The sequence below is a fragment of the Nesoenas mayeri genome (assembly GCF_963082525.1).
Source record: "Nesoenas mayeri genome assembly, chromosome: 2".
NCBI lineage: Eukaryota > Metazoa > Chordata > Aves > Columbiformes > Columbidae > Nesoenas > Nesoenas mayeri.
The window spans coordinates 49,138,331-49,210,419 of NC_137543.1; the positions used below are offsets into that span (position 1 = coordinate 49,138,331).

The 72,089-nt window shown below is 39.4% G+C and overlaps 1 protein-coding gene across 3 annotated transcripts; it reads left to right on the top strand.

The window, feature by feature from the left end:
* Window positions 1–5,069: 5,069 nt before the first annotated feature.
* SS18 (SS18 subunit of BAF chromatin remodeling complex) lies at window positions 5,070–49,650 on the top strand. Of its 3 annotated transcripts, XM_080339273.1 has the most exons (11): window positions 5,070–5,623; window positions 8,790–8,866; window positions 10,177–10,261; window positions 24,983–25,136; window positions 30,486–30,707; window positions 38,408–38,575; window positions 39,282–39,386; window positions 41,567–41,659; window positions 42,386–42,508; window positions 45,187–45,320; window positions 47,954–49,650. In XM_080339273.1, exons 1-11 carry the CDS (start codon window positions 5,555–5,557, stop codon window positions 47,978–47,980), a joined length of 1,257 nt encoding a protein of 418 aa, XP_080195399.1. In that variant the 5' UTR covers window positions 5,070–5,554; the 3' UTR covers window positions 47,981–49,650. The 3 variants fall into 3 exon arrangements, with proteins under 3 accessions (XP_080195399.1, XP_080195400.1, XP_080195401.1); XM_080339274.1 differs by lacking the exon at window positions 41,567–41,659; XM_080339275.1 differs by lacking the exons at window positions 39,282–39,386; window positions 41,567–41,659.
* Window positions 49,651–72,089: the final 22,439 nt, after the last annotated feature.

The window sequence follows — 72,089 nt, forward strand, 5'->3', positions numbered from 1 at the left end:
CAGAAGAGGCCCTGGGGGCCCTGGTGGACAAGGTGAACATGACCCAGCAACGTGCCTTTGCAGCAAAACCCAAGAGCATCCTGGGCAGCACTGGGAGCAGCACTGCTAGCAGAATGACGGAGGTCTTCTTCAGGTCATGGGATTAGGCTCAGTGAAAGAAAATTGCACTTCATATAATTATCTTTCTATACTCCTTCAGCAAGTTGTTGATTAGGATTGTAACAATAAGGTAGAAGTACTGCCCCGTAACCATTCAGTCATCTCCTCTGTCCTTCATGGTCATGAGTCTTCAGAAAGCAGAAGCTGAAGATGATGCAGATGGTGGAGAAGAGTCGCCAGAAGCATCCCTAGAAGAATACCTCTCAATTGCATATGTGTTGCCTTAAACAGTTCTGTATATTCAGATCACCAACATCCTTGCTACCTTTTCTTCAGCACAGCTTGGCAGTGCCTCCTCATGTTTATCTTTTCGGCTTTGCTTTTGACATCCAAAAAATGAGAAAGTTAGTGAACGGCAGTGCTTTGCTTCTGTGTCCCAAAATAAAATATTAACCTCTACAAATTCTTGAAGAATTTTCAGCTCTAAGGAGGCTTAGATTAGATGTTCTGCTATTCTTTATTTATAGCCTATGCTCCTAGTAGCTGGAGATTCCCTTTTGAAGAATAAAATCAGTACACAGAAAGCTTTTTTCACGGCGGCTGTTGCATTTACTCACACTAGCGCAAACTGCTGAACCTGCTGTGAGTTTCTTTATTCCAAATATTTATATTTGCAGACTAAAATGACAGATACTAGAATAAAAATTTAGCATCCCAATGATTTTTTTCTGGGTTTGTTATTGCTGCTCTGGAACATGGCAGAGTCACCAATATCATTGTAGCATGTAGTGCTGTTTGGGTATTTCACTTTATATCAGAACATATAGGCTTGAAATTCAGGTGCTACTTCTTATTAATATTCTCTACAATAGCACAGAATATAAATAGCAAAATTGAAAAACACAGATAAGAAGCTAACAAAATAAATCTGAGACAAATATATCCTGCTAGTGTGATCCTTTTTAGTAAGCAAAAAGCAGTATCTACCCTACCAACAGTCTGATGCTGTTGTGTATTTTGATCACAAATTACTGTTTGTTAAATTAACAGAATCTGAGACATTTTCAAGGCTCTACCATTAACACAGGCAGACCTTCAGGTGCAAGCTCTGTTTTGCAACACGATGAATTAATATGGAGACATGGCACATAGGAAATCCCACCAAAGTTAGGAGATCACACCAAGTTCAGTTGGTGAAGACACACTAAACCAAAAATAGCATTTCTCCCTTTTGCTACCTTTCTTGGCATCTGCTCTGTTACCTGATTTTATTGCTGATGTTACAAAACACATGTATAACCACATTTTTTTAAAATTGCAAGATGAAAAAGCAGTCTACTCTGAAAGAGAGGCTCAAATACACCCTGTCATCCTCTTAGCAGTAGATCCTGAGCTATCATACCTAGTATAGTAAAGAAAGTGGGGTTATTTTGATCAATTTGAAGTCAATGCACAAAATGAGGTTCTGTCACCAACATGCTAAAGGCTTTGTCTGAGTAACTCTCAGGAATCATTCCCAACTTTCATACTGAGACCTTTAGTCAAGCAGGTTTAAGCAGATGGTGCTACCATGGAATTCTTTGCTGTGCTCTTTCTTGTGTATATAGCTTTGTAAATGCTAAGACTGGAATTTTGATTTTAATGTGCATTTGAAAATGTTGATGAATCAGCATTCTGTATTTTTGTACTTGTGGATGGGAATGTCTGTGGGTTCTTTATCTTACTTACATCTCCTATTCCAGAGAATTTATGGAAACTTGGATAATACAAATGGCAGAAAATACAGACAGAAACTGAAGATTGCTTACCATTTTTTCTCAGAATTATTGGAAGACTGGATCACTGTCAATATTATAGCTTTCTCCAAAACTAAATTAATTCATCCGCAGTGAGGAATTTTGACACATCCTGAGAAGACTAAAATCGCTCTACTATTAGCACGTCATTTCAAACGGATAACTTTCTCTAGGAACTAAATTTAATGCTTTCCAGACTCTTGTCTCAGGAACTGTATCTTTACCTATTACTTGTTACTGAGAAATACAAGTTGGAAACATAGGGAAAAAGTCTTTCTGAAAAGGACCCATCTTGTGCTTTCTGCGTTCTTGTCTCTCCAAATGCACATCAAGAATAAAGAGACACTACACTGACAAAAGTTGGAACAGAGGTGGAAGAAGATCTGATTGAAACACATTTGCATGTGAAACTCTCAGTGATGATCTAGATTTATGCATCTAAATTACAATTAAATAATGTTAAGGTTGCGAGTAACTCACAAGAGCAAAGAAATGTGCAATTAAAGAGAAAATATACCATATGTCCTTTGATATCTAGGCATATTGCAGTGCATTAAGAAAGTCATAAAAGAGACACCCTGTTGTGGTTATGTGTTCTGAGACATGTGGCACATTTCCATTGCAGCGATCTATTTCCCTGCTTGTATGCATCTGTGCCATTATTTAAATGTTGATTTTGAGTGTGAATTTCCCTTTTCATAGCAACAAAAATGGAGCTGTGGACTCTTTTTTCAATGTTTCTTTAGATCTGTTGCTATTTATGAATATGGAAGTCCAAAATGTTAAACATGTGCATGAAAAATCACCACAAAGGGGAATAAATTGATTCAGTTTCGTCGTCAGACAAAATTAGGCAAAGGAGATGGCTTTAGTTACTATGAACAAATGTTCTTATGTGTATATATTCCTCTAAAAACTAATACAGTTGAATTCCAAACACTGGTCTCCTGTATTTTGCTTGGAAATAGGAACATACTAAAAATTTCATGTTTAATTTGGACGATTTTGGGAAATACAATGGGAAATTCCTCCTTTCATTGTAAGGTTCCTCTACTGTGGCATCCTGCAAGGCTATTATTTTTTCCTCTATTCAAAACCAACCTGAAAATGTGGGAGAATACGATGGAACATTCAGATCTTAAAAGCAGTAGTTGTGTGGCTGACATCTAACCCACACTGTCTCAAATGCTGTGACCACCAAGATACTCCAACACAAAATATTTTTTAAACAGTGGTGGGTAAACAGAGAATGACAGAAAGATAAGTTATACTTGTGGGAAGAGAAATAACATTTTGTGGAATTCCCAGTGTTCAGAGTATTTCATGAGAACACACTTCCCCTCCAGTTGCTGAAGATGCCTGCAGCCTTGGGACACTTTCACACACTTCATCAGTTCTCCAGAGCCAAGTATATACTTCTGCTAAAGAAATAAGTCCTTGTAATTCTGTTTGCGACTGGCTAGGAGACAGTACCTTCTGATTACATGCTGATTTGGCCATGGCTGTCTTGCATTCTTCATTCCTAGGATTCGTTGTTGTCATTTGTACTAACTAGAAATAATATCAATTTGGGCACAGAGCTATTTTAACAGTTATCCTGTGAGTTCATCCCAATAACATAGAGTAATAACCATGAATCACCAGGAAGTGTGCCAACTTTAGAACAGGTTTCTTCAACCCCTTCTTTGCATTTGGTTCCCTACAAGTATAATGATGATGATGATGATAAAGTGTGTGGGAGACAGAAAAAAAAATCCCCACTAGTATAAAAAATGGACCCTGATATGATGATGATGCGTGAAATGGTTAGAAACACAAACACCCTAATGGATACACTGGCATCACTCCTCCTCCTTAGTGTGACCTACAGGGCAAGGACTGGACCAGTGACATTTTCTGGAGAGGAAAGCAAGTCAGATTAACAACATGTCAACTCAGGGTCCTGTATAATCTGAAAAGACAGGGACGAAGCAGCGCCATGCTAGAAACACATCATCAAGCCCAAGTGGCGGGCCCCTGGGCAGAGGAATGCTGCAGGAATGCAAGAACAGCTTGGAGCCAGCATCCTGGGAACTGCTTGTCAAGGGAAAAAGCAGAGGGTGATGGGCACTCACAGTCAGTCCTAGGACAGCAGAAACAGGAAGAGCCATCTCCATGGGGCTGGGGAAAGGAGCCAGCCTAGAAACAGTCTGAGAGAGCATGCCAGTTGGGAAGCAGCTGTAGAGCCACAGGGTGGCCAAGGACACCACTTACAAATGTGTGCTGCAACCAAAAGGGTCAGGGCTTGAGGGAAGAGCCAGGGACTTCAGCCAGCAACAGCTGAGAAACAAAGCGAGTAACAAGATGAGTTAAGGAACGAGATTCACGTTTTGTGGGGTGTCACGGTGTAGTGTCCTGTCAGCCACAGCAGCATGGGCTTATGCCAACCACAAGAGCAGAAATCGGTTTACGTAAGGCCAGAGCCTGGCAAGGGAACAGGACTCACAGCTTGGTGTGTGGCACTGAAAGGCACATGGGCTGAGCAGGGGATGTACCCGGGAAAAAGCATATTTGAAATGCTTTAGTTGGGGATTTTCAACTTCACTGTACCATTACCCTGTGAAACTCTCTTATCCTTATAGTCTTAGACTGCTCGAAGTTGTACGTGAGGATCCGCGGTGAAACTGAGATTCCGCCCAGCGGCCGCACTGAAAAAACATCAAGCATTATTAGCACTTTCAACGTCTATCATTTATTTAAAGTTGCGGCAGTAAATGTTTCTCCTTGCTCCGGTTTCACTCTCCCGACAGGGAAGCCGCGGCCGCCCGGGTCGGTAGGGAAAGCCGCCCCACGCCAACGCGCCGGGGGCCGCACAGCACCAGCCGCCGCCCCTCTCTAACTTTATCTTCACGGTTTGTTTCGCCCCCCACCTGTCAGCGCTGGCCGCTGCCGAAGCATCGGCTCCGCAAACAGCCACAGTATCACGACGGCAGCGGCACCTCTCCGGCAGTGAGCGCCGGGCCCACGCCTGCCAACTCCCCTCACGGGCGGGCCCGATGGTACCGCACACCGAAAGCGGCGCGGTCCCGCCCGCAGAGCGCAGCACCGACCGCCGCCACCTCGGCGCGTCCCTGAGGTGCCTCCAGCCCCGCCCCGCCAGAGCGGGCTGCCCGGGTGCAACCAACTGTCGCGGCGGGTAGAGGGGGGAGGAGAGCGCGCCGCTCGGCACAGCCGGAGCGCGTCCCTTGTAACGTGCGCACCACAACGCTCCCATCCCCCCCGCCGGCCGTACCACTTCGCTGCCTGTCCGGCGCTGAGGCGCGCTGGGGAGGAACGTACCAACGCCGCGGAGGGAAAGGGGTAGCCAAGAAGATCGCGTCACAAGCGGAGGTCATGTTCAAAGGACGCAGCGCCGACTTTCGGTCCCACTGCTTTGGCCGAGATCTGCCAGGCGGCCACGGCCTCATCGGGGCTCCCCCTCGCAGCGGGAAAGGAGGAGGAGCAGCCGGTCCTCCTTAACCCTTCCCGGCGGGACTGGGATGGGCCGTCCCGCTGGGCAGCCGCCCCCGCCCCCGCGCACAGCGTTCTTCCCGGATCGCTGCCGCCTCCCGCCGCTGCTGGTTCCGCGGGGCGCGTGAGCGGGCGGGCGGCGGGGGCGGACCCTCCTGGTGCGGCCCGACATGTCGGTGGCGTTCGCGGCCCCGAGGCAGCGGGGGAAGGGCGAGATCACGCCGGCCGCCATCCAGAAGGTGAGTGCAAGAGAAGGAGCCGGGTCGGGCCTGGGGGCTGCAGCTGCTTCCTGCCGCCGGGCCGCGCGGGGAAGGGGGTGGCGGCGGCGCTCCGGAGCACCAAGGCCCCGGCGGCGGAGGGGCGGCCAGGCCGTGGCTGCTCCAGTCGGGCACGGCCCGGCGAGGCGCTGCCTCTCTGCACTTCGGCAGTTGTTCGGGGGTCCCGGCGCCGGGCGGAGGCGCCGGGCGGGCGGGCTGCGGCGGGGCGGGGGCGGCCGGTGGCCCTGGGGCCCTCCCAGCTGCTGCGAGCGCTCCCGGGGCCGCGGGCGGGAATTAACCCGTAAGGACTCCGCCGGGCACGATGAGGAAACGGCGGAGTCGAGTAACCCCTTCCTGTGAGGGGTGTCTGTAAGTCGGACTTAGTTGGGTTGTTCCTAAAGGCTGCCGAACTTCGGGCTCTGCCTCCGCGGGCTGAGCGGCGACCGCAGCTCCCCAGCTTGGTCCGCAGAGCAGTGAGGCTGCTCCTAAACTTTTAAGCATTATTAACGAAGAACATGATGGTCGGAGCCAATGACAGCGACTCCGAACGACTCGATCTAAGCCTCTGTGAGAGGGAGCAAGTTAATTCGCTAAAGCAATCAAAGAAAAGCGTGTATAGGATTTGTTGCAACCCGTGGTGTTTTGCATGGGCAGAAGCAGAGGAGCGCGTTCAAGTTCACTGGTGGTTTGGTGGTATTCAGAAACTTAACTGAAGACTTGCACTGTTACCGGTGTAAATAGCCGTGAATTGAATTGATTCCCGAGCACTACGAGCTCCTTGTGTAGGAGCTTTTCAGGTAGGTACAGCTAACCTAGGATTTAGTAGAAAACGAGAGTGTCAGCAAGGTAGATGTTGTAGCAATCAGGACCTCAAAGGAGACCTCAGAGTTATAATAAAGGCCTCCACAGTTACAGAGCAGAAGTCCTTGCTTGACAAATACATGTGAAAAATCCATACCCACTGGGTGGAAAGCTGCTTAAAGGTGATAGTCAGTAGAGACTTCAGGTCGCTGGGGTGCGTATGGCAAATGCAGACAATTAAGTTTTTCTTGTGCTGTAGTTAAACCAGTAATTTGATGCTGGTGTGCTGGCAAAACCCTGGTGTAGTTAAAGCTGAAGAATCTTTGTAATTTACATAAACTGTCAGAAGCCCTGGAGGTGTCTTCATCCATCTGGAAACTAAATTCTTTTTTGACAGTAGGTGTTTATAACTCTTTGAAAGAACTGTTTCAATTTTCTACCAGCAACTGCTCAATCAAAACTGGATAAAACAGTGCCTGCAGCCCTGTCTCAGATACAATGGTATTCCTTCTTGCATGCTCTCCTATTCCTTTCCCACCTTCCCCTCAGCCCCAAAAGGTCCAGATTATGTGGGGACAGTGAAGAATGCAACCTTCTAACTGGCAGTTGGAAGGTCTACCTGTCTGCTAAGCTTTAAGTATCTGCTGCCTTGCTCTGGAAGGTAGGAGATGTTTTGAGGAGAGCCTTGATTCACAGCTTCCTTTCAAGTGCTCTGTTAGACTTTGGTGTCAAAGGTATTAGTTCCTTTTTCCCCTTTTTTTTCCCCTGGTGAAAATGCACACTGCATTTCTGTAATACTTGATGTTAATAGATGTGAAATGTGTCTGTGTAGCAGCCTGTTTATGATCCTCATCAGTGTGTGCAGCTACAGTTCTGCCTAGTTTCTGAGGCTGAGACAGTAACTCAAAATACTACAGTTCTGTCTGTATTTAGTGCTTAATGACAGTGTTTCCAGATCCAGCAGTTTAGGCAAAATAATTGCTCAGTGATTGTTCTAGTCAGTTCTGGTGAATTACTAGTTTAGCTTAAGCAGACTCATCTGGTTGACTCAGTCTTACAAGGCTAGAAGTCCTGAGTGGACTGCATGAAGTTTCTGACTCCATACTCTTTTCAGAGTAGAGGTGGATTAATCAAAAGGGGGGGAAAAAAAAAAAAAAGTGTCAGTACCTTTTGTCTTTATTTCTTCTTCTTCTTTTTTTTTTTTCCTATATAATTTGTTTAGGTTGGATTCCTAGGGAAATAAAGATGATTTAATGAGAGTGGTTACTTTCCTTGTAGACGCGTGAGCCTTTTGGCTAGTGTCAACCATGTTTGGAAGAAGGAAAGAAAGTGGAAATGGTTAAGATCCTGTTATTTTTGTTAAATTCAGCAACTGGTTATCTAAATCTAAACAGCTTTCCACTGAGAGTAAGCAAAGGGAGAAATTGATGCAGAATTTTCCATTTGACAGTAAATTTTCTGTTTAGTTCAGTTGACTTGGATAACTTAGCTGGTAGCTCAGATTAGCCATGGTTCTGATGACTCTCAATTGATCAGAGTGCAGGAGAGTGGTTAAAAAGATGTGAATGTGGGGATATGCAGTTCTAGGAAACGAGACTGTATTTTTTTTTTTCTGTTTACAGAGCTTGGAACACCTTGAATTCATCAGGTCTTTGTGAAAAGCTGAGATCTGCTATTTCTCCTTATTTTAGGACTACTTCTCCCCCTCCCTCCTCCCCGCCCCGCCCCCCCCCCCCCCCAAAGTAATTCACTTATCTTCATATTCCTGGACACTTTTGAAGTGTAGTAGATCTAGTGTGCCCATTATACAGAATATTTATGAAGTGCAGTTTAATTGGACATTCTTAATGTAAATATGGCCTAGCTTTCCAATATATTTCCTTGAAACAAACCTGTCTGATAAGCTCATTTTCTATCAATAACAATTTCAATGCCTTTTGTTATTAAATTTTTGAACGTTTGTGGGCTTCAGAAAGTAAAAGGAAATTTGGGAAATAAATTTTTAAGTAAATTTATTTGTAGAGATCAAACGAAGAAATGCAAAACTTTGAAAGCTTCATAAGAACTTAATGTAGAAAAAGGATAGGTATTTGAATAGGAAGCTTCACAAATGTAACTACAGTGGTGTCTTCCAACCCTTATTCTGAAGACTGTAAAACTAATGGGAGGGAGGTGAGGAGATGGGAGCGAAATTGTGTTCTCTAAATATTTGGTTGAACTTTCTGGAATACTACTTTTTAATTTGCTTTTAAAAGCTTCAAGAAGAGGAACAAGAATCAAATTTATCCTAAGTTTCTTTCTGTAAAGAACATGAAACTTACTCAAGACTTGTTCTTTATCGTTTCAGATGTTGGATGAAAATAATCATCTTATTCAGTGTATAATGGACTATCAGAACAAAGGAAAGACGTCTGAATGCTCTCAGTAAGACATTAATCCAAATCTACTGTGGACTGGGTGAATTTCCATCTAGAGGACTGTTCTTGAGTTGTTTGGCTCACTTTGTATGGGAAGTGTGCTGCAGAGAATAAAAAAGTATTGCTGCAGATAGTAAACTTGAAATTTATGTTTGTATTTGCCATATGACTATCACTTCTATCACTGAATTGTTGCAACTTGACTGCTACAAGTTGGTGTTATGATGGTGATGCTCATAAAAGTGGGGACTATATAACCAGGACTTTTTTGCTCTGCATCATAATTACATTTCAGGAAAGGTAGTTTTCTTCATAAACCCTTCAAAGTCATTCAGGGAAGGACCTTCCTGATGGCATGTTTAAAAACTACCTGTTTACCACTTGCCCAGGATGAACAAGCTTGTCTTGAAAGTTTGGCTCGCCAGAATATTCCAGGTGGACTCACTGTCTAGTGGGGTCTCTGGAGAGTGATCTGAGACAACTGTCGAAGGAGTGAATTATGAAGGAATATTATTTTCCCATTACTGTTTTCTGGCATGGAATCATCATGGTACCCTTGTAATCACACAAATATTCAGTTACATGACAGATGGGGCATCATAGTCTGGCTCTTGAGCCCTTACTAAGAGAACTGCTAGTCTGGGGATAGGAGAGAGGTCATAAATGGTAGGTATTTTTACTTTAAGGGAATGCTTTTATTGTAGCATAGTTACTCTGTTAAGCTGTTTGCAAGTCTGTTGTTACATATTCATAATATGTTCCTGCTTTGAAGGTTTTTCTTGTGACTGTGGGGCTACTTGTTGAGACCTTGGAATGTGGTTCTTTAGCAGAAAAATGATTCTATAGCAAACTTCCAAAGCTCAGGGTCCTGATGAAATGTGTGCATTGATCTTGATTTTGGTTCATATAATTCTATGACATCTTGCATCTGGGAACATAATAAAAGGAACTTTATTTCCATAGTGTTTATTATGGAAATTACATCGAATAGCACCCCTCACCCACAGTATGTGTCTCCTGGTGACTTAGTTTGGGGCAGGAAGTGAAATAGGTGAAAACAGTATTGCCCAGCTTTAAGTTTTCATAGCAAGATGGAAGTTACAGAGAAGATACAGGCACAGATTTGATGGAGACATTGGGAAGGGTTGAGTAATAGGTGTGAGGGAAAAAGGCTTAGAATTCCTAATAATGGTACTCTTGTAAGTCTCATGAATCTTGTTTTACATAGGTAACTTTATGTGTGTAGAATTAAAGTGAATTCTTATGTTTATTGTATTCACACCTTAAGATCTGTTTTGCTTTTGTTTATTTTGATAGATACCAGCAGATGCTGCATACAAACTTGGTTTACCTAGCCACTATAGCTGACTCCAACCAGAACATGCAGTCTCTACTACCAGCAGTAAGTACAAAATAGTGTAAAAGTAGGCAATAGATTTCACTTGCGTTCCTGGAGGAAAAAACAAAACAAAACAAAAAAGAAAACTGAACAGAAGTGTTTGAGGCAATGACAATACATTTAGCCTCTGATTTACTGTACAGTGAAGACAAGATGCAGTGTCTCTTCATCCTATATTGGGAATCTAGTAATCTCACTGCATAGGTCTTGCTTAAAATCTGACTTGTTTAACTGAGACTGATATTCTAGATTAATTGCACAGTGCGCAAGTATCTGACCTGTCTCATAGATAGTCTTAGTTTTTTTTCCTCAGCTAACAACTTCAGTGCTGTGGTTCTTTGTTCCTACAACAGTACCACATTTTTCATCTTAGGTTAAGGATGCAGGTCTTTTTTTCCTTTTTTCTCTTCTGGAAGATCATCGATTCTTTTGCCTCAGTGGAATGAGGTTGGATAAATCAGTCTGCTTTTCTATAGTCTAGGTGAGCCTCTTATTCTTTGCCTCTCTCCTGTATTGGAAAGCAACATTTTTTTAAGGTGGATAATGGTAATATGCAAGAAAAAAGGTTGCACAAGACTTAACTTGAAACACTGCATCACTTTTTATAAATGAAGCATTTGTTGAATAATGCTTATCTTTTTTTTTTTTTAATCTGGAATTTTTTGAATCTCTCTTCCTGAACTCTTTATCTTAATAAGATATCTCCAATTTTTCCCCCTTTCCATTGCTTATGGAACAGTAAGGAAAGATACAACAAACATTAAAATAGCTTGCTATCTTTTTTGCTTCTTGTGTTAATCGTAAAGCTTGGGGAGTTCATTGTAACACAAGGAAGTTCTTTGGTTTTTGATAATAAGACTTTTCTTGAATGAATATAGTCTTGATTCATTTCTGTAATATGAAGCTAAAAAGAATGTCTATAAAACAGCCATTCCTAGATACTAGTTTTCACCAACTGAAATTGAATTACTTCTTCTTTGGTCTCGGGAGAAGTGTTCTCCAATCTTTGTTACTAGCAAAGCTTCCTTTCAAGTTGGTACCTAGAGGACCATAGAAGCAGTGGTTCATTATGTCCAACCTGTTGTGCCCGTGGAGGCTTCTCTTTTTATAAATCCATGCTTGTAGCTGAGGGAGAGGGAAAGAAACCTTTGAGAGGGCTGTGTATATTACTCAACTAATATGTTTTTGGAAGCTTAATTCATATCCTGGTTCTGATGACAGCTGGAAATGAATTTGACCTTATCCTGGTCCCTAGTGAACAGCCTTGTTCGTAAAGTTGAATGTGATGACATTCTCTGTTCTTCAAAGAAAATTAAGATAGGGATGGAAAAGACTTCTGTGGATCAGGACTGAAGTGCCTTTTTGATATGGAATGTAAGAAATATTCCATAGTAGTGAGAAAATAGAATTGTGGGTTTTGTTTATGGGTGGGGGGAGGAGTTCCCTTTGGACAATTGGGCCGCAGAATAAAAAGGTAGCTTCTTAGTTTTTCTTTCAAACTAAAATACAAAATGACATTTAGATGTTCAGTCTTACTTAAGTGTACGTACTCTGACCTATGTAGTCAAATCTTTGAAGATTTGCGTAAAATTTGACCGCATCTGGAATATTGTGTCCAATTCTGGGCCCCTCAGTTCAAGAAGGACAGGGAACTGCTGGAGAGGGTCCAGTGTAGGGCAACAAAGATGATGAAGGGAGTGGAGCATCTCCCTTATGAGGAAAGGCTGAGGGAGCTGTGTGTCTTTAGCTTGGAGAAAGGAGACTGAGGAGTGGTGACCTTATTAATGTTTACAAATATATAAAGAGTGAGTGTCATGAGGATGGAGCCAGGCTCTTCTTGGTGACAACCAATGATAGGACAAGGGGCAGTGGGTACAAACTGGAACACAGGAGGTTCCACTTAAATATGAGAAAAAACTTCTTCTCAGTAAGGGTGACAGAACACTGAACAGGCTGCCCAGCGAGGTTGTGGAGTCTCCTACTCTGGAGACATTTAGGACCCGCCTGGACGCCTTCCTGGGTAACCTCATGTAGGTGTTCCTGCTCTGGTGGGGGGATTGGACTGGATGATCTTTTGAGGTCCCTTCCAATCCCTGACATTCTGTGATTCTGTGAAAATGTAGTAATGTGATCAAGTAAAACGACGTTTTGATGAGGCTTTTAGAAAAATATTCTTTTAAGTTTCTTCCCAGAAAATTTTAGCCAGAAGAATCTGGAAATGTGAGCACTGTTTTCTCAGTGCAAGATAAAGTACTGCAGACTCTTTACCTTTATTGGCTTTCTGTTTAAGAACTGATGAGGCTCACGTTGACTTGGAAGTATTATGTTTCTGTTCACTGTGCTTCTGTGTCAGCTGTTGAACAGTCTTGCTAAATTCAAGGGTTGTGGGTGACAACAGTTCAGTATGGAGTAAGATACTGTGTGTGTAAACATCTACTATTTTTAATAGTAAAATATATCAACTTTATGATATTACCATTGCAGTAGTTTCCCCCATAACTTAGGAGGGCTTCAATCTGAATATCTTCTGAAGTTTATTGTATCTGATCTATTCATATCTGGAAGGTTGTTCTCCTAGTAAACTATACTTTATTTTTTGTTTAAATTTTATCTTGTTTTTATTTTATTGGGTAAAATACACTCTTACGTTTCAGAACTTAACTGTTAGTTTTTATAAAATGTTTTCTGTGATAAAAGAAGTTGAAAAGAGAATACTGCTGTTCAAACTGAACAAAAGACCTAAATGATAGGTTCATTAAGTTTTTAATAAAAGCTAAAGTGACTTGGACTTGATAACTTTGTTGCATCCTTTCACAGTATTCCTTAGACTCAGTGCTTCATATTGCTGGGAAAAATGCTTGTAGTGTATTCTCCCTCATGTTTTCTGTCAGAATTACTCAAGATAGTTACTGGTTCCTGATCTTTTGTATTGGACATAAATGTTGGATTTTTAATATAAAAAAAGTCAGCCTCTGTCCACATCTTTTTAGAAAGCAGTATTCTAATCAAGTGATAGTATATCCTTTTTGAAAGTGTGGTATTGCCTGTAGAGAGCAATACAAACCTTATACTGGACACAAGTATAGTCAATCAACTGTGTTGTGCAGAGAAATGCTTCTATGAAGAGCCTGGAACTGAGGAAAAGGTGAAACAGGTGAAGCAAGCATTGCAGGCTGTGGATCAGGAGAACTAGAAAGACTTTGAAACTCCAGTGTCATAACAAAGCTCCTGTTGTTTTTGTATGCGTGGTAAATATCAGGTATTAAATTATTACTTCAGGGGTTAGAGGCTTGCTTTCACATAAGAAGACAGAAGTGTGAGGTTGATCTCCCTGAGTCAACAGGTCTTTTCTCAACCACATGAACAGCAGCATTACTAAACACAGGGCTGTTTTGTCTTCCCAGCTGGATGAGAGTTGTTGCAAAGTCAGCATGTAAAGCTGATGCAACTTTTTGCTTGCTGTTTCCAAGTTACAGTAGGTATTCTCTTTCTTGGACAGCAGTGGAAAGTGTGTTTACCACCACCATATAGGATAAGCTAGTTTCCCAAGAAGGGCTTGTATAGTTGGCAACACAACACTTGCATTCGTATGATTTCCACTGATGCTACTTTTGAGGAAAGCAACAGCAAAGTATTCCTCTACTTGAACTGTAGAGAGAAAAGATGCAATTAGAGTTGATTACGGGGACTTGCAAAAGAACCATCCAAAAATAGTGAAACATTGTGTGTGTTCCTGAACACTTCAGATCTCGAACTGCAGAACACGTATCTTATCCTCCCTGACTTTTATTTTTTTGTTTTCTTAGTAGCGTCTTAGTGGATTAAAAAGTATTGAATGAAAGACATTTTTTGATTTGGACATTTTCCTTCCCCCATGTGTATTCATTTTGCCAAATATTTATAACAAAACAACTCATGACTGTCACTGTATTTGGAAAAATAGAGAGGAGTTTTTGTCCTGCAGTTGAGCCTTTTCATTTTGGCGTTTGTTTTATAACAGACAGATATTGAGGTCTGCAGGAATTACTTAAGTGGGAACTTTATCTTTTGGTTTTTTAAATGGAGAAAAAGTTGTGTGTTGTGTTTTGTGGTTTTTTTGTTTGTTTTTTTTTTTTTGAGTTTTTTCTTACATAATGAAACTTTCTGTGAGCCTGCAGAGCACTTAATCTTGATGTTGTGTTTCAAGAAGGTGATGAAAATAGATGCTTATGATTATTACTCACTTCTATAATGTGCCAGATTTCTTTTATATTGAAAGTGCCAGCTTCTTCCATTACTAAACTGAACTCTGTGGGTAGTTACTTCCAAGAAAACTCATTGTGTGAGTTGTAGAAAAATGTGCACATTGCATCAAATTGTTTTTCTTAATTTCATAATATTAGAAAGATTATTAATAAACTTATTAATAAAAGTATTTTTTCTTGCTTGAGATACTTCTCTCAAAACAAGTGCTTTTTGTAGGACTTGAGAAATCTCTTAATCTGTGTTGTTCCTGAACTTGTCACACAGATTAGGGCAAAGTCCATGCAATTTTGGTTACAAAAGACTCCTGTATAAAATGTTAATTGCTTTTTATAAACATCTAACATCATCAAGCACTGAAATGCTAGTTATTTCCGAAGAAACTGCTTCAAGAAGTAGAACCATTAAACATCATTAGTAGTGCCTAATGAAACTTTTCTTCAAGTTGCTTATTGGAAGACAGTTTTGTGTGGGGTTTTTTTGTTGTTGTTAGGTTGTTTGGAGTTTTTTAAAGCTGCAGTGTTTAGGTGGCTAGGAAACTCTTCAATGTAAGAATGGTTTTACTCAATCAGTGGAAAGTCTTATGTGTACCCTGTAGTACTTTTTGAAGGGTAATGTTCAATATATGGTTTTAATGTACTTGTGATGTAAATAGTTTGTAGAAACAATTCAGAGTCTTAAGAACTGAACAGTGCACTCTGCTTTTTTTAGTAGCCTCTATTCTGAACATAAAACTTGTCTGAAATGTTTATATTAATTTATTTATCTTGATGCTGCTTTTTTTTTTCCTTGAAAAAGCAAGATGGCATCCAGGAAAGAGAAATATGGCTCAGTTTTACTAGCTTAAAATAAAATATGCAAATAAAACTCCTGTTACTGAAGACTAGAGGAATGCTAAATTAATAAAATTATTGTCCAGTTATGTACCAAATGCTTGGGAAAGTCTAATATCTGTAGTAGTATAGCAGAATATCTGTTAGTGGTATCTGCTTTCTTGCTGATCACAGCTGGCAGCAGTCTTTAAGTTTCTGGATTAATTCAATGTATTGGGGGAATAGAGTGTACTATCAGCAAGTTTGCTGATGACACCAAGCTGGGAGAAGTGGCTGACATGCCAGAAGGCTGTGCTGCCATCCAGAGACCTGGACAGGCTGGAGAGTTGGTCAGGGAAAAATGTAATGAAATATAACAAGGGCAAGTGTAGAGTCTTGCATCTGGGCAGGAACAACCCCAGGTTCCAATATGAGTTGGGGAATGACCTTTAGAGAGCAGCATAGGGGAAAGGGACCTGGGGGTCCTGGTGGACAGCAGGATGACCATGAGCCAGCACTGGGCCCTTGTGGCCAGAAAGGCCAATGGCATCCTGGGATGTATTAGAAGAGGGGTGGTTAGTAGATCAAGAGAGGTTCTCCTTCCCCTCTACTCTGCCCTGGTGAGACCACACCTGGAATATTGTGTCCAGTTCTGGGCCCCTCAGTTCAATAAGGACAGGGAACTGCTGGAGAGAGTCCAGTGCAGGGCAACAAAGATGATTGAGGGAGTGGAGCATCTCCTTTATAAGGAAAGGCTGAGGGAGCTGGGTGTCTTTAGCTTGAAGAAGAGGAAATTGAGGGGTGACCTTATTAATGTTTACAAATATAGAAAGGGTGAGTGTCATGAGGATGGACCCAGGCTCTTCTTGGTGACAACAAACGGTAGGACAAGGGGTAATGGGTACAAACTGGAACACAGCTGGTTCCACTTAGATTTGAGAAGAAATGTCTTCTCATTGAGGGTAACAGAGCACTGGAACAGGCTGCCCAGGGGGGTTGTAGAGTCTTCTACTCTGGAGACATTCAAAACCTGCCTGGACACGTTCCTGTGCAGCCTCATCTAGGTGTTCCTGCTCCGGCAGGGGGATTGGACTAGATGATCTTTCGAGGTCCCTTCCAGTCCCTAACATTCTGTGATATTGCATGGTAGTGTGTTGATTAAATTAGTTTTAAAGCAGATACAGAAAGCAGTATGCTGTATTATTCTCAGAATCACATTACCCTTTCAGAACACAAGTCCAGGCCAAATTCAAGTTCAACTATTTGTAAACTCAATAAATAGAGAACAGAGCAAAAGAAGGGTTGAATGTCTCCTGTCAAGAGGCAAGTGAGCTATTAGTCAGAAACAGAGCTTTGGATTTTGAAGAATAATTCCTCTGATTAAATGTTTGTTAAACGCTTTTCAAAAATCATATTAATTTCTAAAGGTTTTTTTAAAAGAGAAACATTAGGGAGCAGATTTTTTGAGAAAGGGAGGAAAGTTGTTGCATTCATACCTACTGTATTATGCGAGTATGCTCTGAGGATGATTTCTAGATCATGTAACAGTGACTGTGCCTGAAAACAAGAAATTTGAATGCTTCTGTTTGTTTTGGGATTTCATGTTAGAGTAACAATCAAAAGAGCAACTTTCCTGCTGCTCTTTAAACAAGAGGCAAGTAGAGCCACTGTGGTTGAAAAGGGTAAAAGAAATTAAGCTTCACATTCCGGTCTTGTTATTGTATTAGAAACTATCAAGCCCAGTGCAAATCCACAGTTGATAAAAATGAACCTCTTTGTGCCTGCATGCTCCTGAAGCATTTCTTGAATTGTTTCCTCTTCCACCTCTTCATACTTTACCTTTTTATTTACTATATTGATTTTGCATAGCAAAAAATATTTTCTCTGTTTTGTGAGCAAGAAACATAATGGGGTAAGCTTCCTTTGGTAATAGTCTCTAGCCCACAGTTGGTTGGGCTTTGTCACTAAAAAATGGGAGATGAGAGATATGTAGGTTCATGTTGTAGTACCACATTATTCTAAGAAGTTACTGGTACACCACTGTATTTGAGTGATCTCAGAGACTCAGCACTTTGAACAAAATAGTAAATAAGACTTTTTCTGAGGTGCGTTATGATATAGCTATCTAAGTGCTTACAGGGAGGTGGAGTGCGTGTATATCACTTAATTCTCTTTGCTGCAAGGCCAGCACATGGTCATCTCTATCTGTTTTCTTTCTTTGAGGCTTTGGATGATGTTTCACTTCTGACCTCTGAGTGAACACTCTGCCTGTGTTCATTGTATGTAAAAATGTGGTTATGGGATATTAACCAAAAGGGAACTAGTTTTACAAATTGCTACTCATATTTTTTTTTCTTTGGTGGAGCATGAAAGAGTGCATTCATTGCTTATACCAGAAAACTGAAAAACTACTCATTCGGGGAAGGAAATATTGTAAAATTGTGAGTAGTATAAGCTTTTTGGAGGACTTAAAAGGCAAAACAACCAAATTTTGCGATGATTTAAGTTTTTAAGGTTTTTGTCCCCTAGCCTATTTGTTTAATCTCTGTAACAACACCAGTCCATGTGTTCATATACATCCTTTGTGGCTAACAGTGTCATCCTGCTTTAGGAACAGAGGATTGGGTATGCTGCATTTTTTAAAAGAATTTTCGGATTGTGAATCCTCAGTTTATCCACGTATGCCATGGTCTTACAATAAAAATTGCTTTTCTAGGTTGTTTTGGTCCAGAGTAGCTTTTAAATGTTGGAAAGAAGTTTGGCTGTTGTTTGACAAGATTTCTTTTCGATGGTTGTGCTGACATAACCAGAGCCATACTCTTGTTAGCTGCCATTCTGTGTGATGTTTTAAAGCTGTTTTATGATGAACCAATCCGGAGAATCAGTCCACTTTAATTAGGTGGAAAGGGGGATATTTTCATTCTGGATTAGTTCTGATTAACCGCAGGGCTGTATAAATGGCTGTATTGGCACAACTGGAAGAGTAGTATTGGGAAACAGCATCTGGAGGGAGATTCTTAAGCCAGCAATTCAACTAAAAAAATCAGGATATGGGAATTTAAGTTTTTGCATGTTAGGAGTATTCATAGACTGCTACTGTACTCTAAAAAAGAGGATTGCACTAACTTCTGTAAACTACTTTGCATGTATTGCTAATCAGGTGTGTCCACATGGGGAGCTAGAGCACTGTATACAGAAACTACTTGTATTGCCTACTAACTTCTGTGTCTGATTTAGAAATCAGTAAAAATAGCAGCCAGTTTGAATAGGAGTATGCTCTAAAGTATAATTCTTTCATACTTGAGGGTGTGATTTGCCTCTTTAGTACAGCATCTGCACAATAAATACCTATTTCAACCCTGGGCAGTTGCTGAGAGCTGTGCTGGGCAGTCTGGAAACATAGATGCCGAGTCCTTCAGCCTGTGTGGCTTTGCTGTTTGCCCAGTGAAATGCTCCGAGGGTTCTGCAGGATTCTTTCTGCTTTGAGTTTACATAAGGCCTTCTAGCTGGAATAGAGGTGGAACTTTTCTCTTAAGTTACTAAATGGAAGCAAAATCTGTAAATATCGGACCAGACGTTAAACCATCTTCAGTGTCAAAGAGGCAGGAGGTAAGCAGCTGTGGAGCAGAAAGCTCCTGCTTTTGAGGGCAGATAAGAACTGTATTTTATGGGGGAATTATAGAGTAGCTCTGAAGTTGTCTAGTTTCTATAACTCAGTGTTCCCCAAGTTAATATCCACAGTTAACTTATTTGAGTCAATTAAAATTAAGCCATCTGAATTCATACCAGATAATTTAACATTGATTTAAATAATTTCTAGATATATTAAGAATTCTTTGTGATTATTTTTCAAGTATCAGAAGAGCTATGTGGACATTAAGTAATTCAGGGTTAAATTTTCTGTTTGTAAAAATAATGCTAAAGAATTTTTGCACAGTGAAATATTTTTTATACAGTGATATATGCAATTTGCAACAACTAAAGATTTCCATTTCTTCTTTAAATATTACTTGTCGAAGCATTACATTATGCACTATTTTAACATGTTGTTCAAATATAAAGTCAGAGTTTATCTGCTTTTTGAAGATACTGATGTAAATAGAGATTTAGAAGCTGGCTGTCATTCTAAATTTAGTATTCTTTACTGCTAGTGTCACAACTGGTGCTTCAACAGTGAGTGCACAAATTACATTTGTAATTGACTTCAATATTTAGACATGATTGTAAATGTTTTTTTCACATGGAAATCCTTGCCAAGAACTGATAATGGTTCTTTACTTTTTCATTTAAGACATTCTCAGTACTAGAATACTCTGTACCTTGTAGAAGAAAAGTTGTAGCTCAATTAAATACACCTCGCATCTTTCAGATCTCAAAAATGTATTCCCGTGTGATCTTATCTCCCAGTCCGACACCTCGGCGAGTGCTCTGCAGGTTCTGTCACCACCAGTCAGAGTCCTGGTCTCTGAGACGGGTTCAGGTGCTGTGGTGTCGGCAGTACGATCTGAGCAGGGCAGGGAGTCTCCTGGGACACGGGGCATTTTGCTTTGTGGGAAATGATATTCGAAAACTGAAAACAAAGATGATTGATTAAATCCCGAGTTAGAGCTTCTGTTAGAAAGATCAGAAGGCTTTTAGGTTTTGTTCTGTGTAGTTTTTAATTGTTTTTTTCTGAGAGAATTTGAATGAAATTATGGTTTTGGTAGTGTACTTTAAATATCTATTGCTATTTGTATTGATTAGCAATACTATGTTTTAGTGTGCTTAACAGTATTTCTTGTCTCTTATGTTTTTATCAATGACAGAGTTGGTATTCCACCTTAGTTTTTATAACAAAAAATGTTCCATAAAAAGATCCTTCAACCTGCTATTGATAGGAGAAATCTGTTAATATAAAGTAGGGCAGTGAAGAGATGATAAATGAAAGTTCCAGGTGTACAGTTCCTGTGCGGCAGCTTTTATTGTTTGCTGTCCTGCATTTAATCCAATTTATTACTTAAAAGAGTCCTCTAAAGAGTGCAGTTTGGCTATTGTTTTAAGTGTATGCTTTCGAATAACTTCTGAGTTCAGTAGGGTTTTGTTTGCTGAAAGCTGTCAGTTAAAATAGAACTTCTTTTTTCTTGTCTATTTTTTTGGTTACAGCTGCAGGTCAGTTTCAGTCTTTTTCCAGTTCAGATTTCCAGAGTTGAACAAAATAGCTTATAATTTGTTTCTTTTCATGCTCTGATAAATTTTAAATGTAGCGGCTATAAATTGTGATCTGTGTGTTTATGGAAGTGAGCAAAAAAAAAATCAGTGTTGAGCAAGTTGAAGCTATGTCAACATCTTACTTCTAATTCTTTAATTTACTTTTAATTGAGAGTAAAATATTTGTTTTCTATTTCATAATTGGAATAAAAACAGCCGTGATCTTATTTTCCATTTCTTTTTATCACTCATCCAGGAAAAAATAGGGAAATAGCTTTACCTTGGTTTCTGTTAACCTGACTGCATTTGGATGTCAATCCACCCTTCAAATGTAGACTGAATGGGTAGGGTTCGTGGTGGATAAGTTTCCCTTAACAAAGGGGGTGGAGGACTCTTTTTTTCCTTTTCTTAATGTTTGGCTTTTGAATACTTCGTAGTCATTTTGTATTTTAGAAGGTCTTAATCATGGGTAGTGCGTATTGCTGCAGATAGTCAGTTTCCTTGACTTCTGTAAAGAACAAACAAGGTTAAATGACCCAGGTTTTGTAGTTGTGATTTTTTTTTTTCTTTTTTTTTTTTTAAATATCAAAGATGATGTAAAAGAAATTTATCAGCTCTAAAAGCCTGGATCAACTCTGGTAGAAATAGGGAAGCGGCTACTTTAAAACAGTTTTTTTTTTCTTGTTTTTTTTCTGGCTGCGGCCAGTAGAAAAATACTCTGGAGGAATTTCAGCGGGGAATAATTATACCTGCAGGAGACATTTTTTCTTAATTAGTATCAGGTAGTGATTGGTTTATGATCCTGACATGAAGACTTATAACGTGCTTTTAAAACATCCTATATAACTGTTTAGATTGCATATATGTATGTGTAATTATCTCTGAATCTTATTTAAACTTTGTAGTGTCTTGTGTTGATGAGTTCCTCAGGTTTATGTGATTTATGTGGTGTCTTGTATGTTTAATATTATTCCTCAATTTATTGACTATTCTCCTGGGGTTTTCTTTGTTGTTAAAGCATAAACTGGGTGATCTACATTAAATTGTATTTCTGTCATATCCTCTTACGTTCATTTCCTTTCGATTAAAAAAAAAAAAAAAAAAAAAAAAAAATTAGAAGTCTGTCCTTTTTGACTTGTTTCAGGTGAAAGACATTTAAAGTCTTTAATCACTGGCTGCTTGTCTTTGGAATCCTTCTGCTTTTACAGTGCCTTTTTGTGATTCCTTTCTTCAAACCAAACATATATCATGATCACAAATACCGTGACATTTTTTTTTTCTTGAATATTGTACCTCAGTTTTGATATATCAGGTGCTGCAGGTAATCAGAAGGTGAACACAGGATTTTTTGGAATATTTTTTAGGGATTTTAAAATGTTTTTATTTTCCCCCCCCAAACTGAGTGATAGTCAATTCTCTCTCTCCTCGCCCCCCCCCCCCCCCCCCCCCGGTTACTTGCGATAAGAGTTTCTGCTTTCTGAAGAAGGAATGGTTAAAAGCTCAGTGTAACTGCTGTATAATTACCAGTGTTGAATTTTACCTGGCACCATTCTGATTATTTCTTACACATTTTTTGGTAACTAATGTTACAACAACTTCAAATCTTAATATTTACCAACAAATGTCTTCAGGGGACCTCTATATGTTCCTTTATTCTTTAAACTTCATGTAAGGTTATTGCTTGCTTATTCCCTTTAGACAATTTCTGGTCAGTGAAAGTGTGTACCCTTGGACAACATTTTTCCAAATGCTTTGTCAAAAAGTTTGTATTATGGAGTTTTTGATAAATATGCAGCGAAGTGGTTTAATTTATATATTTGAAAATTAGAAGGATATGACTTGACTATATTGACACTTTACTAACTCATCTTTATTTTTATCATCCTTGGAGTTTATTTTCATCAACTTACTTGTAGCTTAGGGAATAAGGTGCATGGATTTATGATTCCTGGAATTGATCCTACTACTTTTTTATAGAAAGAGGTACAGTGTTCACCTGCCTTCCAGGTACCTTATGGGGTAGTTTATTTTAGTCAAAGATTTAATTTTTTAGCAACTTGGACCTTTTTCTTGCATTATTTTCAAGAGTCTGAAATGGGTTCACGCAGGTCTTTGGGCTGGTTCCACATCCAGAAGCTCTTCTTGCTAAATTATTTTCTGGTAATACCTTTTTGGGTGGTTTTAATTACTCCCTCAGTTCTCCCAAGTCCCTGTGGTTTTTGAAGTCTCTTGCAGGTTCTTGTATCTAATGGGATTTTTAAAATCCTTAATACTTTTTTTCCTGTCCTTGAATGTTTTTGCTCTCCATGCTGTTTTCTTTTTGATCACTGCAGTGTTTGTCTTAATGTTAAACAACGGTTGTTTTAAAAACTTCCAGAATAAAATTCAGAGTCAGAATATATGGTTTTGTCTCAAATAATCTTTGGGGGTGGTGGTGTTTTTTTGTTCTGTTTGTTTGGTTTTGTCCCTCTATGCATAAGGGCATGCCCATGCTTGTGGAATAACACTTGCACGATAGTTAAAACCTAGGCATGATCTAATATTTTTTTAGTACTTTATAGTATTTTTCATTATCAGCATGGTGTGTAAACATTGGGTTTACTAATGATTTATATGTGGAATCTAAGAAGTTCATTTTAATTCTGAAAACACTTCAACTTGTCTTTGCTCTGTCTGCTGATGTGGGGCTGCTCTTAGGCTCTGAGCTTCAGCTGCCCAGGTTGAGGTACTGGGTGTGTTTGTTTTGCTCATATTCAAAAAAATACTTCTTAAATTAAAAATAGTATCTGTTTTCTTGTTTGTTTCTCTATATATCAGTTTTAGGTAACTTCTGTTAGATGCCGAAGTAGGATGACAGTGAGCTTTTGAAGTTGAAGGGAAGACTTAGTTGAAGCGGCCTTGCTGTGGTTGCTCACTAGTGGAGGAAGATCAAGCAAAACAGGGCAGCATTCACCTCATGCTGTTTGGAAAGAAGAGCTGCCTCGCTTACCTTTTCCATCTTCTGTCACTTCTGCTGTAGGATGAGGAATAAGCTTGCTTATAGAAGGTCATTCTCTTCGTTTCAGAGGAATTGGCATAATATAGCAAGAGAAGTTGTCTACTTGCTTGCATTTTCCTTCATCTCCTTCCTTCTTCCTGCTGAGAAAAGTTTTTAGCTAATTTCTTGAGGATTTTTTTTAATATTGCAGGGAAAATAATCCATGCTTGATGTATTTAAAGAACAGTTGAGAAAATAAATTAGTACTATTTCCCCTCTTGCCCTGGCAAATGAATACACATATGTTTGTGTTACCCAGACATTGCCTTCTCTAAGGACCAAAAGGAGTCCCACTTTACACTCATGTGGAGAGAGTTACTCTTTGTATTATGTCTTTATGAACCCTCTGATGACTAGGTGTAGGTATAAGGTGAGGCTGGACTAGGCAGGAATGTAGGGAGCAGCTCTTTGGTTGTTTCTTTGAGGAGAAATGTGGAAAAACACACGCATGGTTGTCTCATGGGAAGGGTTTTGCGTGAATAATTATGGCCTTTTAGAGAGGGTCCTTGAAAGCTGAAGACTCAGGCGTTTGCTCTCACAGAAATGATTTTTATTCCCCTGAAAGCATTTGGCTAAGGTATGTGAGGAGGATTGTACAGTCTCGCAGGTGTTTTTAATAGGGAAACGAAGCTGGCTACTAGCAGTTTCTGCGTCTCCTTACATTGCTGTGAGTAGAACCCAATAGTAAATTCCCCCTTGTATTTACTGTTTTTCTTGTTCTCCCTCTTTGAACTCTCAAGGTTATTCAGTTATTTTCCTCACAATTTCATTAGGAAATTTGCCAAAAACATCCTTTCTAGGCAGCTGTCTCTGGACCTTTGGAGGCCAGCACTAATGTGCTTCCAGTCTGTGGGGGGTATTTGGCACAAAATTAGGAACTGGGCCTTCAGCGCTTGGGGGGAGAAGAGGGGAAGAGAGTGCAAACGTTTTACCACACCCAGGTGCAAATTTTTGCTTCTCTATGAGCATTCAGACGCTTTCATCTCTTGTTGTACCTGTTTTGTCTTGGTGCAAGGTCTGTTAGCAGCAACAAATTGTTGATGTGAGTGGGTTATAATGAAAGAGTTATTTTTCTGTTCACCAAACGTTGTGTTGAAGGAAAGCTTTTGTGTGTGTGGGAGGGAATGACTCCAGCAGTCTTAAACTGTTAAGATATAATTTTTTAATGAGGCATTGATTTGTACATTTTTAATTTTAAAGCGGCGCTCGAAGGTGCGGTAGTGTTGTCTGCACGTAATCCTTCATGTAAAATTGATCAAAATGTTAAACGTTTTGCCCAAATTAATATCGGGAGGAGTTAAACATGCCAGGAAGAGCAAGAAACGCGTTTCAGTGCTTTCTTTCATACCCTGCTTCGCAATATAGGCAACTGCCATGCCGTATGTACATATAATATATTTGTCAGACTAACTGCTTCTCGTGTTTGACTAAACTGTCTCCTTTCAGCCACCCACACAGAATATGCCTATGGGTCCGGGAGGGATGAGTCAGAGCGGCCCTCCCCCACCTCCGCGCTCCCACAACATGTCTTCAGATGGTATGGTAGGTGGGGGCCCTCCTGCACCACACATGCAGAACCAGATGAACGGCCAGATGCCTGGTAAGTTTTTCTCCTCTAAGACATTAACACCAGCGTTGCCTGGCAACTGGAACGACATGGAGGCTCAAGGGATACTAGATTGTTGATGACAAAACTGCTTTGAATGCCCCCGAGTACAAGCTCTCTTAGAGTTTGTTAGCTACAGAGCTACGTGACCTGTATTCAGTGTTTATCAGGCTGCCCTTGGGCTTTGATGTAGCTGACACACAGCATTCCTCTGATGAACAGAACTGGCTAAATTTAGTCTGTTTGAAACCGTGCAGTACAGCTGGCTTTAGAAGGCTTATTGGGGAAAGGTATTGGCCTGTGGCTGAGCGAACACAAATCCTTCCATAAAAAGATAATGTGAAATCTTTGTAGTTAAATAATAAGATAATAATAAAATAGATCTTAAAGGGGGTGTTTTGGATGTGGGTAAATATTAAAAAAAAAAAATTGCTTTTATACAGAAAGTCATCCAGCTTCCACTAATCCTCCATGTTCTTTATTATTGAAGATATGTTGAATTGTAAGGGATTTGTAAAGAAATGGCCTCCAGATTATTGTTCTAGGTGTAAATTTTAAGTCAGTTTTTATGTCATCCTGTTTTGTAATAAAAAGAAAAGCGCTTGGGAAGTCAGAAACAAAGCAGTGAAACAAGATGATAAAAATCCACATTGTACCTACTAGTACTATTCCCTTTAGCAGTCAGATCAGAATGGAAGAGGCCCTAGAAAAGCTTGCTGCTTTATACAGAGGTTGTTTTTCAAAATTTCCACTCATAAAGTCATACTGCCTATTTCATGTGAATTGGCTTCTAGCTTAAAGTTGCATTCCCAAGATTGCTTTTGTTCAGGTCCTCTTCATTTTTTGTGTGGAGGAACTTTTCATACAAAACCTCTTCAAGGTATTGGTTCTTCTGAGAAGGGAAACTGCTGTCAAAGATCCTTGAAAATTCATCTCTTAATGGGCACAAGAGTGAGCTCCACAACAGCAAACACAGTAAATAACTACGCAAAACCTAATATGAAGTGAAAAATGTCATTGCTGTAGTCTCTAGTTTCTGTGCAAATCTTGATAACATGGACCTGATAGTGACAGCTTTTCTGAGGAGAGTAGCTGAATAAGCCTCCAGAGGCCATGTGTAATAAATGATCTAGAGAAGAAGTTGCTTTCATCATACATGTTTGTGATGGTCTGCATTTGGAAGTGGAAAGAGCAATATATGTTGCTTCCTAAGTAGGGCAGAAATATTCTGGTTGTGGAGTCCTCTATCCATCTATGATCCATCAGCTCCCATGGAGTATAGCATCGCCTCTCACAAATCAGTCTCTTTGACCCTCTAGTGTAATCATATTATTGTTATTATAATGATCTTTTCCAAGGAGAAGTATTACTAAGTCACAATTTGAGCATAATGACTTCACTGCAGAGCCACGGGGGAGAAAAGTCACTACTTAAACATACATATTTTGTAATTACATAGAATAAGAAAAGAGCTCTTATGAAAATATGTGAAAGGTAAATAGGTTTGTTTTGGTATTCACCTAGACAAATACTTAAATATGGTTTCCAACTAAGCTTTAATTTAGCCTTTCTTCCAACGTATTCCCTTTCTGAATGTCTGTTCCTTCCTTTCTCTATTTAAGGTTGTCTCTGAGGATGTGAAGATAAACAGCTTAGGATGAGAGCATCTCTAATACCAGAAAGGCGTGCTAAAATAATTTCGTAGTTAGGCGTTGGAAAAAGGGAAACAGAATCGTCTTAAGTGGATAGCTGAATGTTTTTTGTTTCTTGGGGTTTTTTTTAAGTGTTTGCTAGTTTGTCTGTATGTGAGCCTTTCTGTATTTCATAGACATGTATTTGTTGTGATTTCCACAGTGTATGCATTTACTTTCTCTTTATAGGGCACTTAGTCTACAGTTATGTAGATACTTCATAATAGAAGCCAGATGCAGAAACTTATATGTCTGAAGAGATGATCTATCCGAAAGGAATAAAGCCACTAACATGCAAAGTGAGAGAATCTGGGGTTGAAAACCACAAGTTGACCAACCTGGAAGAAATAAAACGCAGGCTCTTAAAAATACCATCTAAGGATTTCTGTAAGCCTTTTTCTGAAAAAGGGTCCTCCACAGGGCTGAGTGCAGGTAGTAGGGTTGATTGGAGGATTGAACTGTCTACTGACAGTCAGGGCATTAGTCGATTTAAAGTTCTGCCATAGACCTGTCCCATTACCTAAAGGTCAAGGGGCAGTTTTTCTCATAATTATGTTGTGGTTAATAAAGGACTTAAAGTGCTACTGGGGCCCAGAGTTGCATCCCTTGACAAATTGGTGCCTGTGCCCTCTTGCCAGGGAAGACAGTCATGACAAACTTTCAGCCTATGGTGGAACTGAGTGTGACAGATTATGGCTTTGGTCTGAAGAATTACACTGACAGGGAGTTTGTGTGATGCGAAGTAAGGGTGGTCTGGATTTGGAAGGAGGTGGTGAACTGGCTTGTGCGAGTGGCAAGCTATCTTCCCAATTTCTTGAGCTTATTTTATCATGTATAGAAAGTCGAAAGGTAAGACTCGCTGTAGGGTTCTCTGACCTTTGTCTTGGTATTGGTAAGTGACCTTCTTGAATAGCAGGTGCTTCTGTATTGCCAACAGGTTCTCTCACAGTCTTCTTTCCTTCCTGCAAATGTAGTTTCAAAGGCACTTAGGCTGGTTTACAGCTTCTCAGAGCTAAGATATTGTCCATAAGTGCTTAAGAAGAAAAAGGGCTTCTTTTTATACTAAAGATAGATACTTATTCCACTAGCTTTAGTGTAACACAATCTAATTAGTATGGCTTTTAAAGCAGTTATTTTAATAGCAGATAAGCCCTTCATATCTCATTCATTCATTCATATTGTGGTCTTCCTATTTCATTCATATTAAAAAAATCAACTGTGTCCTTATGTGCAGGAGAAATCCATGAAATATTTTGGAAAACTATTAAAAAAAAAAAAAAGGTGTGTTCTTAACTGTTTGTCTTTTGCAAGGTGTTTTCATAGTATTATGTTAGCTTTTCCTCTGTCCAGGTCTTCTAGCTTCTGACTAACAAATTACCTATTTTGATCCCAGAACATAAACAACCCTAACATTTCATCTGCCAGCTTTTTCTTACAAGTGTTTTCTCCTGTTTTGATTCGACACTAGATGTGACATGTAAACCAGCCTTTTAGAGAAGGTGTTTTATTTTTTCAGCTTCTTCTCTACTGCAGTGATTTTTGCCTTTCCTCTTTTGTTTCTTATGTATACCACTTTATAAACTTATTCTACTGTGTGCTTAGCTAGCTCTCTGAAATCTACTCTTGACAATTTCTTCCTTTAAACAAAAAGGACCTGGGAGTGGTTTGGTTACTGACTTTCTGACATGAACCCTATGTATTCCTTCCTTTCCTTAGGATAGAAATTAAGAAGGTAGTCTTCTAGCAGTCCTGCAGTAGTTGCTTGGCACTACAGACTGGGGCTTTTCTTCACCTTAGCTTTACTTTTAACACGTTGATGTCGTGCTTAGAGATTATCTCACTTTTTCAGAATTAAACTGTGTCCATGTTCTCACCATTACAAAGTTAGGCAGTGTTCAGTTGAAGAGGGGATGGTATAGGCATCTATAGTTCTCTGTCCCCTGGTCATAATCATATTCACAGAGATTTTTTTTTCCTCTGTTTGTGGTGGACTGCCTTTATATAATTCAGCAATCTCTGCTCACCTTCTTCTGCAGAAGCAGTGAACTGTGCATATGATACCTTTTTTAGCTTTTTCACTTTCCTTGATAAAATAAGCATATATGTTCATTCCAATAAAGTGTCTTAAAAAGGGCAAGAGGACAAACATATTCTTAAGCATATTCTTTGTTACTTCGTGTTGGCTTTTAGTAGCTGATTTCTTTGATCATTTTTGTTCTGCATCGTTTTGTTTGCAGGTCAGTTGGTATTGCCTCTGTGACCATGTGTACAACTCTCTGTCCTTATTTTTCACTACATTCTGTCCTAGATTAGTGCATTTGTGTCTTTAGCCGAAACAGGACTTGGGAGCTGTGTACATCTGAAGGCAGATATATATCTAGTTACTTAGTTAGCTGTTGTTTTTTTGTTGGTGTTTTTGTGGTTTATTTTTGTTTTGTTTTGCTTTGTGGTTTTGTTTTTTTGTTTGTTTTTCTCCATGGGGAGATATATAACCAAATTGTTACCTTTCTACATAGTTTCTCTTAGGTTCCTGTAGTTTTCTGTATTTCTTAGGGTTTTGTAGCTTAACAAAAAACCTATGGCATGTTTGGCAGCAATGGCATCTTCTATTGAACTCTGTATTGGCACTTGCCTTGTTTACAGTTGATGTATTCTGTCACATATTCTAGTTGTACGTATCTTCAAAAATTCTTCATGTGGTGCTCACATATGCATAATCCTTGCATTTCATTTACTTTTTTCACTTGTCATATTTATATCCAGTCACACCTCTTACTAATTTTACTCCTAGTAGCTGCTTGCTTATCCCAGCTGAAGTAATGAGTAAGCTGATCAGATGGTATTGTAATATTTATGCTTTTAAAAATACCTGTTGAGAGTAGATTTAATTCTGAGAACAATCTGATTCCAACCTGTGTTGTCAGGAAGATGAGAAATAGAGGGTAAATAGGGATAGCTGGCCTCCTGGGTATATGAACAGGTAGATGCTCTTCCTTTGCATCTTTGCAAGCATGAGAGGTGAGCTCATAATTTGGTGGTTGTCCTTCTAGTCATCATGTCCCACCCTAGTAATCTGTAAATACAGTGGCTACAGATTATGTGTTCAAACAACATCAAAAATGCCTTCAGCCATTTTTATTCTACATGTATTTGTACCATGTCAAAGTTAATACTGCCTGACTTCTGATAAAAATATTAACTGTTACTTTCAGAAAAGTATCTAGTATGGTTTGATTGAATAAACAGAAAAGTTCTAGCTATTGTAACAGTTATATAGCCGTGATAGAGCTGCCAGGCTGGCTGCTAAACAGATATTGTGCAATTTAGGTTGAAATTCTGAACATGTTGTGTGTATACCAAAAAGACTAGTTTTGCATATGATATGGATATAAGGTGAGCTGTATGATAACTTACACCTTTGTTTTAGTAGCTTCAGCTGCTCAGCAAAAGAAAACACATTGTGTAGCAGAGCTGAACTTTGACTGTTAACTTCTTTCTAAATTTAAGTTGGGAAATCATAAACTCTTTTAGCTTTGTTTTGAAGTAATGTTATCTAATGACGTTCATTCAGTTTTGTGATGCAGTATGACTGTATTTGCTTGTTTTGTGATACTTAATATAGAATATTTTTTCCCCATTTTTCTTTCTGAAGGACCCAATCATATGCCTATGCAAGGACCTGGACCTAACCAGCTCAATATGACAAACAGTTCCATGAACATGCCTTCAAGTAGCCACGGGTCAATGGGCGGCTATAACCACTCAGTGCCATCCTCCCAGAGCATGCCAGTGCAGAATCAGATGACTATGAGCCAGGGGCAGCCGATGGGCAACTACGGTCCCAGACCAAACATGAACATGCAACCAAACCAAGGTAAGTGAGGTGCTTGTGAGCTTCTGTTAAAAGGAAACATCTAAGGTACAGACTTTTTTTTACAGGTCTTTCCTTGCAGATTTTCTTCTCTAAATCCATTTGTATCCATGTTTGGAGGACTCTGTATCTCCTTTCCTCCCATGTGTTAGTGGCCTATTATTTATTTGCAGACATTGAGTTGTTTTCAGGTGCTGTGTGAGAATATGGGAATGGGTCTGCTTTCATCAGTTATGAGTTTGAACTACTGTTTATCTTTCTCAGACTTTACACTTCTACCTAAGTATTATTGCTCGAGTTGATAAAATACATCTCTTCAGTCTCTTGGGTAAACTGAAAAATTAAAAGTCAGTTAGCCGTCAGTTTTTATACCTAATTAATCTCTGTTCTCTGCTGCGTGCTGTTTCAGCATAGAATGTCTGTTACTCTTGAAGAAATAAAATTCAGTTCCAGGAACAAATCTGCTACTCCCTACTGTTTTTAGGATATGTCCTTGTGCATATAGTGAAATTCAAGACTAATTTTGTGTCTACTATATTTGCATAGCATAAACAGATGATGTATCCTGTTGACAGTATGGTCCTTGTTGAAGTGCAAGGACATCACAGAATTAAAATATTGCATTAGAGTCACAACAGACTAAATTATTAAATTTTATATATACTGCATGTTCTTATAAGTGTGCCTTACAAGTCAGCAAGCAGTATTTTCAGCTTAACTTTTAAGTCTGTTACTACATTGGATCTGGACATACCATCCACTACAAGCCATACTGCAGAATTTTTTAAAAATGTTTCTGCCATGTTTTCAGCAGGTATTTTTTTTTCTAATATGTATAAACTTTTACAGAGATGTTTGCTGAAGGACATAACTTGACTTGAGGTTTCATCTCTTTTCAGATACTGGAGGAGAACATATTTCTCTTTTTCTAAGGTTCCCTCCCTGGTCATTGTAGAAAAAAAATAATCCTTCAGTAACACAGGTTCTTACTGCAGTATACTCTCGTTGGGGACCAAAGCTCCACTCTGTTACATAGATACCATTTGTTAGTGAGATGTACAAACAAACCGGGTCATACTGATCAGTTTGATTATTAGATCACAGAAGCATTCAAAACAGACAAAAGGCTAAGTTAATGAGAGACCAAAAATAAGTCAAGACGGAACAGCTGTTTCTACAGTTTTCTTGCCAGTAGTGGAAGTGGGAAGTCTGAGTGCTTCATCATCCACATTGTTAGTGGCATTTTTCTTAAAATTTTAACAGCAGAAGAAACAAAAGATAGGCACATAGCAGAGGAAACCATCACAAGTGGGAGTATTTTCAACTGCCTCTCTGAACTGGTAGATCACCTGTGTGTTCTTGGTAATACCCAATGGAGGGAATAATTTTGTAAGATGCTTTTGAAGAGTCCTGTGCTGTATGCTCTGTTGAAACTTCTTGGTTGCAGAGGGTTAGCAATAGATATATAGCAGTATGTGTGAGGGAGCCATCCATTAAGTTGCTCTACAGAAAACAACTTACCTTGTATGATTGGCTTACAGTTTAGGACTAGTGATTATTCAATCTCAAAGTAGTGTTCTTTACTCTTCCTCATAATATTCTTCTGCTGTATTTTCAGTACTCTGTGAAACTTGAAAATTGCTCTTTAGAAATTAGGCAGAAAGATACTCAAAAGGTTTATTTTCTGAACAAATAATAGTACTAAAGTAGCTTTGGGGAATAGAGGACTGTCTAACCAAATTATAGGTTCCGAATTATAGTTGGTACCATTGCCTACATGTAGGGCCACAATAACCTTTCACATAGGGTAACTATTTTTGCCAAATTTTGACCCTTTATGCTGAGCTATTTTCCATTATACGTGTCTGCTTCGAGGCTGACTTTTTTTTTTTTTGTGGAAGTTTCACGGAAGTGGAAGCTGTTTCTGACAGTGGGGTGAAAAATTACATTCTTTAAAATATGTCAGTGTCTCACAAAAACACTAGTAAATAGAGCACTTCACATGTAAATTTAGGAGTGCAGGTAGACCTTTCTTTAGAGCAAGGCTTTGAAACGTCTGTTATGCCAGCAAGGTGCCATTTGCTGTTTCAATGAACTAGTGTCCTGAATTAGTCATATTATAAATATCCATAGGAGAAGAATTCTTTAAGTCTGAAGATGTGCATGTTTGTTATGTGTTGGTAGCTAAGGTTTTTGTCCTAAGAATATCCCTAGACAGGTCCACTTAATACATTTCCTCCATTTTCTGCTCTTAGTTGTTATGTTTATAGTGAGATTTGGTGACAAATTAGAGTAAATATTTTTGTATCTTCCCTTCTTGTGACTCTAAGACAGCAGGGGAGAGAATGGCAGAGAAATCTCTGAGACCATGAGAGGTTTAGATAGGTAGCCAAGAAGGTCTCAGCCAAGCACAGACACTGCAGACTTCTCATCTAAGTGAAGAAATAAGAATGAGCTGCTAGGAAATTGCATCGAGATGCATTTTAACAAAAAGGGAATAATAGATTTGTACTAAAGATTTCTTAACTGGTAGTGTGTGCTGCCATTCAGAAACAGAAATGAAGCAAAATTTTGGGAGCCTCAGTATTGTTGTCAGAAAATATTTGTGAACCCCTAAGCATGCTTTGTTTCTTTATCTTACAAAGGGGTAATCCATATTGAGAATGAGAGAGCCTACGGTATCTGTCGGTTAATAAAACAACTAGCTAAATATATTACTAAATATTCTGCAAGATAGGGTCTTAGTATCTCAAGTTGGGTGTTTAAAATTAGTAGATGTATTTGACCTCAGTCTTTCTCTGCATGGATTCCCCATCTGTAGAGGAATTAATCTGTTGGTAAGATTATGATCCTGTCTGATTTCACAGGAGTATTGTGAAAGTATGTTGTTTGTGAAGATTTGGACATTTTAGTTTTAAATGCCATAAGAAAACCCATGAGTAAATTAATCATTCTGTCTTCAGTATGTGACTCGGCATGGCATCTCACGTGAACAGTTAGGAGGAAGCAAAATATTGAAATAGCTTTTTCAGTGAATAATACATACTGTGTACTGAATGAGGCCAGTACTTTTACATTATAGCATGTTTTTTTCCTAATAAAAATGCAGAAAGGTTTGATCTAACCTTTGGGTGGTTTTAACATAACTTTTAACATGTGTTTTCTAGCAAAACATCTTGGTGTGTACACACATTTTGAGGCAGATGGTGTTAGTAAGGAAAGGTTAAAAAGTGCTAATTAAGAAATAAAATGCATAGTAACAGAACCCAGTGTTGGATTTACTTTTTCTCCACTTTGTACTCATATATTTGCATTAGTTTATAGAGTGCTAGCCAGAGGAATATCTTCAGTGAGAAGCAAAACTTTCATGGTATTGTTTTTATATAGTCAGTGCAGTTAAAGGTTAAGAATATTAGTAATTTTGGACTTAGGAAGCAGAATGTTTTAAGTGGAAGGTTCTGTAGATGACGCTTGATTAAGCAGCTACTGTGGCAATCTGGGATATCCACGAGGAATATCTTGGCTACCTTTGTGGGAAAGGCAGGAAGCAGCAGGAGCTGAATATGGAAGAAACTCCCTTCTTATGGATTAATTTCTTCTCTTCAATAGGAAGCCACTTATGTTGAATGAAATATTTCAAGTCTTGCCAATTTTTGACTTTTCAGAGGGAAGGTAAAAGCACGATTTTCTGGAACCTGCAACTCATGTGGAAATCCCTCTTATGTTGAACAGGTCTTTCACAGAGAACAATAATAAACAGTAGAATTCAAATGCTTCACAAGTAAGGACCAAGAAATTATCACATGGCCATCTCAGAAATGTGGTTTTTTTCCCTCAGATATTTTTGCTAAGCTTGACCATCTCAGAACCTGCATTTCTCAGATCCTTTTGCTAAGTTTCCAATCCCTTGCCAGAAGCACTTGAAGGAAAGTTGCCAAGCTCTCCAGTCTGTATTTAATGAGCATTATACATTGCTTGGGGTGAGTTTGGGAGCTAGTTTACTTTTAACAGGGAAACTCTGCATGAGAATGTCATGTTAATCTGATCATTTGCAGAAGACCAATTGTCAAATCTGGTGCTGAGATTTTTTTTTTTTTTTTTTGGTAATGACAGCTTCATTTGTATAAACTTAGAAAAATTCCATCAAAGTTTCAGAGCTCTTTCATTTGCAAGCAAATATGAGGAGATCACAGAGATGAGGCAGGTGCGGAATTCCTGTTCTTTTGCTGTCTCCATGAAGACAGGAACATCCGTTGTTATCTGAAGAAATGGGTTGTACTGCTGCTTTTTGGTGATACTCAGCTGCTCCCAGAGCTCTATAATCAGAACAGCAGAACCACTGGCTCATTTGTGAGTGTGGTTCTGCACTTCTTTGCTTCTTCAAAAGTTTCAACCATGTCAGCAGTTATTCTTGTCCTCTCATAGCATTTACCACGAGTATTAGAGATTCAGCAGAAGAGACAAAGTTAAGGAGACATTTTTGAACCACTAAGTTTTTCTGCAACTCTTTGATCCTCAGTACACTTCTGGTGTCAAATTTGTTAGGTTTATCTGAGACCCACTTCTAGTCTGCAGTTTTGTTTCTCTCTGTTCATCTTACATGTCTGAAGAGTAGGTTGGCAGTTTCCTGAAGTCATTTCTTGTCAGGAGATGGTCACCAGGTCACTGCACTTACAAGAAGATCGGGTAACATAACAGCTTATTTTTACTTATATCCACATACCTTTTCTTCCCTGTGTGTGAGTCCTCCTTATGGCACACTAGATGAAGCAGGAACAGTTTTTTTATCATTTAGTAGGTGTAGATGACTTTGAAATGAGCAGTTGAGGAAAATGTTGTGTATTCTTGATAATGTAGGCTATTTTTAATTAAATTGAACAACAAGCAGTTTAGTTTTCACCTATTGTCTGCCTTGCTTTATACATTCAGTTGTTGATTTGAGTCAACACTGTGCATTTCTTAAATGCCTCTTTAATGGCTACTGAAACTGCCTGCACTCTTCACAGGACCTACAGTATTACTTCTTAGCATCGTTTTTTTTCAGACTTTTATCCCAAAATGCTTCCAGTATATTGACATGTGAAGGCTGCCTTTTGACTACACAGAAACATTTATGGAACTTTTGTACTACCAAAGGTAAAATAATTTCTTGGAAAGACAATAGTGTGCTTGCGTACTTGGATATTTACAGGAATAGTCCTACACAATATGTTCTTGGACTCTCTAGAAATCGGACTTGTTGTCTTCACTGGAATAAATAATTCCAAAAATTCACCAGAAAATAATTTCTAAGGAGAGTTTTTGAAAGCAGTGAGCATTCTCTTGCAGTGCACAGTTTTGTGAACTTCTGTGTTTTAAGTCTTATCTGAAAGTCTGGAACAGATAATGACTTCCACTAACTGTAGTTTGTTGTGACCTGGTTGGAGATTCAAGAGCTGTATTTTAAGTGGGCTGTAAAAATATGTGCTACGAGTGTTAAAAGTCTTAGAACTAATCATCTTAAGTTTTTGACCTAAGTTTTGTGGAGGGTTTTTCGTAGGTTAGTTTTATGTCATATTAAACATTATACGATGAATAAATATAGCATTATTGTAGGCTTGAGTTTTTCAAAAGACAAACATTAATTCAAGTTCCCTCAAAACTACCACAGAAAATGGTTTTCTTGCATGAAACGATAGAGACCATGGTTCTTCTTTTAGGTATTGTCTTAATAAGAGAGAGATGTGAACCAAACTGGAAGGAAGCCAGGTACTCTGTTATTAACACAATACACAGTCTGATACAGGGTAGTGAATTCTCATTGTGGCTCTACAAAGTGTTAATGAAGTTCTAATTTAAAAAGCAAACAGAAAACCTCTACATTGCACCATGGGGACTGAACACATTTTATCACATTGTATTGTGACTAATACTAATATTGTTAATTAACAAGCTTTCCTGAGATCTAGGAATATTATGGCAACAAGTTTCTATTTTTTTTTTTTTCCAAGGCTGCTTAATGTTTCTCAGTACCTTCAAACAGAAGAGCAGTGAAATGGAGTGATCTAAATTGCCTACTTGTTCAGAAGATCAAAAAATGAAATATATTTTTGTAAAGTGAAAAATCATTACAGTATCTCAATTTAAAGCATTTAACTTTAAAATTGGGACATGGATACTGCCATGCTGTAGGACAGAAGCATAACTGGATCATTTTAATAGTAGCCGATATTTATCTTCAGAGGAAAACGAAGCTTAACAGAACTAAGGCCACTTTACTTCTCACAGAGAGATTCCACACAGGGCTTTAATGGGATTTAACGAACGTATTTTGAATTCATACTGTTAATTAACTTGGCTTAACTTTCTCTTGTATCCCCACATAGACGGGATCTAAGTGACTATGTATTCCTTTCCTTATATAAATCCATTATCAGATTGAGTGTATCTAGGTAATTTTCCAGTATTGTGGTTTATGCTAGTGCTTTATGCATGTACTCCAGCACCTAGATATTACCCAGATATTTAAAAATATTAAATGCAAGGACAAATCTAGCTTGTAGAAAACTAGATGATACACTATCCTTTTTCTCCTAGGATGGGGCTAAGGAATGGCTGTGCCAGTTTGATGTTTTGATTTGTTTTGGTTTTTAGTGAGACCTAGTTAGTGGTCTTTCTAGTTCATAAAATGTTTTTTTAAAGGGGCAAAAAAAGCTCAAGGTTTCACCATTATAAAATGTGCAATAGGTGGTAAATGGTGTGAATTAATGTGTTGTAAACACGTTGTTTAAGAAGTTTAGCTCCTTGTCACAACTCTTTGCTTCTCGTATTTTTAATACCAGAATAACTCATGTCTGAAGTGGTACTGCAGAGGAAGTGAAGAAGGTGTTATTTTTTAAAAGTTATATCAACCTAACCTGCAATCTCGTACAATGAAATGGCATAATCATAATTTTCATTGCTGTAAAGGTGGTCTTTAACTGTTTTCATTACTGAAATTAGCATTTCTTCAAGTTCAGCATTAACCAGATTTTCCCAGTTGATAAAACATAGACAGTACTTGATCTCTCCTGGTATCTTCCTGTGGCTCATAGAAACTTGGTGCAGCTTGGTATGAAAAAAGGTTTTTGTTACAGGCTGTTTAAGGCTGTTCAGTGGTGGGTAGAGCTGGTATTTCTGTGGGCCTTATGCATGCTGCCTATTGTGCGATTGCCTCAGTCGTACAAGCGGTTTGTCTTTACAGGCTTAATAAAATGGTCTATTTTGTGATAACAGCTAAGTGACTTGTTGATGGACTATAACAACAACTACTTATTAAAACTATGTCCCAAGGAGTTCATAATGTTAAATATTTTTCTGTGACTTATCAAGGTTTCACCATCTGGTTTTGATCTACACTTTCTTTGCAGATGCTTTTTAAAACGAGCAAACAAAGAATGGTAAAACTGTTTGTTATCTTTAGGTATGAGTAAACTAATGTGTGTGTAGTTTGAAGAAAAAATATCTAGAAAGCAGCCTTGTTTAGGCTGAGTTCTGTTTTGTAACTTGGCTACTGAATTGATCACCTGCATTTCCATAGGTCCAGAAATAATGAATTATTATGAGAGCACTAGAAATATTGAGCATTTTTTGGTCCATCTTTGAAGGCTATGTTTCCCATGCTCTTTTTGAAAGATTCAATCACAAATCATGTTTTACAGAAGACATATGTGATACTTTTACAGGTCCAATGATGCACCAGCAGCCTCCCTCCCAGCAATACAACATGCCCCAAGCAGGTGGCCAGCACTACCAGGGGCAACAGCCACCTATGGGGATGATGGGCCAAGTTAACCAAGGAAATCACATGATGGGTCAGAGACAGATTCCTCCATACAGACCGCCGCAGCAAGGTAGGACTTCAGTATGTTTAGATTGATTTTAAAATAATCATCTTTAAAACAATTTTATGTCACTTCCTGCTTATACCAAATTTTGGTCAAAACATCAGGTGTCACAGGCTTTGTTTGCAGGCTCTTTTTTATTAGCCTCTTAAGGGTGGTTCTTGCAGCAACAGATTACTGGTATCACCCTGAAACATGAAGACAAGTATTTCCTTTGTTTTGACTTCTTTCTGACAAGAAGTATCTAAAAATATGCATCTCAGATATGCTGATGCAGAATTCTGTTTCAATATTTAAATGACAGGTATAGAAAAGGAACAGAGTACCCAATTGGTTATTAATTTGTTCAGTTACAAAAAAGAAACAATATTCCACAATCTTGCATTTTTTTCTCAGTCCTTTTAGAAAAGGGATAACTTCATTTTTAACACCTTAATCTGCTATACACGTTCCTAAAATGAGCTCAAAACTGTAGTTTGATATGTATGTTCTCAATCTAGTGCAGCCAAACAAGTATGTGTTTGTATATATATATATAGATAAATGCATATATATTTTTTATTTAAGTAAACTAGATTATATATGTTGTCTGAAATGCAACAGTATGGGTGGGGAGTACATTTGAGAAATATTTCTCATACTAAAATCAGAAATTAGCAGGCTTTATATCACAGAAAACAAGTTATTTACGTATTGACTGGTTGTGGTTTTTCAGGCCCACCACAGCAGTACTCAGGCCAGGAAGACTATTATGGGGACCAATACAGTCATGGTGGACAAGGTCCTCCAGAAGGCATGAACCAGCAATATTACCCTGATGGTAATCTCTCATAAATATTAACTTTCCCATTTTCTATACCTGCCCAATACTAATGTAGTCATATGCCCCAAATTTGAGAATGAGGCAAGAACAGTAACTGGATATCATACCTCACATTTACAAAACCTTCCAAATTCAGAATTGTTACTAAAGTTTAAGTTACTGTGACTGATTTTACAACTTACTTAAAGTATGTAATTTGTAATACTCTCATTTGAACCGTGGAACAGTTTTAGTGTTTCAAAATGAAAATTCTGTGATTGGTTTATCTAAAATTATGGAGGGCTCCTAGTATACCTAGTAGTGTTGAGATGAATTAAAACAGTCAAGACTTTATTATAATTAAGACGAGGGCGATATCCTTTTATTAAAGATTTTATTAAAGTGGAAAAACGTGCTTAAAAGATGTGGTTTCTCTGTAAATATTCTATTTTCTAACTTAGTGTTTAGTTTTAATAGAAGTCACACAAATGTGTTATTGCTGCTATGGATGGTATGGGCCTTTTGCTTGATTTTTACAAAGAAGTAAAATGGTCCCTGCTCTGAGGAGCTTGTAGATGTCAATCCTCTAGAAGTTCCCCCACTGTGTCCAAGACAAGACCATAACTTCAAATTGCATAAATCTGTCCTCCTGCCTCTTGGAATTTAGTGTGCTGAGGGCTATTGGGTTGTGTTATAAGTTGGCAGAGTTGCGATTAACCTGTTTTTAGGCTGTGTGGAGTCTGGGAGAACAAAGATGCTGACTCGTGACTACTGTGATAACCGTGTGTGCAACTTAATGGTGTCTCACGAAGTTCAAGGAATGGGGTAGATGTTAATGTTTTGAAAATGTGCACAAAGCAAAGCTGTCTAACTGTTAAAGCAACTACTCATTGCCAATGAAAGGATACAAGTTAGTTGTTTGAAGTTTAATTTCTATTACATTGATTTTAAGATGCATCAGACCATGTCTATATAACTTGCAGTGTTAATTTTGGAGATATATGTGCAGAGTTATTTTACAAGTTGCATTAACTTATAATTATTAAACTTTCTGTTTGGAACTTTTATGTTGTACATGTGAACTTAAGACAGTTACAGGCAATTTACTGTAGTAAAGGCAATTGGATGTTACCATCGCCAGCTCTGTGGCAGCACAGATTACTTCTCTAAGACCTATTCCTTCTAAAGATTCATTCTTCATCATTACCTCATTATTACTCTTACATAGAAGGTAAACAGAATATAAGGCTTATGTTAATGGTTATGTTTTTATGTTAGTTCAGTCAATGACATATGGTACAGTTGCAGAACTAGTTACAAAGACTGCTTAGTTGTAAAATAATATTTTCCATTCCTTATTTTTTCCGAAAATTTAATTCCGAATTTATATTATTTGTATAATGTTATTTCAAATTTAAATAAAACTTTGGCTTGTTTTCTTGACAATAAGAGATATTTTGGTCACCCATAAGACAAAATGTCTTTGTTCTAAAAACAACAGGTGGGGTGTTTACTGCATGTATCGGTTTCTTCATCAGGGATGCCTGTGGTCTCTGATAAGTAAAATTACCCTACTCAGGACTGGAATGTAAGAGGAAAAGTTTTCTTAAAACTTGTAGAAATTCTACTTGTAGGGAAAACCTTGAGAGTGTGTTTTGGTTTTGGTTTTTTTTTCTGTCACTTAAAAGCAAAATTTAATGTAGATTGCGGTTCATAACTTCATTGAACTTTATTTGCTATATTTCACACTGTTTTTAGCATATGCTTTTGAATTGAAGATCAGCAGAACAGGTGTTAAACAAAGTATGATAATTGCTTTCTTTGTTCCTTCTAATTTAATTCAGGTTATTTACATGTGAAAGGCCTAAATGCTTTCATTTTTTTTTTGAGTGAAAGATAAAGTACTTTTTTTTCCTCCCCCCCCCCCCCCCGCAACAAGGATTATCAGAAGGTTAAAACCCATCCCTTGCTGTGATGTTGCTAAAACTACTGCATTAAGCCTTTTTTTTTTCCTATCACATGTTAATTCAAAATGAAAGGAAATCATATTAATAAATCTTTGGCTAATACAATTGAAAATTCTTTTCCATGTATATCCAGTTGAAATTTTTTTCATTTTTCTGAGAAATGAAATACTTGTAGGGTTTTCACTCAGAGGCCATTAACGTTTCTTCCTGTCTCTTGTCGAATTGATGTAGGTCATAATGATTACGGTTATCAGCAACCGTCGTATCCTGAACAAGGCTACGATAGGCCTTATGAGGATTCCTCACAACATTACTACGAAGGAGGTATCTATATACCTTCACACACATACGCACATACATTCCCTTTCCTTCCCCACTCGCAACGGGAACAAAAATTCTTGCACAACACAACTTATACCCATGCAAAGCTCTTGTAGAATACTAGTTGCTGGCTGTCTTGGAAATTGCAGGGAACTCGAAGCATTCAGAATAATTTCTTGCAAACACCCAAAATAACCACAATTTACCATTTCTAACAACAGTAAAATGACTAAAACACTCTAGAGACTTTTTTTTTTTTACCTCGATGGAAATTTTTATTTAAACATAAATTTGTTGGTTCAGTTATGTATCTTTTTGTGTGTGTATATATATTGTATAATTATAGTGCCGTTAGGAAACAGCTTGCTGATCTTGTGTAGCTAGTCTGTGCTCTTGTAGCTGTCCTTAATTTTGTCTTCTTTTTTTTTTTTTTTAATTTTATTTAGCATAGTCATGATCCTATGACTGTGATGGTCCAGTAAATGTAATGCTCGTTTGGCAGAGATGCTGAAAATGCTGCAGTTCAACTTTGCAAAATTGGCTTTAACTGCAGTTTGTTTGACCGAATTCCTTCTGTTTGGTTTGAGTTTTCTTTGTTTCGTTCAGTTTTTGAAATCAATATTGCATTTTCATTTTGGTCTTGTGTTGTTGGCTGTGCATCTTAGAAGGAAAAGAACCAATAGAGTAGGTAGCTTTATAATTTTTTGCTTTCTTGCCGTCATCTTACAGGAAACTCGCAATATGGTCAGCAGCAAGATGCATATCAAGGACCACCCCAACAGCAGGGTTATCCACCACAACAGCAGCAATATCCAGGCCAACAAGGCTATCCAGGACAACAGCAGGGTTATGGTAAGAACCTGAAAAGATAGACAGCAGTCGCAGAAAAGAGCAAAAGACATCCTCATATGTTATTCCATCCCTGGTTTACTCGATTGAAAGGCCAGGCTTGTGCAAAAAAAAAAAAAAAAAAAAAAAAAGAAAAAAAGCGGTGTGCTTGCAATGTCCCTGGGCCAAAACAAGAAGGCGTAGAAGACGGCATCTTTTGGGAAGTGGATCTGTCGGCAACCTAGGACAAGGTGGTAGCATAAAAAAAAAAGAGGGTGGCTAGAAAACATTTTAACAGGTGTCTGTAGTTTAGAAAGAGTCAAAGATTCTGCTCTTTTCTGTCTGTAGGTGAACACAGAGTCAGGAAGGCAGAAAGATGGTGGAGAGCCATTTATACCCTTTAATCCACTGGATTTGCCATTTAGAGCAAGATCTTTTAAAAATTAGATTGATCATGCCTTTAAAATTCTTGTACTGATCAGTAAGGAAATGAATAGAAGCATTGTCTATGCATCTTTCAAGAGAGCTTGTCTTATAGATTTGCCCTAGTGGTGCAAGTTGTCAGATGTGTGGCAGCAAAGAGAAATCCTCTGCCACAAGTGAGATCATGTAGTCCTTGTATTCAAGGAAAACCTCCCAAACAGGAAACTTTAACAGTATGTAATTTTTGTGCTGTATTTCTGAAATCTTGAGGTCAGAGAGCATACTGAAAATACTGCCCTCCTAGGTTTTGTTTGCTTACTTATTTTAAAGCTGTATATATTTGTCTCAGAAGAAGGAATCTCTGAGATCTAATTCTGTGTATTTTAGCTTCTAGCATTGTTGCAGGTTTAAATGCTGAATCTTCCAGCATTGTGGGTATGTGAGACAGTGCATGTCTGACTTGTTTATCATGTAGGTAAATGACAGATTTGTATTAAATCCAATTATGTTGAGACAGAGTTAAGTTTTAAGAGGATCTACTGAGATTTAGCAAGTTTTCTCCTTTTGGAGGTTGTGGGTGAATTGCTAGTTTTAAAATCATATGCTTACATTCTGCTAAACATAACATAGGAGCAGAATGAGGACTGGAGTTAAGGTCTATTTAGCACACTATTCTAAATCTTTTAAGTAAAGAAATAAAATCTGACTTATTCTGGAAAATTTAAGTTAAGAAATATTAGAGGAGAGGGATGAAAGAATCTGTTGAAGCGACTTACCTACTGTAAGTTGTAAACTGAAACAACCTACTAGTCAATTTCTGTTGTTCTGCAGAACTAGATACTGAGGTTTCATTCTTAATTTATGAAATCTGTCACTGAATATTTAGAATTCAACTATAAAGAATTACCATGAATAAATAAAACTGAGTTTCATTTGTCAGATGAACACAGCACTTTCTAGGATGTAGTATCCTTGTTCAATTTAATATTTAACTGCTTTCTAATTTGCAAAAATAAATCAGCATCCCAGCCATTATTATCAATCTTTAAGGTCTTGTTCTACTGTAGAAAGCTGAAACTGCATAGTTCAAGGTGATTTGAAGCCTGAAGAGACTGGTGAGAGCATATGGAGCTTTTCTTCTCCAGGTCATCTTTTTCACTGTCTCATAGATGCAGAATTACTGAAAGATTTACCAGCTGATGTCATCTTAAAGTCCAGTGCCTGTAGCTAAAACTAGTTCTCTCTAGCACTGAATCACACTGTTGCTAAAACACATCTGTTTATTCTGAGAGGGGAAAAAAAAAGGTTGGTTTGTTTGAAAGAAAGCACTTCTAAAGAGTTGCAAGTCTTCCTTAACTGCCAGTTTTTAAGGATTGGTGTTGAAAAAGCTAACTTTGGTCCCCTGCAAAAGATCGATCTGAGTGTCAGTGAAATACACAGTACTGTCTCTCCCAAGGTGGGAAGGAATGGAGTTAATTTTGTTTGGAATTGTAGTGATGTGCAGCTTCCAATGGTAGACAGGCTGAGCCCCTGTGAATAGTAACAGAGTTTGTATGGACAAAAGAACTCTTCCTTTTACAGCCAAAAGAGGCTGGAGTTAGTGTAGTGGTGTGTGGGGGGATTTTTGTTTGTTTTTTCCTATCCTTTTCTGAGAAAGTTAGATGACCAGAGGAGTATGGAGTAGAGGGTGCTTTTCTCCATCCCACAATAGCATTTACTGGTTGTCACATCTCACATTTTATGCATGTAACTTGCTTGCCTGACATCCTATTTATGGTTGCCTGCTGTGGTGTGAAACTGACTTTCTGGCATCACAGCGCTGCTCGTCTCTTCATAAAGTCCAAATGCTAAATGCAGCTGATCGTCTGTCTGCTCCTGGCACTGTAAAGTTCTGGAACTGGAGCAGCATATGGCAGGAGGAGAGTCTGCCTCCCTCAATCCTAAAAGTACTCACGTTTATGACTTGTCGTTTCTTGCTGCTTTCTTTCCTGTCTTATGACCTTGTTTGGGGAACTACATGCATTGGTAATAAGTAATATATAAATAAAGGTAAACATTTCAGTGGTTGGTGTACAGACCCTGTCAGCTAAGGTGCTTTCCAGGGTGAGAGGAGGGCCACTGATCCACAGAATCTTTTTAGGCTGAAAAAGATCTGATTGCACAGTAAAAATACTTCTTAGCCCTGCTCAGTTGTAAAATTCAACTTTTCTACTGTTCTTTTCTTTTTAACACGTTAAGCAATCTTTTTGTTTGTTTGTTTACATTTTAATGATCTCCAGGCCCCTCCCAGAGTGGTCCAGGACCTCAGTATCCCAATTATCCACAAGGACAAGGCCAGCAGTACGGGGGATACAGACCCACACAGCCTGGGCCACCACAGCCACCACAACAGAGGCCTTATGGATATGACCAGGTATTCTTTAATCTGATTAGAAAGTTGTGATTCTTAGACACTCCTTTGATAATCTTAGTTCATTGCAGACATTTAAAATAATGAATTTGAGGACATGGTCTTTCAGGTGTATGTATACAGTTGTCATGGATTTTGTTCCTAAGTGAGTTACACAGAATCCTTTGTCTGGAGGTGTGATTAGACATTCTCTTCTGAGTTTGCAAAGTTTTAATGCAATTTGGCAAATGAGGCCCTCCAGACAATATTTTTGGACCTTTAAAAATTAAGGTGATCTGTGTCATAGCCTCATGGTGAATGACTGATATGAAAGACAAGGTTCCCAGATCTCATGGTAGATCGTTCTTCATTACTGCTTTGAAATAAAAATTGTTGAATTGATTTTCCACAAGCATAAATCCAGTAATCCTCCTCTCCAGTTGCAGAAGCACCTCAAGTGTGCACCTGAAGTCCTTTGACTGTAGAGTTGTGTAGGGAGACACTGAAGCCTATTTTTGCACAGATTTTCTCTGAGCAGTATAAAGGAACACTGAACGTGGGAAAGAAGTGACCTGAAAATCAGCTGCTTCTTACCTGTCTCTGCTCAGATAAGTTTAAAACAAAAAAGCAAAGAGCCACCAAAACTCTAAGCTGGTCTTGTAGTGGAAGACTCCTCTAGAAAAACTATGTTCTAATCAAAGGATGAAGTAGAGGTTTTATTCCTGTCGAAGGTACTAAACTGTAAAAAACTAACCTTTGTGATATGAATTCACAGAATCACAGAATGTCAGGGATTGAGAGGGACCTTGAAAGATCATCTAGTCCAATCCCCCTGCCGGAGCAGGAACACGTAGATGAGGTTACACAGGAAGGCGATCAGGCAGGTTTTGAATGTCTCCAGAGTAGGAGACTCCACAACCCCCCTGGGCAGCCTGTTCCAGTGCTCTGTCACCCTCACTGTGAAGAAGTTTCTTCTCAAATTTAAAAGGAACCTCCTGTGTTCCGGTTTATACCCATTGCCCCTTATCTTATCATTGGTTGTCACCGAGAAGAGCCTGGCTCCATCCTTATGACACTCACCGTTTACATATTTATAAGCATTAATGAGGTCACCCCTCAGTCTCCTCCAAACTAAAGAGCCCCAGCTCCCTCAGCCTTTCCTCATAAGGGAGATGCTCCACTCCCTTAATCATCTTCGTTGCCCTGCGCTGGACTCTGTCCCGCAGTTCCCTGTCCTTGAACTGAGTGGCCCAGATCTGGACACAATATTCCAGTTCAAAAAAATATATATATATATACTATAATCTTTATCAGCCTAAATAAAATGGAGATTAACTAAACATACCTTATGATCTAGTTGAGGTTCTAGCGTTTAAGTAAAATCCTGATTTGTCAGCAGGTGGTCAGTTGAACTTTCAAGAAGTTTCTCTTGGAAGTGAGAATAGCCACAATTGTCCACATTTTTGAAGGAGAACAGTTGGTTTCCTTTCTACAGAAATTAGAGAAGGAAGAAGAAACAAACTCAGTCTGGTAATTTAGAGAAAAACAAAATGTTTATGCACTGAACTTACAGCTTCTGCCTGTAAATAATAAGCTACAGGAAAATACTCTGCTTGTGGAAATGTAGGGTCAAGGAAACCTAATCTCAATTTGCAGTTTCTTCCCACTTTCTTTGCAGTAGAAGTGGATAACCCTCCTTGCACTTAGGCTCTACTCCTCCAGTTTGTGCAATCTATGTTCCACTGGGAAACTTAATTATAGGAGACCTTCCACTCTTTCATGCTAGCCGTTCCCATAGGAATTGCACTGCCTAAGTTCTCAGCTGGCAGCTGTTCTGAAATACTTCTTCCTGATTGATTGCCATATTACAATGGAAAAAACCCTGAAATTGCAACATAAAAGTGGAATTTGAAATACTTCCTTATCGAAATGGTGCTTAACATGGAATGGTGGTGGGCCTGCAGTTTGGAGCATGTTCACTTCATAGCACAAGATTTGTTTCTGCAAGCCCTGAACCCTGTGGTGAAGGATCATGGTAAGCACGTAGCATTGATGCTTTCACCTCTGCCCTCCTCTGCATTCTGTCAAAAGAAAAAGAGAATATCAATAAAGGTAATAATTCTGTGTATTGGCTCTATGGAATAATTGATTCCCATAGGATATGTTGACTAGTTCTTTATGTTCACCAGGGTGTGCCTTGTTTTTTGAGATTTGTGCATCAGCCCATTCTGTGATGCTTGATATATGAATATTTTCAGGTATCTCTGAAAGCAGGTTAGTTTGCTAAATTACTTTGAATTTAGATGACCTTCTCTTTTGGAAATAATATTCAAATTTTAGGTGAGAAGTAATTCCCATCTTTTATTTTTGGTGGTGCTCTGTAGATTTTACAGCAGTCTGTTGAATTTAAAGACATATGATTTTGATCAAATTAGGCTAATGGCTTTAAATTGGTATTATCAGTCCTACATTAAAACACAAAGGACTTTTAGTGAGATGAAACTCTGTACCACTTACTCATATCAGTTTTTATTTCACTGTTTATTTGTTTCCACCTTTTAACATCATAGTTTATTTGTATGGTCCTCTGATTTCAGTTTTTCATACAGGAAAATATGCCTTGTGGTCTAATTATGTATTTTGAATTTCTTTTTTAGGGTCAGTATGGAAATTATCAACAGTGAAAAAATACTCACATTCCGGTAGGCAATATCTGTTAGCAGCCATATTATCTCCTCAGCACTGTGGACATCTTCCTGAGATGAGAACCTCCCATTCCATCTAGCTTTTGGAAAAATCTTGTGGCTGTTTTATGGTATACAGTCTTTATGGGTTAATTGTTAAAGACTGTAGATTCTCAGAAACTGATTTCACATCTCTACTCTAGATGGCAATATTGGACAGAAAATATGTGACATAACAATATGCAGCGAGTTAAGAACTGTGTGTCAAATAGACTGTTACAGACCGAAAGGTGCAAACAGCTTTGTATGTTTATGAAGGTTATGGGAATTTAATATTTTTTCCACAGATTTTTTTTGTAGGGGGAAAGGGGAAATGCACACTTTTTACAGCAGCAATATTTTGTATATTATGTTTTTCATGTGGTGAATATGCAAGACAGTACACTACTCACTGGACAGGATAAGAAATCTACTGTTAAAAATGGGTAAAGGCATGATAAATGCTTGATTGTATAAGTCTCAAAATGGTGTACAATAAAGACAGTGAAAAAAGATGGAGAGCATCATACGTCACTGATAGGTTCATGTGCAAAAAATCCCAGTTATCTAAATGGGAACATAATTAAGGACAGTATAATATAGTCTTGTGCAAAGATTAATTTTTTAAGCTTTCCAATTTTTCTGAGTGAAGCATTTTTGTAAAAATTATTTCTAACATAGTTTGACAATTTTCTGCAACATTTTTTGGGTAACAAGATAAACGTTTAGGTTTTATTTCTCAAGTGTTTTGTCACAGCTTTGCATAAGCAAGCTGTAATCCCTCTTATTAATTGCAATAACAAAGAAAATGACAAGTGTTAATTTTACTTGGCTTGAATATGCAAAGAACTTGAAAAAGAATATGGAGGACAGGACTGTATTGTATAAGTGTATTTTAACCTTTAGTTGAATAATTTGTATGTATCAAAATAGCCTAGAAGACTTTGTAAAGCCTATCTAAACTTCCCTAACTAGGAGTTAATATCTTTAGAAAGGGGGCATTTTTTTGTGCGTGTCCATTTTTCTTATTGGTTAACATGAGACCAAGGGATCTTTTATAACATCAAATGTAAAACCTGTTGGTGAGGTAAATGCCAAATTTTGTTTTGAACTGCATTAATGCTTCTAGCGTTGCATGTGAGATAGAGGCAGCACCTTGATCAATAGCATAGTACACAAAAATTTGGTTTTGAGAGTGTCCTGCAACTATATATCAGATAAATAAATTGATGTTCTGATGTGCAGGAGTATATGCATTCAGGAATTCCTGGCAACTGTTATAAAGGACAAAACGTAAAATTGGCCCAGTAGTTTTTGTTTTGTTTTGGTTTTTTTCAGTTGGCCATCATGTTTGTTGAGGGCAGGGGAAATAAAAACAACTGGTGTTCATAATATATATGACATTATACGTGGAAGACAAGATTTTAAATTTGCTCATCATTTTTAAAGGGAAAACACTTTTCTTAAAGTCAGTAGAAAACACACATCAAGGTTTGAACAGATACGGCATGAGAAGCATTGTTATGAATGAAATGCTTGTAGGTTCTGTGCCAATTTTCCACCACTGTGTACTTCATTGGTATTTAAAACTGTACTCCATCAATTCTAACGGAAGAATAAATTATTTGTGATTTTAATTTTCTCATTTGTTTCTTTAAATTAGATCCCTATCACTCTGATGTCTCATCTGGAGACTCTGCTGTGGGTTTTTATTTTATAGAAGTTTGGCCAGAATAACCAAACTGTATTTGCATTCTAGGACTTTATCAAAATTCTCTTGCCATAGCCAAGTTAATTAGAATTAACTGTTCAGTAATCAGCATGTTGTGTAGGCTGTTTGTTAGGAAATTCTTCCTCTGAAAATGAAGGTCCATGAGGCTATAATCAAGATGACTGAATTAGATAAATGAGTTGAGGAGGCAAAAATGTGTTGAACCCAACCTGGTGCAGATAAGTTATCTCATTTGAAATAAGCTCAACTGACATTAAGAAATAATTTGTCTTGCCAGCCCATCTTCTGTTGTCTTATTCTCCTTTTTAATGGAAACTAAAATTGCAGTTTTAATAAGCAGAATTTCCTCCAGGGTTTCCTTCCTAGAGACTACTGCATTTGCAAGGTTTAATTGTTTTATAACGGTCCTGTTTCGTAAAACTTTTTAATTGGTGGTGACAAAAATTACCTTATTCCTCTGATACTATGCCAGAAGAACAACTTGAGAGGAGATAGCTCCATGCACAAGTCTTTCTACTAAAATTACATATTAAAAAAGAACCAGTTTTCCCTAAATAAAAGAAGCAGGAATGCGTGATGCAGGACCAGAATGAAATAGCAAGATACAAGGTTCATTTTTGTAAGTATTCTTTATTAAAATAAAATCCAACCAATAGGAAACTAGTAAAAAAGCTGTTACTTTTGGCATTTCACATGTAGAAAGCACGACCGAAGAGGGGGACTGACACAGCGAGTCAAATATGTGAACAGAAATGATACAAATGTTCAAAGAGTAAAGAATGAATTAAGTGACTTCTAGTTATCACAGCACTGTGATTGTTATTTTTGTTTCCCATTGTATTTTGCTTTTTCTTTTCAGACTGTTTTATTTCCCTTTCTGCTCTGTGAATGACTTGGAGAAGGGCAGAGCTGACTCACTGTTTCAAATGAAATTGAATTCACAATGTTGGAACATAAGTAATCAAATGCGCTACTTTGTAGAGCAGGATAAATGTAACTTCTTGCAAATAGTCCTGCTTTTGTTTTCATATCTAAAATTACTTTTAAATGTTTAAGATAATTGATTTTTTGAGAAAATACTCCTGATTAAAGAGCGGAAGAGACTTTAGTGCAAAAATACTGTACTTCTACAGTTCTCACCACAGCGAATGCTGAAATAACTTCAATGCGGTTTTTTTCTTTTTAAAAATTATTTTAGAAGCAGCATGATCAGATCTTAAATTCCAAAAAAGGAGTGGGTACTTGAATTTTCAAAGTGACAATAAATTGTTACATCAGCATGTAGAATTCAACCAAAGGCCTTGAAGAAGTTTAAAAAGCGAGTACCTGGGTTTCCTAGATGGGCAACAGTTGCTGTATCATAAAGTAGAAGCGTAAGGGTGAAATCCTATGGAATGAACTCAAACCAACCTTTTGAAGTGAACAGAGAGCTGGATAAAGTAGTAACTTAAAAAAAAAAAAAAAAAAAAAAAAAAGGAGTAAACAACAAAAGCCCCACAATGTTCAAACCTGCCCCTTAATCTATTAGAATTGTTGTAAAACATCAGAAAACAATCTGATGGAATTGATCTTTATGTTCACAAAGACTGAAGTTCTCTGAGCAGCTGCTGCTGTAAAAATAAAGTATGCAGTAAAGTGGACTGTGAAGGACTGGAAATTAGGTAAGTGGGGGGCGGGGATAGGAGTAAATGTTAAATAGAAAAAATTATGGAGATTGATAATTTATTATGGCAGAGCTCTATTGGAACCACTGTTTAAATAAATTGAAGAACGGAACATGTTCTGGTAGCTGAATGAGGTGGACGTGGTGCTGCTTAGACCGTGTAGGATTTAAAACTTTGTGGAAATGCAGTGGACCAGAGCAGAACGTGAGAAATAGCTGAGGTTTACAAATAAAGTTGGTACAGGGTGGTATAATATCCATTTACTCATATGCTGTTAATAATTCTATTCTAGCTGTCAGGAGAAATTCTGTGGCCCACACTGTAAAATTTCTGTTCAGTGGGCATCATCAGAAGTCCCAGGACAACCAGAAGGTTCAAAAAGTGATGGTATGGAAGGTTTAACAAAATACTGTAAACTCTGAGTTTTATCAGTGTTCATACTTGTCTCTCTCATATCAAAAAAAGATAGCTCAGGTAAAAGGTAAGTGGGTAGTGAGTAGCTGAGAACAAATGAAGTGTTTGTGATTCCTTATTTCAGATGTTGGTATGTATAAACCAGAGGTACACAACACATAGTGTAATTTTTGCAGGGATACAGAAAACATGATGAAAACTGAAGGCAGCACCTTTAAAATCAATAGCAGAAAATGCTTTTTATGACATGCATGACTGTGAACTCCATCCTCAAGATATTATTGAAGCCAGGGGCATAATAGGATTAAAAGAAAATAATTGGAGATATGTATAAGAACATAGACAGTTACATTAGATCAGGTGAAACAGTTTATCTTGAAAGAATGTAAAACCTCATGCTTTACAGCTTTATGCAACAAGCACCATGCTGGAGTTTGGAAGATATTTCTGTTGGTGCCTTGGCAGTAAATATTTGGAGTATGTTTAGATTTCTTTTTATCATAAAGTAAAGAATCTCACTCTGCAAAACCATTATTAGCAGCAGATTGTTGGTTTAGGTTGCAGAATTAAACTGAGATGTAGATCTGAAGTGTGGTGGCAATGTTCTGTTCAGATTTTTTTTTTCTACTCTGGTGAAATGTATCACCAAAATAATGTAAATAGTGAAATACTTCTGTTTCAAGTTTGCAACATGTTGGATGCTTTCACTCAATTCTCTTAAGCTTTACACAACACAGTTTTCCAAGCATCTTGAAAAAGAATCAAGATCTTCACTGATCCAGCAGAATGTCTCATTTCCCCTGCCTGAGATCTGATGATACAAAATAGGAGTTTTTTCAGTTTTCTGTAGATAACGTTTTCTAATTTTCCTTTGTTGTTCTTCCCTCCGTCTTAAGAAATGAAGGTAGTTTGGTGTGTCAGTGACTTAACATGCGTACACGTCTGGTTTCTGGTGGGGAGGAGCTGTGGGGCTGGCAAAGAAGCTGCTGGAATAGCCAGAGCTATTAATCTGCCAGCTCTTCAGAGCACAGCTTTATATTCACTTGCCTTGACACTTTTTAAACAAATGGTGTAGGTAAATTGCCATATAAATGCTTTTGCATTTTGGTTCATAATTTTCATTTAATCTAAAAGTTAATTTTACACAGCATAAATTCTAATCACCTACTGCAGTTGGTGTTGCCAGAAGTGTGCTGGCATCTTGACACAGGCATATTACAGATATTTGTGTAGAAAAATGCCATTTGCTGGGGCAGGCTTGGTAGAAATACACATTTTGTTTTTATGATATTAAGTTAAATCAGTTGTACCTTCTGACTCTTTTTAGCAAACTTCAGATCAAGTGAAGAGTTTTTAATGTCCTGTTTTAAATTGCTACCTTTACATTTTTCCAGCCCGTAGCTTTTCGTAGCCCAGAGCCTTTAGGCATCCTTTACACAGGGCTACAATATAAGCAGATGCCACAGTTCTTAAGAGTTTCTATGTGATCAGTTGCTGTACTCATTAAGGTAGTTTCTTACCAAGTTGGTACAGTGTCAATCTCAAAGGTTAATGGTGGTATATCTCCTTCTCCTTTTCCCCCAGCAATGATACAGATCATTTCAGAGCCAGCTCTTTTTATTTGAGCACCTAGATAACTACATCTATCTACTTGCTCCCAAGGCTGTTTCCAGCTTGGATAAAATGTTTGCCTTCTATCATGAAATACCTTTAGAAACTTACTGTTGAGGGGAAAGGGTTCTGCTAAAAAGCGACAGAGTTTTTAATTTCTTAATCCCAGAGAGCCTGTCTGTCTGAGCATGACAAAGTATTTGTGAGCTTGATGCTGGGTTCAGATTTATCGCCTGCGTCAGTATCCATGTAGGCTCAGGTAAGAACATGGCAAAACTGAGACAGGTGTCAAGGTTTTTGTTGTATTCCCTGAAGTTTTTGGCTGATGGCAAGTGGTTGATTTTAGCACCGTGAGTAGATGCTTGGTGGGTACCAGGATATCTGTAAAGGCTACAAGTACCATGTGTGCATGCCGACGTGTCTAATGGAGCCTGGTGTTCATCAGTGCTTGTTATGACAGTTGCTGTGCTCTTGCTATAAAGGCAGCACTGATACTTTATTGCCTCAGAAGCTTAGTTCTGTATGGCTTGTATTATTTGCCCTTCAATTTCACATTGCTCCATGTTTTCCCACTCTTTGGCAGCAAACAAGGAAGGCGGAAAACCAGGAATCTTAGGTAAGACCCACTCTGCTGAGGAAGGAGGAAGGAACATATAGACAAATTAATTTGGCTGCTTCAGAAGTTCTTTTTACTGTTTAGAAATTTGGAGTTGAAAATGTGGTAGACCTGAGGTCTGTGGGCCCAAGGTGTGGTAGAGGTGACCTACTGACTAAGTCTTCTTGATGTTCTGCAGTATTATAATTAAGTTACCACTGACAGCTGCTCACCATTTGAATGCTGTACACTTGGCAATATGTTTGTGTGACCGATTTGTATCAGTTTTTTGAAGTGAGCCAGTGGGCCAAAGCACCTTTTGTTGAGCTGCCTTCATTTCTATGGAGAGTTGTTGCAGGAGGATGCTGCGGGGTGTTGTGCTGGCTGCTGTGTGCTTGTGTCTTTGCAACACGTTGGTCCAGTGACTCAGTAACTTGTAGGCTACCCCACGTTATCCCATCAGTAGCGCAGACAGTTTGTATATTTAGATGAATATTGTTGCTTTGTTGCTGTTTCTTATCATGGGACTGTGTTGACCATCTGTTTCTGTAAGCCATGACAGCTCACTTTTTGACCATGCCCATCCTCTAGAAGGGCAGCAGACAAGACTCACCTTGAAGTCTGACAAAGATGCAGAGGTAAATTGCTGCTGGAGATACTGGAAAGTGTCTGTGAAAAAGAACAGATAGCAATTATTTATGGAACTGGCCACATGGATAAGAAGATCATTGTAGTTCCTCCTTTGGTATGTGTTTTAGACTACCTTCTCTGTTGCTATTAGGAGGCTCTGAGCCCAAGAGACAGCTACAAATTAGTGGATTTACATTATGTTTATAATTTGGAAGAAGAGTGTGAAGACTGCTGTAGGGAGCTGCTCTCTGAGTTTCTAAAAGAGCACAACACCTTCCAAGCACCACTACATGTGAGGGAAAGGGTGCCCAAATGGCTTCTGTTGCTCATTGGCTGAGGACTTTGGAGTGGGAAAGTCTACTGCAAAGATGGACAACAAAATCTGCCTTTTCCTGGCAAAATCCTAAAGGTATGTGGAGCCTCACCCAGTGTTGAGTCCTCAGTATCTAGCACTGTGACCATACCTGTGACTACATCAACAGGAAGAGTTTACTGCTCCTTTTAAATGAGACTTCATGGATTTCCACAGGTGTATTGACTAGTGTCACTGGCCCAGGCTGGGATACCCCTCTCCACCACCATCTTCTGCATCTTGAGAGCAGGAGAGACTGGTACTCCTTTTTCTCCAGATAAATGCATATCCAAGGAGAGTAGGTCCCTAAGTGCGCTCTGGGCAGTGATGCCAACAGTTGGTGGCGTAGAGTCATGACAGTGTAAAGGGTCCATTTTTCCCCCATGCTGTACACTGATGAATCTGAGAGCTATGTAGACTTCAAAAGCAAAAAAATACATTTGGGTAAAGGCAGAGTGTCAAAAGTTACGAGGAGGAAGAGATGGCAAGACTTAAAAATATCTACAAGCATAAAGACTTCCTTCATGTAGTGCAGGAGGTTTGCAAGGGCAAGGGAGTCTCTGTAGCGCCAGTGCCAACACAGGGGGGAGAACTTGATGTTTTACAATGGCTTCAATGGCTGATGGTATTCTGAGAAGGCAAAAAATCAAATACTAAACTAATACACATTGGAAGGGACCTAAGAAAATCTCTAGTCCAACCTCCTGCTCAAAGCTGGGTCAGTTATGAAATCAGATCAGGTTGCTTAGGTCTTCATCCATTCAGGCCTTGAAAACTTGCAAGAATGCAGACTGCACAACCTCTCTGAGTAAGATGTTCCTGTGTCTGATTTTCCTTCATATGAAAAAGTTCTTTTAGCAAGTCTGAACTTTTTTTTTCTTCAGCTCCTGCCTGTTGTGTCTTGTCCTTCAACTGCACACTGGCATAAAGTACCTGGCTTGGTCTTGCTAACCTTGCTTTAGGTGCTTGGAGCCTTCTGTTAGGTCCTCTCCAAAACCATCTCATCTCAGCTGTACAAGGCCTGTGCCCACAACCTCTTCTCAAAGGGCACGTGCTCCATCCTGGTTGCCCTCCACTGAATTGCTCTGCTTCATCCATTTATTTGCTGAGGATGGGACAAGGCTGGGCACAGCACTATAGGTCCACACAGCTCCCAGTGCGCAGTCAGTCTATAGCAATCAAGGATATCAGTGCCCAGAAACACAATGCGACAGGAACCAAAGATTATATAGAATGAGGGTATTAATTTATAAGATCAGAGGAGAAACAATAATGAGGATAATGAATCGATATGTTTAAAATTCCAGATGTCTGTATATAAATGCAGTAAGTACAGGAATATGCAGAAAGACTTTAGTGTATGATCAAAGTTATGACTGCATTGGCATAACAGAAACATGGTTCTATTTATTTATTTACAGGGCTTGAACATTAACATATACAGAACTTCTTTCAGCGACAGCGACTTGAAGAGAGAATAGACTTTGTCAGAGAATAAGTCAGTATGTCTTCTCTGAAGTATGGAAAATTGACCAATTGAAAATCTATGGCAGTAACAAATTGAAAGAGAGGAAATGCTGTCATTGTGGTGAGAGTTCATTATAGATTTCAAACTGGATCTGCCTGAGGTGTGTTGGGCCATTCTGCAGCTGGCCAAGATGAGTCACCTGAGATGCAGAAGTTGATGGTAATGGAGAATGGTGACTCTGCAAATGTGGCTTGAGAAGGGGATGCAGCAAAATACAGGCAAGGTTCCTAGGAGAGTTTTGATACAGAAGGCTGAGGAAAGCAGCCAAGAAGAGGTCCTCTGTTTTCTTTTTTACCAGTGAAGTGACATCACCTCTCAGTGCAGGGCTTAAAGGCAGCTCAAGTAAGACATCATGAGGTGGTAAGAGTTTACTCTCAGGGAAGGAGAGGAGCAAATAATGTTTTGAACAGCAGAATGAATGTTGTCCACTGTTGCATTGTAATATCAAGAATAAATTTATGGTTGGATTCTCTGATTCCTAATGAGTTGAGCTCTAACAACAGCCTTTGCTGAACTGATGTATTTATCCAATCTCTTTTCATTCCTAGTTGGGTTGTTCCGTGCCCCTTATAGGAATGTAATGACTTGAAACATCTCTCTGAGTTGAGTGAAATTTGTCAAATTTGGTTGAAATTTCTCAAGGAGTTCACTGTTTCTCAGGAAGCTCAACAAACAGCAAACTTCCACAAAGAAGGTGCATGTAATCTCAGAGCACGAAGAGGAAACATGTCATGGGGGAAAAAAGTCTAGAACAAGGAGTTTCAGGAGAGCTGCAAGTCCTTAAAATATGGACATACGAATTATCCCAGTGTGGAAGATCAAGAGCTCATTAGTGCCTTCAAACAAAAGATGAAGTGCACAGAAAGCTTCAGTTGCTAGGATTAAGTTTAGAAGAAGAGTAGAAAATGTGGAAATAAAATCAATGCAAGCCACAAACTGAAGTGTAAATATTCAGAGATACTGTTAGGAAAGGGAGAGGTGGTCCATTACTTCACAGAGAACAAGAGCTGTTGACAGTGTTGCTGAAGAATATTCAAGCTTAGGACATTGCTTCTAGACTTAGGTAGGTGTAACTTAGTTCAGTTACACAAATACCTCATGAGGGACCATTCGTTAGGTACATGTTACTTTACTATAGTTACAGGAAACTATTAGATTGTTACCCTATTTTAGGATCAAGGAACTAGTATATTAACAGCAATAATAATACAGTCCAGATTTGTTATCTTAGTGCCTGTATCAGACCAATTTATGGCAGGAGGTAAGATGGTGGGCACATTAGAGGTAGGCTCTTGGTGGGAATAATTATACCCAAATGACCACTGGGAAGAGGTGAACATGGAGAGATGATGGTGGGTGAATCTCAGAGGGGAATAACATGTATTGATCATATTTATCAAACACAGTGAGCTGACCACAAGATCCATAATACTATATTTGCTTATTATAGTACCAAACATATATTAGCTCTAACATAGATTACACTTTTAATCCCCAGCACCGCTGAGGGAGCCATGAACTTCCAGCAAAGGATCGGGCGGGGAGGGAGTAAGTAAATGGTCTTGCAGAGCACCTGCCAGCTGCCACATCCCATGGAAATGGATGCTGGGAAACCAGTAGCTAGAACTCTCATTTTGAGCATCAGTTGCTGCTGCTGCTCGGTTATACCGTTATTCATTTTTTACTTAGAAAACATCCTTTAATTTTAAACTTTGCCCACACAAATTAAAAACTTTATGATTCAGTGGGTCCCATGCTGCTGAGTGATTATCAACTTTATTAAGTATCAGTGCAAGTTTCCCAATTGGTGCTGAGAAACTGTGGCTTTCGGGGAGGTGAGAATCCAAGTTCTCTATTACAGAGGCTATTGTTAAGCACCACCATGGTTTATTTCTCTTTTTGGTGGTGAGAACCTAATGATGCTCAGGATATCCTTCCACCATCATCTTCAGCTGAGCTGGAGTTGTCCCAGCCAGATCTGCAGACAGTGCCTGTGCTAGGGAAAGAGGTTTTATTGCTGTCACAGAAAGAACTCCCAGTCTCTAGATGCTCTTACTTGGGCTGGGAGGAAGAGGAGGTAAAGAAATATTCTTCTTTCTCTGGAGGAAGAAGCTGAGCAGCTGGGTGCCAAGCGCCACAGAGGAAACTGCTCTTACTAGGGTGGGGAGCACTGGGGTGGCACAGCAGAGTCCCTGCAAGACACAGAACTCAGCAGAAGTTCTTTTTCAGAGTTATTTAACTGGCCCACACCTACTGCTTTAGACCACGCTAGCTGGTGTGTAAGCAAAAGCAAGTATAATACTTCTTCTGAGGTGTGCTGAAAAAATTAGCTTTGCACCATCTGGGCATATTTCCTAGCTAGTAAGCACAGGGACTTGGGAGCAATGGGGGTGGGAGGACATACTGGGCAAGGACATGCCAGGATGATTGGAAACAGCCTCAAGTTGCCCCAGGGGAGGTTCAGATTGGATATGAGGAAAAATTTGTTCACAGGAGGGTTGTCAGGCATTGGAACAGGCTGCCCAGGGAAGTGGTGGAGTCACCATCCCCAGAGGTGTTTAAGAGACAAATAGATGAGGTTCTTATGGACATGGTTTAGTGCTGGAGTTAGGTTAGAGTTGGACTTGATGATCTTGAGGGTCTCTTCAAACCAAAATGATTCTATGACAACCATATTATGCATATTTTGACACTTCCTGGAACATCTGAGAACACAGGAGCAAAACAACTATTTTTATGTTATCTCCAATCCTCTCACATTTTTAAGAAAAAGCCTTTTAGACTTTTCTTAAAGGTTTCTGAACATAATCCTAAAGACTGCACTTGTCTTCAGCGGCCATAGTTCTACTAAGCTGTCGAGACCTAGTACTTCAATTTCAACATCCCACTCTCTAGCAAGTTGTTGAAGCTCCATCGCAAAGTTGAGTACTTCAAATCCTGCCAGTTAGAGCTCAGCCCTCATTCCCACATAAACACAAGCATTTTGCAAACATGATCTGATATTAATTACCCCTATGGCACCAAAAGTCAGGATTTCCTGATGCAGCCCGCTAATGTAAAATGCATTAGTGAAAATGCTGGCTCCAAGGGGTTAGGCTCTCTAAATAAACACAGCAAAGTTGTGTTTTATTTGCAGCTCCCAGGCTATTCTGAAAGACTGATTTCTCCAACAAGAAAAAAAAAAGACTAAAATCATCCTTGGGTTTTTAATAGGTTATAAATGCCTTTTTTACTATTCAGTTGCAAGAACTGAGTGTCAGGTTGTAGACCAATTAAATCTGAATCTTTCTTGCCTTAGAATGAAGTTCGTCCAAGCTCCTTTCTGTGAACATGTGCTTTGTGTTGTGTCTCTAATGGCAGGTGGCTGAGGGTCGACAGGGCAGGATTGCACTTCTGATTTTTGGTCTAAGGAAGCAACACTAGTAGTGGTGGGTAAAAAAGGAGAAGTTTGTAAGAACTATGGAAGATTAATATGTAAAAAAACAAAAAAAAAAAGTGGTAATGTATAAGTCAATGAGTTAAAATTATTTTTTTTTCCCCACTAAAAATGGGAAGGAGGACTTAAACAAAGCCAGCTTGCAATGAATGATAAATGTTCAGCTCTGTTAACAAAACATGACTGTGAGGCCAATGATTTCCATCTGAGAGATTGCCCGTGTCCTCACTGGCAACCCCGGCTTAATGTATTGCCACCTTCTGCCAGTACCACACTGCATTGCCTTCACATTTGCGCCAGCACTTGGGCACGGTCCGGAATTTGGTCTCACTTGAGCAGAAAAATAAGGAAACTTTAAAAAAAGACAAATGCTCTGAGCCATTCCCAGCACTGTCCCAGGCAGTGTTGTCCTGGGACACCTGACAGGCTTACGGAAGAGCGAGAATAAGAGCCAGCAGGAGCTAACCCAGCCATGGTTGCCCATTGCTGAGCTGCTGCTGCATCCCAAGTGCCAGCAGCAAACAGCTGGGGCTGTAACATCCTGGTTTGTGTGTGCCAGTAGTGTTTGCAGGGTGAGAGCTGCCTGCCCTGCCTGCGCCTGGAGAGGGTCCCAGTGTGGGACAGGACTGGAGAGCATCAGGGAAGGGTGAGCTCCACTTCCAGATGTTCTCCTGTCTCTCGCTGGCCATGCCACTGGATTCAGGAGCTCCTCCAAAGTCCCATGCAGTGGAATCTCCACACTGGCTGGTAGAAGGCTGCCTAAAAATGCCTGTGGGAGATGCCATAGAAGTCATAGAGCAACAAGTCATAAGCCAACTTGGACTCCCCTGCCTCTCTGACAGCTCCACATCCTATTTGTGCCCAGGGTTTTAGAAGGGTTTTTGGAAATGAGGCCCAAAGTATCCATCCTTGTTCTGTCTCTTCTATTGTTTGCTTTTCCCTGCCTTTCCCTCCTTAGGGACCAAGGAAATGGATTAAAGCCCTAGTCTAGCCCTTTTATATGGTATAATGAAGCTGAAACAGTAGTGAGGATTTCAATCCATAAATGGCAAGTACTATATAACTAGATTGTCAAAATAATGTGTCCTCTTCCCATTTCAGACCAGCTAAAAATATATGCACTGGTATGATAAGATCAGGTACCAATACAAACATCTCACCCCCACCTGATTTGAAACAAAAATGCCTGTTTATTATTACTCCACTACAAATAAACAAATTTGTATCTGAAATGCTTTCCAGCACATATAATAAAATCTATTCAGCTAATGGTCCCTTCACATTTATAAGAAGGGCTGAAACCTGCAATAGGTTGAAAGAAAATTCCATTACAATTTCAGTAGAATACTTGTCCAGATCAAATTTTGTTTGAATCATCTAATGAGGCAACCTTCATCACTGGGAAGCTACAGCAGATTGTAGAGCAGTTTTCAAATGTTAATTGTGGAGGTAAATGCATATTTTTATTTCAACAGTTTCTATATGCCATGTTTCATTACAAATTTGACTTTCATTATTCCAGCTAAAATGAAAATCCTTTTTGTCTTGGCATTTTAGCCTTGCACATTCTATTTAGTCGAATCATATCCTAGAAAATGTTTTACTTTTGTCTTCCCTACTCATGGAGGAACAAGTGAAATGGTAACTTCAGTCTTCTCCAAATATTTTTCTTAATCCAAAAAAACCAAGTTTGCTGTACAAGTTTTCTACCAGTGTCAAGATCTGGGGGGAGAGGGAAGGATAGAGGATTCTAAAATTTCAAAACTAAATGCCTTTTTTCTAACCAGAGTTTTCAGGATTCATTCTTTGTCACACAGGTCTGAAAGGTTAAAAATAACTGTACCTCTTGAGACTTCTCCCTGGGCTGTGCTTTTCCCTGGGATTCTGTAAACTCTTTCCACCCAAACTGGATCAGTCTCCATACTTAATTTTAAAATCTCTGGGATCCAATGCTTGATAAAAATGAATGAGAACTTTCCCATTATATAATCCCATCAGTCACATACGATATGCTCTGGCCTGATTCTGCTTAAGCTTGATTTTATATATTAAAATGGTGATTATTAGTTTTAAAGAGCTGCAAGATTCTTGTGGAAAATTATGGGGAAAATTCTTCGTATGTGGAGTCTTTTCTCTTTCTCTTTATGCAGACTCTTTCCTTTTCAGGCAGGAAGCCTATAGTTAAAATGAGAATGTTTCATGATTTAATGTAGGAAATTTTCTTTTAAACTAAAGGCTGAGAAAGTACGTTTTCTTATGTTTGCTCAGATTGTGTTTACAATGTGTTTCACTCTGTGAAAATGTAATTACAGGAAATGGTAACAGAGATCACAAATATCTCTACAAATACTGTTTTTCAAGGCATTTTGATAGCAGGGTTGTTCATGCAGCAAGCCTGTGAGGCTGGGAAGAACTCAGGCAATACTAAATAATATAGGGTACCGTAACTATCAGATCAATTAATAAACCAAAATGACTTAGGTGTTTATGTAAAATACCTCATTGTTTTTCCGGTCTCTGCTTAGAGAGACTCTTCTTTGCTATGATGCCTACAAAATGTTTGACAACTCTTGGACTGCTTGCATGCTAAACCAGTGTCCACCACACTCACCTTTTTCTGTGTTCTGGCTTTTCTGGTGATACCCAGCTGTTTCTAGACTCAGACTGTATTGGAATAGGAATCTTTCTGATCTGCGTTTATGCAGCACCTAGTACAGTGTCATCCTAATGCACAGCAGGGACTAGAAGATGCTCCTGCAAAGAGAACGAACAGTGTCTCTGGGATTTGGAAATGACATGAAGAATTATTCAAGATTCAGCTCCAGAAAGCAAATGACTAAGTCAAATTGTTAATGAAAGCTGTGACAGGCTGCTTGATAGCAATGCATGGTTTGGAATACTATTGTAAACAATTAGACAAATACTTCAGATAATGAACAAAGTAATAAAAAATCAATGTCTGTTCCCAGATAATTTGTGAAAACGAAAAAGGAATATATTTATCAAAAATATTGTTTCTGCAAATAGTTTATCTCATGATTTCAGAAGGGAAATAGGTAGGAAGAGAAAATGAGCTCAACAAAACAAACATTGGTTTACACATCAATATCCTAGTAAATGGCAATGACAGAAGGGAAATACAGCTAATGCCGTATGGGAACAAAATAATTTCTAAATCAAATCTTCTGTTGCGATTGTCCCGAACCTCACTAGCTCCAGAACGGTGATAAATCTGAGGGGTCACATGCCGTTACCTGGCAGACTTTGATGTCGCAGATGGACCCATAGGAGAGCCCTGGTTGTGCTGCTCCAGTAGCTCCTCTCAGCTCTCCCACTCTTCCCATTGCCATCCGGTGCCATACGTTTCCTTTTGCTCTCTGTTTTTCTGCAGCAAAAGGCTGTTTGGGAGACAAACAGGCACATTTCTGAATTCCAGGGGAACAGCAGCCTGGCTCACAGCAGATTTCCTTATGACTTTTTAAGGACAACATTAATATCATTTATAGTCATCTTAATCATTCCCTTTGACAGAAACAACTGCAGAAGAGGGAAGCTTCCTCCAGGAGATTGACTCTGCCTTGCTAGTGGCTTTTCCCTTAATTAGGAAGCCAGAGGCATATGTCTGAAACTTACCTAGGATGGATCTGGCTACCTCAGACCCTAGTCAAGGCGCAGAGATGTCTGCATGACCTGCTGCATCCTTTCCTCAGTGGCACTGAGTTCTCATGGCAGCTCCCCTCCCCACCTCCCAGCATTTTTGTTTAAGTCTGGTGAATCACGCTTCTCCTGTCACTGGAGTTTACAGGAAGCAGGGAACAGCTCTTCCAGTGAGGTACAATCATTTATTTTGTTTCCGATTGGAGTAGTCGTGATTTTTTTAATGGGTTGTTTTTAGTCTGATCAGATGCAGGAGAGGAGACGTGTGATGCCATAGCTGGGATCAGGATGGAAAGCAAAGCCAGAAAACCTTCCTGCGCTCCCAGCCCCCTTGCTGCAGGAATGCCTCCAGAAACACCAGCTTCTGACCTGGGAAAGCAGAGCAGTCAAGAGTGTGTGTGTGTGGGTGGGTGGTGGGGTGGCAGGGTCCTGCCACTGCCCATTTGCTCTGTCCTTGGCGCAGACGCTCCTCCTCGAGCCTGGGGGGGAAAAAGAAGAACATGATGTTTGAGGTTTGTGTTTTCAGCTCCCGTCTCCTCCCCCAAGGAGTGTGACTGGTGTTGCTCTCCCAATGATGACAGCCGATGAGCGCAGTGTGACAGTGCTCTGCGCCTGGAGAAATCCCACCATGCGATCCGCTTCTGACAAGCAAAGCGGGTCAGTGGTCTTCTGCTGGTGGAATATCGCACAGGGGAGCAGAGCGGTGGAGCTGCTTGTGGGTCCTGGGGACTGGGCAGGATGCAAGGAGGCCCTGGTCAGGGCTGGCAGCTTCTTGCTGTACTGTCCTCACACCCTGGCTGTGGGCTTCAGCATTGGTTGCTGTACTGTCCTCACACACTGTGGCTGTGGGCTTCAGCATTGGTTGCTGCTCCCCTGGGTGGCTGAGGAGCAATCTCAGAGCTGTGCTCTTGATATCTGTGCGCACCCCTCAGATCTCTGTGTTTTATTCCCCAAAACAGAATCTCATCAGATTCTAGTGGGAGAGACTCTCTCTGGAAAAAGGATTTTATCTGCCAAATGCCGGAACCCTAAATAAGAATGAGACTGCAACTGGAGAATAGACTGAGTATCACAAACCCCTCAGGATGTCTCTTCTTTCCCATTAAAGCCCTAAAACTAGGCAACATATATCAGGGAGTTTTATCTCCCACCTTTCCACACTATTATCTTCCATTAGTACTAGTAATCTTTTAGGGCCCTGTTTTCATTTTATGAGTTTCCCACTATGCAGAGAGACAGGTAAGCATGGTCTCCATGTAAGAACCTGTTTGCAATGAGCAGAAAACAACATCTAGAGAAGGTAGGGGGCGCTTGGCTCTACAGCCTCAGCTCTACATTTGCTCACACCTCAGCAAATATTTTTTCTAGGATCTTGAGGGGGGCATTTGCATAGCTTAGCAATAAATGCCCACGATATTCAACTCATTTTGGGGTGTCAGATGTTCTCTGCCATTATGTCCATGCAAAGTCAAGATACCCTACAGCAGGGAGCTGAGTAACAGTGCTTGTCAGCAGACAGTAGGCACTGAATGCTGCTATAATCAATGAAGGTCTATCCAATAAATAGCTTGCAGTAGTATTTAAATCTGAGATGTCTGTGGAAAACATCAACTTGAAGAACTTTCTGTCCTCATTACTTTAGAGTGTGTTCATCCAAACTGAACACAGAACATCAAGGACTCCGAAGCTCATTGAAAGCCTATGCAAAGCTGCAGCCTCAAATTCACATTTAAAGCACCAAAGAAACCTGATTTTCAAAAAAGTGACTGTAAGATCTAGTTTTCAAGGTAGTAAAGAAATGCCCATGGAGGGAAATGGTGTATCGTATCCTCTTTTGTTGGTTTCTGACATCTTCCTTGGCTTGGAGAAAAATGAAAGCAAAGAGGTGGGAAAGCCATTACAGGAGGGATTGATTTCAGCTTGTTGAGGTTACACAAGTCTCACCCTGACTGCTCGTGTTCTCCAGGAGGCTAAGTGGTTATCTCAAATGTGAGGGAGTCTCTCCAGGTACAGCAGCCAGCCAGGCAACAGCAAGGATCCGGAAAGGAACTTAAAACACAAACAAACAAAACCTAAAGAAACCCAGTCCTGGTCTGCCCTGAAATAAGATTTTTCTTTTACCTACCTGATCTGATTTGTGGAAAAAGTATTTGCAATACTGGAATTTTTGCTTCAGAGAAGCAGGGGGACCTGGACAGGCTGGAGAGTTAGGCAGGGAATAACCTAATGAAATTTAGCAAGGGAAAGTGTAGAGTCCTGCATCTGAGCAGGAACAACCCCAGGTTCCAGTATAGGTTGGGAAATTACATATTAGAGAGCAGTGTAGGGGAAAGGGACCTGGGGGTCCTGGTGGACAGCAGGATGACCATGAGCCAGGACTGTGCCCTTGTGGCCAGGAAGGCCAATGGCATCCTGGGGTGTATTAGAAGGAGGGTGGTTAGTAGATCGAGAGAGGTTCTCCTTCCCCTCTACTCCGCCCTGGTGAGACCCCATCTGGAATATTGTGTCCAGTTCTGGGCCCCTCAGTTCCAGAAGGACAGGGAACTGCTGGAGAGGGTCCAGCGTAGGGCAACAAAGATGATTAAGGGAGTGGAGCACCTTTCTTATGAAGAAAGGCTGAGAGAGCTGGGGCTCTTTAGTTTGGAGAAGAGGAGACTGAGGGGTGACCTCATTAATGTTTATAAATATATAAAGGGGGAGTGCCATGAGCATGGAGCCAGGCTCTTCTTGGTGGCAAACAATGATAGGACAAGGGGTAATGGGATCAAGCTGGAACACAAGAGGTTCCACTTAAATTTGAGAAGAAACTTCTTCTCAGTGAGGGTGACAGAGCACTGGAACAGGCTGCCCAGGGGGGTTGTGGAGTCTCCTTCTCTGGAGACATTCAAAACCCGCCTGGTTCCTGTACGACCTCACCTAGGTGTTCCTGCTCCAGCAGGGGGATTGGACTAGATGATCTTTTGAGGCCTCTTCCAATCCCAAACATACTGTGATACTGTGATGAACTTCCTTCTACAGACTGTAGCTCACCATCTGCACTTTGCTTTCCTTTGCACAGTCTGAACTGAATTTTTCTGGGGACCGATGAATGCAAAAACCAAACAGCACAGTGCAGAGGAAATCTGGCAAGCCTCATCCTCCTGGTGGGTGAAGTATTACATCTCACTATACCTGATGGCAAACTCTATGTTTTGATAGATTCAGATGTTAAGTGCCAGTTTAAAAGGTGGCACAGAGATTCCAGCATCTATAGCCCATTGGAAATCAGTGAGTGCTTAAGTCTCTTTATGCTAATCTTGGGCTCCTAGCCAGAGAAGTCTGGCCTTTCCATACAATTTTCATGCTTCTAATTCTTTCGAGATTCTTAAGATTGCTTTTCAAGTGTTTGTTTTGCCAGCAGCTGACGTGGAAACCCAGCTTAAAGTTGTTCACATCCTCAGCAGTCCTTCAGCTGAGCTTCACAGTCTTTCAGAAGACCTGTAATATCTGGTGCCTGGCTGGTACAGTAGTTTGGTACTGTCTGTCACACCATTTAGATGATTTCCCCCTCTGTGTCTGAGTGCCTGGATTTTTACCATCTTGCTTGGACCTGCCATTAAATTGGACTCTCTTGCCAAATGATGCACCCCTGCCTCTGTAGAGCTGCACACCTCAAGTGATCAAAAACCATGAACTAGATTCTCTCAGGAGAATCAAAGTGAAAAGGCTGCTCCCCCAGTCATTAGATTAAAAAAAAAAAATTCTAAACAGTGTTTTGTTTTGTTTTAAAAGTGTCCCTTATTTTTTTTAAGCTCTTCTTCCTTTGTACTATTTGTACATCAACTTTATTTGAAAAAACAACATTTAACACATCCAGAAATTAACACCAAACCTTGCCTGCTCAAGTGGGGATTCTGCACCTGCTGAAGACATGGGAAATCCATGTCATGCAGCTGTCTGGACTTTCTTCTCTACCATATCCTTGTCTGTCCCCTATACCTGCTCACATATAAGGGGTCTGAAATGAAGACAGTGGCATATTTTTTTATGCACCCACTGAGAAATTACTTTGCAATACATATTTATGTGAACTACAAACATCTTTAAATGTAAAGTTGTCATTACAGTGTCAACCATCTTGCTAACTGCTGGAACACCCCTAACCTAAGCAGTGCTTTTTATAACTCAGCACATTAATTATATTTAGAATCCTTAATTATCTCTTTTCCATAGTCAACTCTAATAAATTCCAAACATTTAAAAATAATTTTAAATAATTCTGCTTTCTTTGCATATTTTCAATCAACTGCACAAATATCTAAATTAGCTGGTGATTAGACGACATTTGGATTACTTTAAAAACTGGTGATTAATTGTCCAATGCAACACTTATTCTTCTCCATTGTCTCTCCCTCTCACTGCCCTGGGACCCGCTCCCGGGTGCTGGGATGGGCGCTGCTACATCCCACCATGTGGCCTCAGGCAGGTCACTTAACCTCAGATGTGCCCCTCATTGCCTGCTCACCCCTGTAAAGCACTTTGGCAACTTTGGACAAAAACACAGTGCTTTTGTTTGGATGTTGCTCTATGCTGGGTCTTTGGCAAAAAGAAAAACAGTGATAATAAAACAGGGACTGAGTTTGCCCTTGGGGTAGTCAAAAAAAAAAAAAGATGAACATTTGAAGATACTTGAAGAAATGTTTTCTGGCAGATTATCTCATGTGAAAGAGGGAAAGTGGAAGCAAAGGGGAAAAACACCTAACAGGAACAGAAAAGAGATTTGTGTCTTGGGGCTTCCTTTTCTGTGCCAGGACTTCCGTGATGCAGGTCTCCTCCCTCTTACCATCCCTTAAATTGCTCCTTACTGGGGATTTCTTACTGTTATTGGAGTGAAGACTCTCTCAAGGATAAGTCTGATGCAGCTCTCTCAAAAACTGACAGGCCAGAAAGCCTCTGTGGGTCCTGTGAGTGGTGAGCCTGGAGCAATGCTGAAGAGCCATAGACGAGAGCCAGAGAATGAGGAATGGAGGAAATTGAGCCATGCATGCAGGCAGATGAGGAGAAAACAAAGCCTCTCAAATACTGTATCAGCATCTGTCTCCTGTGGCATCAAAGAGGCAACAAACAACTAGGAAAAATCATGACACGTTGGAAAATTCAGGAAAGATCCTTTAATGGAAGAGGATTAGGAGAGCTAGTTGTCAGAAAGAAAACACCAATCCTGGCATCATGATAACACAAAGATATTTTTCTACTGCAAGTACTAAGAATAAATGTAAAGGACAAAGTACCTACTGTAGAAATAAAAGTTATTTAATCTCTATTAGCAGAAAGGAAATGTACTACATGTCACGAACTCCTCTGTCTTCTTCATTACTGACTATGAGAAACATAATAGCATCGTTTTACAGATGGGTAAACTAATTGCGAAGGGAATCAAGTTTCTTGCTGTCTTCACACAATATATCTAACTCATACCTATACACGGATCCCCTACACATCAGGTCATTCACCTGTCGGTTGCCATGTCAGCTGTTAAGAAAATACTTGGATTATAAAGAAGAACTATTCAATTCACCCAGCAGAAGCTGGTTGCAAGGGCACCCACTCTATCCTTCTCTAGACAGTCCATGGCACCATTAGTCTGTCCAGGTGAGTTGTTCCCAGAGGCTGGCACATAAAAATCTTCATTCACATCCTGCAAAAAAGATTTTTAAAAATTCTGATTGTATCCCAGAATTATCTTGTTATGTAGCCGCCCCCTCACGAACAAAACTGTGAGTACATGGTTTGGTTCTGTTTTCCATGTTGTGTGGCTATTAATGTTTGCACAAAGTGGGTGATGGTATGAATATTACTTTCTGGGTCTTTTGTTGTTTTCCTTGTGTTTTGAACTTGTTCTGCACTGTGTCAATAGCAAGATCCAGGTCAGCAGAGACTTAGACCAACGGGCTACTTGTTCGCCTAAGTGCATCTCTGCATGTTGTTTTCTCTGCCTCTGATTCCTATAAAGTGTTTCTCCCTGTGGGATTATATTTTAAGTTGCGTTATAAAGCTGATGCACATTTCCCCTGTCCCGGGGTTATTTGTGCTGGATTGCAGCTATGGAGAAAACTCAAAGGATAGATGTGCAACTAAACAACTCAGACGAGATACAGACTGCTATGAAATACATTATTAAGTAAAATGACATTTGATTTGTAGCTGTGAGACCAACCCCTTTTGACATTCAAGGGAGCACAGCTATGGGCTGCCTTGAAAGCCTCCACGCATTGATAGTTTTTCTGTTGCTAGGAGGAAGGATTTTGAAGCGGGAGGAGAAGCAGAGACCCTCCAGTCAACAGAAGGATCCTCATGTAAAGGTCAAGAGGGAGCAGAACTCAGAGAGAGAAAAAAATTCAACTGCCCATACTGTGCTATTCTCTACTCACTTTAATACCTACACCTAATGATATGATTTAAAGCTAAAACTCGGGATTGTCAAGAGTTTTTTTTTCTCATGATGACATCCCATGTAGGAGGAATCTCCTGAGTTCTCTCTTTAAAATAGAAAGATGAAAAAACTTGCCTTGGAGAAATTTCCTCTGGATTTGAGCTTGTTGGTGTGTTGTTTACTCAAATGATTTATGGACTGGAGATTAGCGAAGTCATAGCAACACAGAAATTGCCAAGTGAAAATAAAACCAGCCCTGTGTGCACTTATTGAGCATCATGAAAGAAGCAGTTGACAAACACAATTTTTTTCCCCATTATGCAGAGATATTGTATGAGACAAAGACGATTCTTGCCTTTCAAAACCCTTTGAGCAGTGTCTGGCATCCCAATAGCTGGAATAATATTACTTTGTGTGATTAATATTACTTTGCCAAATAACGAGGTATTTTTGTATCCTGTCATACTCTATATATAACCCAGAAAGACTTATTTCCTTCTGGAGAGATGAATGTGTCCTTCTAAGAGGCAAGAGCTCATTCCTAGCACTGCCACAGGTTGCAGAGAGGGAGACTTGTTTTTCTCTAAAGCCAGTGAAAAGCCACATGTCTGAGTTGAGCTCATCCCCTGGCACCTCCAAAGACCACGGAGAACCTTCTTTGCCATATCTTTTAATGTATTTTATCTATTTAGATTGGTAAGCCCTGCAGAAAAGGACTCTCTTGTTTTGCTTTTTCACACAGCAGCATACATGAGAAGATGATGTTTGTAGGGGCCGAAAGTTGCTGCAATACAGTTAATAGCTCACTCCAGAAAGACCAAGCTTGAAATCTGACCTCAGGAGCAGTGTGACCCAGAGGTGGCACCTTGATGGCTTCTTTTAGCACATTCTTGAGTGGCCTTATGATAGCAAAGCAAGGCTTTGAGGTCATTTAGATGGTGGTGGAATTATTTATTTACTTGAATGCAAAATGCGTAGTTTCTTCTTTATGTAAATCCTATTCAGTCAAGGTAGGCAAGTAGAGAGGAAAGAAGAGTGTTTGTGAGCCTGGAAAACAGAGGAAGAATAGATAACTGCATTTGTGAAAGCTGCCAAACTCTAGCCTAGTGCAAGATCAGGGGAGATGTGTCAAGACCAGTGAGAAGAGCAAAATGCTGAAGTGGTGTGAAGTGGAATGAAAGATCAGTCCAAGAACTAAACTGAAAATGCACATCACCTGAAAAAGGGAGAAGTACAATACTTTTTGGCAAGTATGGGGTCTATGAAGATTTCTTGAAGTCAGGAAAAGGCTGTGGTTCTCTGGGAGGTGGTCACAGCTTCCAAGTCAAGAATCCAACCAAGAAGTGGTCTGGAGGATACCAAAGATGAAACAAAAGTCCTTGTGGGGATGCAGGTAACAGATAATGGAGAAGATGGTCATCTAGCAGAGATACAGATCTGCTGGTAGGAGGCAGAGGTGAGTACCCAAATAGAGCCGTAAGAAGATGGGCCACGTTGTGTGTCTTAAAATCAGCATCGAAGAAAGCAACCAGAAAAGCTTTCCTCTGCTTTGTAAATCTCCATATGAGCTAGCAGGTCCTCTGATGTGAGGCTCTTGTGATAGCAGATTATCCAAGCTCTAATCCTTCAGCATTGTCTTCTCCTCCATTAGATACAACACTCCTGACCCTGTTGGGCTATTTGCTGTGGACGCCGATGTGTATAAGCAGTTTTAGTATTGATGTCCCAGACAGGTTACTGGGAGCTCATACTCTACTATGTAGCACTTCCAATTCTCACACTGTGGTTGTTTTGGTCTAACTGCCTCTCTGTAGATGGAGCTCTGCCAGGATGGCTCAGAGAAGCGACATTACCTTTACCCAGTTCTTACTGTAACAAGAAGGAATAACATCTTTTTTACTCAGCACTGACGCAGTGGAATACTGCCAAACCCCTGGAAAGCCTCCAAATCAGCACATTTCTCCTGCCCATTAAAAACTAATACAGTACTACCAAAACAGAAAGAACTGTTGACAAAAACATATTTTTCCCACAATTTA

Bases quoted from the DNA above. Each gene is read 5' to 3' on its own strand.
- SS18 (XM_080339273.1), top strand. From the start codon at position 5,555: ATGTCGGTGGCGTTCGCGGCCCCGAGGCAGCGGGGGAAGGGCGAGATC. The intron at 25,137-30,485 runs GTAAGTTTTTCT...TTCTTTCTGAAG, and splicing joins GATGAACGGCCAGATGCCTG to GACCCAATCATATGCCTATG. The intron at 30,708-38,407 runs GTAAGTGAGGTG...ATACTTTTACAG, and splicing joins GAACATGCAACCAAACCAAG to GTCCAATGATGCACCAGCAG.